Source organism: Chlorocebus sabaeus, chromosome 12 (assembly GCF_047675955.1).
Source record: "Chlorocebus sabaeus isolate Y175 chromosome 12, mChlSab1.0.hap1, whole genome shotgun sequence".
Lineage (NCBI taxonomy): Eukaryota > Metazoa > Chordata > Mammalia > Primates > Cercopithecidae > Chlorocebus > Chlorocebus sabaeus.
Window position 1 is genome coordinate 73,658,324 of NC_132915.1, and position 72,089 is coordinate 73,730,412.

A 72,089-nucleotide genomic window follows, 5' to 3' on the forward strand; every position below is an offset into this window, starting at 1 on the left:
CTTCAACGATCATTTTTATGGTTTCTATCTTTATAGTTTTCTTCTAATTTGGTCTCGAGGTATCTGTTGACAATGGCCATAAGCCATGATAGCCACACTTGAGGAGAGCTCTCATGGGATGGGGAGTGGGGAGTGAGTTAGGTTTGAGTGTGTGAGTCAAGTGAGACACCAGGAGGAGGTGAAATCAAAATGCATAACACAAAATAAATGTATTGCTCAGAAGTCTCAGCGAGATTAGGGGTGCCAAAGGGAAGGCCGATGGGAAGTATGAAGAAGGCAACATGGAGCTCAACTAGCTGGTGATGAACAGGAGAAAAGGGGTCTCTAGGACCATGCCTTTAATAAGGGCCATGAGCCTTGTTTCTTAGGCTTTCCTGTGGGAGGCTACCAATTGGCTAGTTTAAATAAAACATCCTTGAGGTACGGGACTTATTTACATGACTCTGGTGTTGACCAGTAGTTTTTATCACATTCAGCTGCTGTGGGATTTGTTGGGATTAGGGTCATTGGGGTGAGAAACAAGTGAGCTGTATTGCAAATAATCACATGGGAGGGAAAGTTAAGGTGACAACATACAACTGGGTTTCAAACAACTTATTTCCAGCCTAAAAATGAATGCTGAGGCAGCAAACAAATTTATGACAATAATATAAGTGAAATATCAATTTTATAAATAAAAAGAAAGAAGAGAGACAAAAGCTAATATAGCAGATGACAAAATCAGAGTTTGAAATTATCTTCACAGGCCAGGAAGTTGAGCCAAAATCAACAGGATGACAGCAGATGTCTACATGCTGGCTTGTAGTTTCAGCGAACTCTTTACATAAGTTCAGTATTTTAAGTTCAGGACTCCAGTGAGTCCTTCTCACTAAAATGTGAGCTGTTTATCTCTGAGTTCTTCACTGCTTACCAGAGTACCTAGCACTTAGGATGCTCAAATAATGTTTAGTGAATGCAGGTAGAGATGCCTCTTATCCTGAATGCTATAGATCTCATGAAAAGGTAATCAGTGCTTGTAGATACCACTATCCCTCTGCAGTTGCTGAGGATATTAGAACGCCATACCCACAATTGATGTTAGCATTTCAAATCAAATTCAGCAATTACAGTTTCCATACCTGACTGAAAATTTTACTTTAAGAATTTAATTAAGCAGTAGTAAATTCAATTAGCTACTGTAATTTCACAATTCAGAGTGTGACCTCCTTCTTAGAAAGAAAATGTAGCAATTAATAGCTGAATAAAATGGTATTTGGGCCCGTCAGTTGCCACTCTTGTTAGACGTATCAATTATTTGGCACTACAGTGCTGTAATTTAGTCTGATCCCACCTCATGTCTTTATGTTTACCAGCGAAGTAATTTCCATGTATCTGGTTAAGTACTTCCTGTAAAATCTTATTTTTCTTTTGCTATATTTGTATCTCTTACTTTCTCTTTGTTCATATGAAAACCTGAAACTGACCTCTGTTGAAAATTAGCATATGTTAATTACTTAACACTAGGAATGATTTAATGCTCTTGCTCTTTTCTTTCTTGACCCTCTTCTCCCAGGAATATATCTATGCTTTCTACATAAATTCTCTTTCACTATTCTAATAACCATATAGAGAGCAATAGTTGGAGAACTTTAGCATTCATTATGTATGGAATAAGGAGTTTGTGCTGGGTAACAGTTCGTGCTCCCCACTTGAGCCTTCAATTAACTTACTTTGATCCTAGATAAAAGATCTGGTAGTAGTGTTATGAAACCACAGGCTTAAAGCACATCCTAGTATGGGAGCAGCAATGACTCTAGGGAGCACCCCGGTCCACTGGATGAGTGAGACATTTTTCTGTCTTACTTAGATCCCTATTGGATGCTGTCTTCTGATACACTTGTTTTGTGATATGATTTTTAGTCTGAACAAAACATCGTGCCCCAATTTTCCTTGGTGAAAATCTGGAGTTTCTTTATCCTGGTACAATCCGTACAACTCCACTGAATAGACACTGAGGCTCCACATAAAAATGTTGATGAAAAATTTGGGTTGGCAAATGGTAGATGACTCATACCATAATAGGCAAGTAATGGTACTGTACAGAACCTGTGTGTTGCTTGTGTATTTATTCACCTTTACATTACAATTTTTCTATAAAAGTATCCAGCTCCACACTCTTCACTTTCCCCCAAGAACACCCTCATAAAAGACTATGCATGTGTAGTAAGTAGAATGATCGTGGCGCCATTAGCGTTTCAGAATTGAGGGTTACTTTTTTGCATACGTGGCATACGTGCCTATTGGTCAAGCGTGTGCATTAAGATGTTAAAACTTCACACACATGATTCTCAATAAAAATTGTAAAGCATTTAAATTCACAGTTACCATTTGAGACCCATAGTGATCATAAGAATTTATATGATCCAAATATTAAATAACAAAAATCAGTGGATCAGCATGTGGATGGCGGTCGGTGTTTATGCCAATGCCAGTAGTTGCTCAGATGTTTAAACTGTTCAAGGGAAGTAACCTAAAGATACAAATAAGTGAAATATACTGCTAACTTAAAAAATATTGAGTATATATTTTTTGAAGTTGGGGCTAGTTGTTGTTTATGAAAGAGGAAAATGCACATAGGATGTCTGAAGAAATCAGTGGGGAAAAGGGGGTTTACTGTTGCAGAAGGAGTCCTTTTTAATGGCTTCTCAGGCATGATAAGACCCACCTATTTCCAGCTGCTTTCTCTACCAGCCAATGACTTTGTGTGCTACTGAGGAAGACCAGAAAGTTGAGTGAAACCTAATTGTTGAACATTCCTTTCATGCTGCCTCAGCATTGTCTGAGAACATTCTAAACTAACAAAACCCAACCATAACAATGTACCTCATCGGGTGCACAGACCAGCTTATCATTTGAATTCTGTCAATTATACCATTGCCCTAAGAGTTTTCCTTCAAAAAATAGAGATGGAGTCTCAGTATGCTGCCCAGTCTGGTCTTGAAATTCTGGACTCAAGTGATCCTCCCGCCTCAGCCTCCTGAGTAGCTGGGATTGTAGGTATGCATTACCATGCCTGGATCCTAGGAGTTTTAAGTTCACAATCCAAAGAGAATTAAAGGGAGGACATGGCAGGTGAATTACCTGAGGTCAGGAGTTCAAGACCATCCTGGCTAACATGGTGAAACCCCATCGCTATTAAAAAAAAAAAAAAAAGAAAAAAAGAAAGAAAAGAAAAACAAACTAGGCTAACTAGCAAACTGGGGCAAAACACCCATAAGTTATCTTTGGTAATGTGTAAACATGGCTGATCCCTTATTTCAGTCTTATCAGATTCATAGGCTTCTACACTTCCTTACAAGTAGCCAAAGAAAGTGATTGGTGATAGTACCTTGATAGCTGGCTATAATCTATAGGTAGTGTAATAAGCGCATTTGTTTGATTAAATTTTGCCCCTGTTCTCACATCTTAACATTACTCGTTATCTCTTCTAATTTCTGTGATGATGGAAAACTGTTATCACATCCTCACTGGACTCCCATGAACACCAACAGGACTAGCAGAGATCATGCTGACATCCCAAGAGATGTTCCCAATTTCTATTCTGCTTCTTCTGTACATGAAGGGATGTAACAAAGTGATTTAGTCATTCCTTTGGAAAGATGACATCCCTGAAGCTCACTGTTACTACATCGAGTGATATTGTGATATTAACATTTTTAGAATAGCTACAACTTTTACTTAGAAACAAACATTAATATTTATAGGTATTATATTCTCCAGGGATTTCTGGGGCTATGCTCACTCACAAACACACAGAATGCGAACTGCAGGATTTTTGTTTTATCATGTATTGTCACTAATACCAGAGATAACAATTCAGTGTTCTCAAGTGTGAGCATTTCTTATCAATTGCATAATGAGATTTCTTCCAGTGGCATGAACGTGATAGTCACTCTCTCTCTCTCCCTAAAATCCTTCTTAAAAATGATGGAAAAACTAAAATAGTGAAATAAAAATCTGAACAAATATGTGAACATCTTAAACAATTTGGTAACAGAGTAATCCCGCAAACCCAGAATATGGGTGAACATGATCAACACTACCACAAAATCATGAGCATTAATAGCAGCATTAATAACAATGAGAACTCACCCCAAAAGGAGGTTGTAGATTGAGTGGAACTCTGAAGACAACTGGAAACAATTGGGAAAACTCTTTTATATGTTCCAAGTTCGGGGTAAACAGAAAAGAACAAAGAAAATCACTAAAGGGAGGTTGGGGAATCCAAATATTACCAAAGCAGTTTAGTTATCAAATATCCTAGTAATATCAAACAAATATTCCCTTTGAAATGATCAAATTTACTTTAAATGATATTTCAAGAGACAATGAACACATGTAGAAGATGTGACCATAGAAAAAGATGAAAACAGTAACCCAACAGTTAAAATTAGTTAAAAGAATTTAAGAATAAGATCCAAGTTTGAAAAGCAGCCAACAATGAAATCCGCACAGGTTCTAAGGCAGTGCTCACTGCTTTAATCATTCCATTTTGCTGTTGCTGTGCTTTCTGAGATAGAACTCCTTTTTCTTACTGCACACTCTTCAAACTGGCTCTTTTCCTGAGACGTACAGCATTATTCTTCTGCTGTATTTGAATTTTGCTTTCAGTAGATTTACTTCAAAGACATGAAATAATTAAAAACTTTCATATGTAAAATAAAAACATGTTCGAAAATATAATAGACCTTGATCTGATCCTAATCTTACAAGAAAGAAATATTTTCAAATAAACAGAGAACTTGAAATATATATTGGAGATTAAATGTTACCAGTTTTGTTAATTATTTAGATGTGATAAGGCACAATGGGTTTGTAAACTGCCTTTTTTGAGGTACAGATTGAAGAATTTATGAAGTATTATGAAATATTGCAGTAAAAGTAAAATAGCAAAAAGAATAGGTAAACTGTATAGAAAGACACTGATGGCTTCTAAAGCTGGATGATGGTCATTGTGCTATTTAGTTAAGTATGCTTGGAAATTTTCAAAATTAAAAAGTAAAAAAGTGTGTAAGGAATTAGGTTTGAGTATGTAGCAATGCATTTCATTAAACTGTTTATGACTTTGCTGAAATAATTATTTTTGTGAAGTATTTGTAGGTGGCCCCGTTTCTAACACTTCTGAGAATTTCCCTGTGATCAAGTACTTTCTCATGTGTTAGTTTTCTTTCTTTAAATGTAAATAAAAATGTGTATCACTTTCTAGTCATTGATAATCATAGCCAATATTGTAACTCATCTTATGAGAAAATGTTTTTAAAAGCTTCCTTAGGCAGATGCAGTCTCCAGCGCCAAGAGAGTAAAGAGGGAGTAATACCTCTGCGTTATAAAATATGAAAATTGACAGCTAACCAGAGGAAACTTGGAAGGAGAGGGTGAGAAGAGGAGTGGGCTATAGTGGAAACTGTCATACATGTGGCTACATCACTGAAAGGAGCCCCCTGTTCCCCAAGCATCCACTTGATTCTTCAGTAATTCAGGATCAGGGTTTCTGGAAGAAAGTGAAACAATGAGCAAATAGGGCATCCTCCCACTGCCCTCTGTATTACAGAGTACAGAACACTTTGTGTGCCCTTTAAAAGATGTAAGAGAATCCATTCTTCACCTGCTACCCTTCAAAATTGAGAACTTCTCCTGTGCAGACATAAGAATTTGCCACCAGTCTCATCTCTGTCCATTTTTTAAAAAATTTTCTAGACCCAATTTAGTTTCAAATGAAAAAAGAAGCTATCCACTGTCTCTCTTTTCTATCCTGATGACAGGCACATCCCTCCCTTCCTCAAACTCTGTGATCTTTCTGTTGCTTTCAGAGGTATTGACTGATCTTCACTGATCCCTGTTTACATCAAAGGCACTAAATGCAGAGGGAAGAGAGTCCCAGGAGCCCTCTTCCCTTTTCCCTTGAGGAAAAACAACCCTTATGCTCATGGCCACTGTATTAGTCTGTTTTCACGCTGCTGATAAAGACGTATCTGAGACTGGGTAGTTTATAAAGAAAAAGAGGTTTCATGGACTCACAGTTTCACGTGGCTGGGGAAGCCTCACAATCAGGGCAGAAGGCAAGAGGTGCGTCTTACATGTCCGCAGACAAGAGAGGATGAGAGCCAATTAAACAAATAGTAAAGCAGAAAAACAGGGACTGATGATGAAAGTGGGAGGCATGTTATTTTCTAAATAGAAATGGGAAAGTGTACACTGAAAACTCATAACAGACAAATGGAAAATAACTCAAGCAGACTTTTCAGTAGGGGCGAACAACCCTCCATTTCCCACGTAATTCTAAAGGCATTGTCAAACTACTGCCTGCTCCCCTTCAAGACAATGACACGGAGCTACCAAGGAAAAGATAGAATAAATATCAAATTCATCTTTAGTCCACTTTCTTCCAAGTGCTAAAATTGTAGATTTGAGTGGTCATGATATAAAAAATAAAAATTCATTATCTGGGAGTTTAATAATATGGAATGTCTAACTTCCCAATGAGTTTATTTAAATGAAGATTCCCTGGTAACATAAAAAGGATGGTAAATGTGAAATTCTTTCTTGTCTTCTCTAAACATACACTTTGAATCCTGACTGATAATTTATGGCTGTGTGATGTTATGAAAACAACTAATCTCTCTTAGCCTCAGTTTTCTTATCCATTAATCAGGAGTATAATTCATTAATAGCTTCATAAAATACCCTGGTTAAGATTTGTTGAATTAGAAATATATATTTTAATCGTATTTTAAAATTCTTTTTCTTCATCGTGTAAATTATTTTAGACAAATTTCAGAATATGTGAGACTTTTTTATCCCAAAAAAATCCCTTATTCAACAGAATTTTCCTCAAATACATGTTTAAATTTGTCTGCAAAATATAAAAATTCTATTCTTGAAAAATAACTATTACAACACATAGATATATAGAAAACTAAGATGGCAAACTAAATGAAGTCAACAAAACAGTCAAAACAGCATCCTTACCTTTAAAACCTTTTCCCCTGAGTAAAGGCGAACTGCCTGGAACCCCTATCCTGAGTTGGCAAACTCCCCACTTTCACACTTGATGGCTACTGGGTGTTCTATCAGTATGGATGAACAAAATCAGTACTTCTGCAGAATCAGATAATCTACTATAAATAAACATAAGGCAATATTTTACGTATTTCATCTTGGCAGGTTGTTTTTACAACTTTGTAAGCTAAAAGATATGAAGCTCTGCAGATAAATGCTGCTTGGGGCTCAATAGCTTCACTCGTTCATCAGACTTTTGATGTTAGCAAACTACAGTGGAAAATTCGGAGGAGCATTATGAATTCACAGCAACCATGGACGAGTGGCTGGGGATTAGAGAACATTCGTTTTAGCCTGCTGTTATCTGTCCCTTGTCAGAACAGAATGCTGTAATGCTTCACTGCCTTTCAGTGCTAAATGTGATGGTAAAACCTGGTGATGATGACTACTTTAAGAGGATATAAATAATATCTAACGTTTGTGTAACACAATATCATTTTAAAAGCACTGCACATTCATTCTCCAGTTTCACCCTCACAACAATCTGATAAGACAGGTAATAATGTTTTTCTTTTTTTTTTTCTGTTTTGTTTTTTTAAAAAAGTCAAAAACTAAGGCTCAGGGATTGCAAGAGACTTGAGAAAGTAAACAATGTCTAAAAATGCAAAGTGAAGTTCAATATGCCTCCACATCATATTGAAACTAAAGCCTGAATTCACTAGCTGTATGACCTTGAATGACTGACTGACTGTGAAGCATTTTTCTTGAGGTTCGATTGGGAAAATGTTATGGCCCACAAGGGGGTGATTAGCATCAGATGAGAATACATTTAATATATTCTCATGATGTGTAGCTTGTGATAGATGCTCATCACCTAAATTTCCTTCTTCTATTTCCAACCTTCTTGCTTTTCACAATTTACTTCTCAACGTCTGAGTCGAGTTAGCCCCTAGTATTATTTATGTGAACAAATAAAAATTATGTAATTTAATTAGAAGTTGGACTAAGTGAATAGGTGCATAGATTTTAGTACTTGCTTTATAATAGCTTATGGTTTGTCCAAAGACAAGTTATTTTGCACTCTTTTATCTATGAAAAGAGGAAAATGGCCGGGCATGGTGGCTCATGCCTGTAATCCCAACACTTTGGGAGGCTGAGGTGGGTAGATTGCCTGAGGTCAGGAGTTTGCGACCAGTCTGGCCAACATGGTGAAACCCTGTCTCTACTAAAAAATACAAAAAAAATTAGCTGAACGTGGTGGCGTGCACCTGTAGTCCCAGATACTCAGGAGACTGAGGCAGGGGAATTGCTTGAACCAGGGAGGTGGAGGTTTCAGTGAGCCAAGAAAGTGCTACTGCACTCTAGCCTGGGCAACAGAGCGAGACTCTGTCTCAAAAAAAAAAAAAAAAAGAAAAGAGGAAAATAACTTACTATTTCATAAAGTTTTTTTTTTTTTAACCTCTAAATCTATCAAAGAAATTAAAGGGAGGTAAGAGTACAATGGTGTTTTGGTCACTATTTGGCATTTTTTAAAACTATTGTGACATTTCCGAATTCAGATTTAAAATAATTACTTATTAATTACTAAAGACAGGACACATAGTTATATTAAGACTACTACAATACTAAAATGATAGCGTGGCTCAAAGAGAACTTCAGACCTCCAGTTTACCACAGGACTTCTGTCTACTCCACTACTCCTGAAGTCGCCTCTGCTAACTTCAGTAGTATGTGTTTTGTTACCTTCAAATAATAAAAGTTTAAAGTTGAGAAAAGAAAACTGAAAACTTTCTACTCTTTTAAGCAGTCCTTAGTTTCAATACAATGTGGAGATATATTGAACTAAACTTTCCATTTTTAAACATTGTTTACTTTCTCAAGTCACTTGCAATCCCTGAGCCTTAGTTTCTGCCTTTGTTTAAAACAAAACAAAACAACGTAAAAAAAAAAAAAAAAAAAAAAAAAAAAGAGAGATAGAAAAAGAAAAGAAAAAACAAACAAAAACTTCTGAAAGGAACACACTCACAAGGAAACTGTGCAATTAAAACCATTCCTGGTTTCACGTCATGACAACAAGCTCTCCCCTTCTTAAAAACAGAGATTGCCAGGAAAAAGATTAAAGATCATTTTGCTTCACACTAATTTTTTGTCTTTGGATTCAGCTACAAAATGTGTGTTCTAGTTGGAAATGTGAATAATCCTGACTATGAAACAAAGGTGATGATTCGGTGGAGCTGACACACTTCTGGCCAAACTTCTAAATAACAATTCTTTTCTAAAACTACCTTCAGAATCAAAAATATACTCAATGCCCCAGAGCAACATCATAAACAGTATTTAGAATCTTCTTTGGGGTAGAATTCCAGCAAATTATGGCATATAGAACGTATATATGTGATTATATGTTTTTATTTGAGAAGGCAGCAGAAAGCAATTATAAAATATGTAAGACTAGGACACATTTCATATTTCTTGGATACTTCCCTATTTTCTTTTAAAAAAAACTTAGGTGCTTTTGGAGGCTGAGGCGGGCAGATCACTTGAGGTCAAGAGACCAGGCTGGCCAAAATGCCAAAACGTCATCCCTACTTAAAAAATACCAAAACTGGCCAGGCAGGATTGTGCACATCTGTAGTCCCAACTACTCAGGAGGCTGAGGCAGGAAATTTGCTTGAACTCAGGGGGCAGAGGTTGCAGTGAGCTGAGATCCTGCCGCTTCATTCCAGCCTGTGTGAAGAGCAATACTCCATCTCAAAAAACAACAACAGCAACTCAGGTTATAAGCTTTTAATATGTATTTCCAAATTTTGTTGTATTTGATTACAAATGATAATCACCCCATACTGTCCCTTTTTCATCCCTTTAATACTTTCCAGTCTGATAGATAAGAGATAACTATCTCTGTTTTAATTTGCTTTTTGATTTATTTTTAGTGAGATTGTATAACTTTCAGAACGTGGGAGATGCAGTCAAAGCTGAAATAAAACACATTCAGAGCATTAGATGTTTTTATAATCAAACATGGAAAAACAAAACTAAGTTAAATGAGCCTTACATTTTATCAATTTTAAAAATTAAGGCTCAGTCTGAGGGGGAAGGATAAAGATGGGCTTAATAAATGTAAAATAAAAATTAACAACAAAAGATAATTGAGTAACAGACCCGACTTAGTAAGACCAAAATGAAATAGAGGTGAGCTATGATAAAGGTAATAGAGATAAATTAAATGTTATAGCTAAAGATAAAGGTAATTATATGATAAAAGTAATTATATATAAAGATATGATATTTAATAGAAAATCAAGGAACTAAACCATAAGTAATATGGTTACAAGTAGGGTGACCAATGTACTATCCAAACCATTATTGTTTTAGAAATGAAAAGAGCTGCTATAATAATTACATCAGAACCACAGGTGTTAAATGGTACTATCCTAGGCAAATGGGAGGGAGATAAGTTGTAAGTCAAATATAGAGACATCAGTTGCTTTTCTGTACACCAGATGTAAATACTCACATAACACAATGAGTGAGACCCTCAAATGAAGGTGAAAAACCTAATAAATGCTATAAATATGCACTGAATCTTTATGGAATAAATGTATAAAACTTTAAGGACATAAAATGAGTAAATGAAGAAAGTTACTTTCCTGGATGGGGAAATCTAATATAATTAAGACTTTCCCAAATTAACTTAAATCTCTAAGGAAATTAGAATAAAAATGTTGTTTTCCTTTTTGAGGGGGGGTAAATGAAGGGAGTATTGACTAGTTCAAATGGTTGTATGAGTGAATAATGCAAAAAGATAGTGCAGACAAATTAGAAAATGAAGAATGAAAATGGACTTGGACTAAACAAAAGTATAAAGCCACAGTAAGTCAAAGAGTATGCTACTGATGGACATTTAATGTTAAAATACTAATAATATGTGTAGTACTTGCATAAGTACACTATATTACTAATTACGTATTAAAGCATATTAATATCTTTCACCTCTCTGCGAATCCTGTGACATCAGTCTTTGTTGTCAACATCCCCTTGGAAAATTCTTATCATTACAAGACTTTGAAAATATACAGAAAGAAATCAATAAACAAAGCTATTGTAGCTCTTAAGTTTGTATACATAGAGTAAGACAAATTGAATCCAAATATGATGTACTGACTTCCTGGTCTTTATGAGTCTGGAGCTGGATTACTTAGGTTTGAATTCTAACTCTGTTCCTTTCATTCAGTGTGATTTTGTACAAATTACTTAATCTCTTTGTGTTCCAATTTCCTCAATTGTTAAATGAAACTAACAATAGTGCCTTACTGTATCAGTCAATACTAATAAAATAATGATACGTAACAAACAACCATTAAATCTCATTGGTGTTCAGTATAAGAAACATTAATTTAGCTGACATTTCTGTGGTTAACTGGGGCTTGGATGATGTGATGAGTCCCAGCTGGTGGCAGCTTGCTTGTGATGTCTCCATCCCACGTATTTATCCTCCTCCTCCTAGGACCAGCAGTCTAGTCTGGGCTAGTTATTGCCACTGTAAGAGGAGAACCTCAATCCTGCTAGGACCTTCCAAGCCTTTGGTTGCATTATACCTGCTAATATTCTCTTTGTTAAAGCAAGTCACAGGACCACACTTCAAGTCAAAAGACAAAGAGATTAACTCTACCCAATGAGGCAGTGTGGAGAGTGAATACTTTTTAATAATAACTTAAGTTTTAGGGAAAAAATACCTAATAATTTAAAATACTTAGTTCCTGGCACAGAGAAAATACTCAATACTTAACTATTATTATTATTATTTTGATTATTTTCTTTTTGTGCTAAACTTGGTTGCCATGTAACAACTTACAGAACTCCGTTGTTATAAACTTAGTTGCTATATAACATAAATAGTATAAGCCCCAACAATTATTTCTCTCAGCAACTACAAAGTATTTAAAAGATTACATCTTTAGTCTAGAAGGGTAAGGAGAGAGTAGATATTAGTCTCCTTTTTTTCTCACCTAAATTAAGCTTGAAACTATGCAGACTCAAGTGACAGAAGCCAGACTAGAAAAAGAAAAATGGAAGGTGCAGAAGTGAGAACATACTTGCAATTACTCCTCTCAATAGCCATAATACACTGAGCTTATAATTCACTGTTCTCATTGTGACAGCTTCATACTTGTATAGTTTTTGAATTTTACCTACTTTCATACATGACGACTCTGGCATCTAAAATCTCTATATAGTTGGTAGGGAGGGCATCATTGTGTATAATTTATACATTGGGTAATTAAGATTCATATAGCTACTATTGGTCTAGTCAGGGATTCAACTTCTTCCTGGTTTAGTCTTGGAAGAGTGTAAGAGACTTAAATGTTAGACCTAATACCATAAAAATCCTAGAGGAAAACCTAGGTAGTACCATTCAGGACATAGGCATGGGCAAAGACTTCATGTCTAAAACACCAAAAGCAACGGCAGCAAAAGTCAAAATTGACAAATGGGATCTCATTAAACTAAAGAGCTTCTGCACAGCAAAAGAAACTACCATCAGAGTGAACAGGCAACCTACAGAATGGGAGAAAATTTTTGCAATCTACTCATCTGACAAAGGGCTAATATCCAGAACCTACAAAGAACTCAAACAAATTTACAAGAAAAAAACAAACAACCCCATCAAAAAGTGGGCAAAGGATATGAACAGACATTTCTCAAAAGAAGACATTCGTACAGCCAACAGACACATGAAAAAATGCTCATCATCACTGGCCATCAGAGAAATGCAAATCAAAACCACAATGAGATACCATCTCACACCAGTTAGAATGGCGATCATTAAAAAGTCAGGAAACAACAGGTGCTGGACAGGATGTGGAGAAATAGGAACACTTTTACACTGTTGGTGGGATTGTAAACTAGTTCAACCATTATGGAAAACAGTATGGCGATTCCTCAAGGATCTAGAACTAGATGTACCATATGACCCAGCCATCCCATTACTAGGTATATACCCAAAGGATTATAAATTATGCTGCTATAAAGACACATGCACACGTATGTTTATTGCAGCACTATTCACAATAGCAAAGACTTGGAATCAACCCAAATGTCCATCAGTGACAGATTGGATTAAGAAAATGTGGCACATATACACCATGGAATACTATCCAGCCATAAAAAAGGATGAGTTTGTGTCCTTTGTAGGGACATGGATGCAGCTGGAAACCATCATTCTTAGCAAACTATCACAAGAACAGAAAACCAAACACCGCATGTTCTCACTCATAGGTGGGAACTGAACAATGAGATCACTTGGACTCGGGAAGGGGAACATCACACACCGGGGCCTATCATGGGGAGGGGGGAGGGGGGAGGGATTGCATTGGGAGTTATACCTTATGTAAATGACGGGTTGATGGGTGCAGCACACCAACATGGCACAAGTATACATATGTAGCAAACCTGCACATTGTGCACATGTACCCTACAACTTGAAGTTTAATAATAATAAATAAATAAATAAATAAAAGATTCATATAGCTTTTGCCTTGACAAAGTTCTTAAGCTAATTAGCAATGGAGACGTTATTATACTTGAATACTGCTTTAACATGCTGGATCTGGCTTAATTGTGTAAGAAAATCCATCCAAAAGTTTTACTGATTGACAAAGTCACCACACACTTTTCATTAGTCCTCCTCACCAATCTGTTGGAGATATATAATTGCAAGTGTTTACAAGTGTTGACTTTGGAAGCACACAGTGTGGGCCCAAGATCAAAGCAAAGGTGTTTCATTTTCTGGGTAATGTAGACCAAAAGATGCGGTAAAAATATTATGCTTCTCCTGAATAGTTTCCATAGATAATTAATATGATATAGTTATTGATTTTTCCAGTGGTGAAATTATCCATTTATAGGAAACATAACCTATGATTTGAGTTGGTCTCGTATTATTACTGTAAAATTCTTCACAGAATTAAGTAATCAATTTTTCCTTTGTTCTTTAACTAATGGTGGGCTCTTTTAGTAGCCAAATCCATTATGTTAATTACATATTGGATCTACTTGCTGCTCAATGAGAGTGCACATACACATGCAATTTGATCATTTAACTTCAAGTTATAAGTATTAATAAAATATTCAATTTATAAATAGAAGATTATTTTGATGTACCTTATGAAAGAAGACATTCATAAAATGGGTGCTAAGATGCTAAACAGTAACAATGAAAATATATTTTTATAGTGCACCTTTGCCTCACATTTTAATATCAGAATATATGTTTTAATTATTGTCATCTTTTAATTGCTGTCACTTATGGTTTTCCCATTTTAGAAACTGCAGCTATTCTCTACTACACTCTTTCTATAACACTCCACATTCTCAAAGCCCACATACTTGGGGTCAACAAACCCTGTTAGTCTGGAAGAGTCTTGCTGATGCCTTTCCTCCATTCAGTCCCCACTATTGGTGCTATATCTGAGCCAAAACCATTTCTCTCTAGGAAAATGTTGCAGAAGTATATAATACATTGGCTCTCTGTTTCCAATATTTCTCTATTCCAGCACACTTTCAGTGTTGTCCATGATTTAACCTTCATCAAAATTAAATGGAATAGGGGGAAAAAAGAAGTGGAAGGGTGTTTCAAAATGATGGCATCATACCTATAGAATTGACATTGGGGAAAAGCATTAAAATATGTGAATCTAGATGTAAGGTACATGGTTCATTAATAAACAATATGTAATAAAGGAAAAAGTAGACGATTTCAGTCTCCTTGCTACTTACAAATTAAGATTAGACTCCTTAATATGGTACAAAAGCTTCAAAACCACACTAACTTTTCAGCCCATTCTTCCCCAGAGGAATGTTTTTGTTAGCCATGTGTCCATTTATGCCTTCCTTCAGTCACTCCTGGAAGCTCCTGTCTGCCTAACTGAGCATATCTCATCTTCTGATTCCCAATCCAAACGGCATCCCTTCTGTGAACCCTTTCTCAAATCTCTGAGACAAAAACAGGTTACCCTCTCTATGCACTCACTTTGAACCTTTGCCTATTTTATAGCCTGTGCTATACTGTGGTTGTTGAAAGGTATGTCTTTCTTATAAGCTGAGTTTTTCTTATTCTTGATTCTTCAGCTCCTGACACACAATCCAGCACACAGTAGTGCTTGTTGAATGAATACATAATGTGTTTGAGAAAAGCACATCAGCTAACGAAAACATTATCAAATCACATCAAGGATCTCGAATTTGAGTTTATCTCAAACTGTTTTATTTTCAGCCTCTACATTTATAGAGTAAAATGTACACTAGGGATCAGTTTTATAAAAATCTGCAGTACTGTCTTTTATATTAATGCCTCTATGGTGTCCCATGAACTAGTTTAATACTGTGGATGAAGAATGTGATTTGAAGTGAAAGAACATGCCTTTCGGTACCACTTTGACATTTTCTTATTATGTGACCTTGTAGAAGTTATCTAACTTCTCTGAGCCTCAATTGCCTCCTCAGAGAAGAAGAGGATGATAAAGGTGGCTCTAACTCACAGACTTTTATGACAGATTGTTGTAACCCCAGGGTAGATGTGAGTAACTAATGAAGACTTATAGCTCTCAGCCCCTTGCTAAGATTTCTAATTTCCTCCCTAACCTGCATGAGCTGATCACATTAAACATGCTCGACATCCAGGTTCTTAAAGCAGAAATTGTGTAGTGGGATTTCAGATGCAGATATCAAAATAAGAATTATGGTTTCTGCTGTTGCTAACATAGACCCCTGCCATAGGCCTGGGAATTCTTACCAGCGAGACTCCATAGGCCGGAAAATTTCTTTAATGCAGAAAAGAGTGAATGAGATAGCTTGGGAAAAAGGTTTATTATATCTTACATGGAAAGTCATAACTCTTCATCTAGGGGAGAAAACAAAGACCAGGGTCAGAGCTCAAGTGCTCAAGAAGTATCTCTGTGATAACCAGAAACCTAGAAACAGACTCCTCTTCATACCCACACAATGTTAATATCTTGAGAGCCTCATCTATGAAGCCCATATCACAGTGTCTGTAACATAATAAACACTCCAATATTATTTATTATGAATAATACTTCCCCTAATATGTACCTACATCCAAAGATGCACTGGAGCCAGCTCAATACTATCTTTTAAAATCATTGTTAAATATTCAGAAATTTCACTAGTTGATTATTAACTGTTGATACTTGAAATTGACAATAGTGCAAGTACAAAGACCAGGTAAATTAGCAAATACTACAAATTTGGGCTTATATTTTGAGAGATAATTTACCAATCTATCATTGTTTATATACAATACATACATGGGACAAAAAATAATAATATAATGTTTAATGTTACCAATATAGGTCACCATGTATTAACCCAAAACATCTGGATATTAAGTACTGTATATAGGTTTCTTCCATTATAGTTGTAATGATGATAAAACAAGCTAAGTTGTGTAAAAGAACATTGGCAGCTCTAAAGTAAGTTGTGGCTAGGCTCACACCTGTAATCCTGGCATTCTGGGAGGCCAAGGTGGGAGAATTGCTTGAAGCCAGGAGTTCATGACCAATTTGGGGAACATAGCAAGACCCCCCATCTCTACAAAAAAAAAAGCTGTAAGATTATTTTCTGTTCTGATAGTAGTGACAATTCAAAAAGAAACATGATTACATAATCTAAAAGAAATCGTTTATTAAATATCTCCTTTCATTGGAGTTTCAAAAATAACTTTCTGTTGTGACATTCCTAAGATTATATTGATTTTTTTACCTACGTGTTTTATTTAGGAGACTGAGCAATCAAAAGAGAGACAAGATCCAGGCTCTTTGACTATCAACCACATGCTTTTTTCCTACCTCATTCTACCATTCCATGGTTGGGATTTTGGCAAAAGCTGCACCAACTAATTAGCACATCAGTTGAGACTTTTAATCTCCCTCATTCTCCTTATGTGAACCTCAGAATTTAGCTTCAACAATGTTCTCTTGCTTACACAAACAAAGAATAATATTAATTTCCTTGGGTAGTATGCATATATAATGACCTCTTTACTTGAAATGTCCTTTGCCTTGTCCAATCCAGGCACATTTGACTCACTTCTTCCCCTTCTAAACCTTTCTGGTAACTTAAAAACCATCACTATTGAATGTATTATTACATGCATTTCAATTATTTACATACATACTCACAATTTTTTGGACACTGAAATATTTTGGAAGGAATATTGGGTAATATAACTGTGTAAGATCATTCTATATTATTTTTAAAATTCTGCTAATATCTTACATTTTTATACTTTATGGCATGAGGATTCTAAAGGTAATTGTATTTTTGAGCAACCATGTTGGACGGAATGAGTCATACTTTCTGGGAATTGTTGCTCATATTTTACTAATCTGGAAAGTTACAAACTTAACACAAAATTAAACCACTCATTAAATCCTGTTAGGATTTACTCAGTTATAAACACACTAGTCAGTATTGGCATAATTCCCATTTGCTAGTCTCTAAAGTACAATGGGTTCGTGAAGAACCTTGCCACAGTGTCTGACAATGATGGGAAAGCCTGGATAGGTTTAGTCTTTACTATTCAGCTAATGGAGTACAGTGTAAATGAGGCCAATATCAGCAGCTTGTATTTATCATCTAGTTAATTTTGAGCAATTTGATAGGGAGGCAAGATCCCAGGCCCTCTGATTAGTATTCATTACATAGGTTATATAGAGAAAAATAATTAGACACTTCAGTTAATTATAATACACACTGTATTAGTCTGTTTTCATGCTGCTGATAAAGACATACCCGAGACTGTAAAGAGAAAGAAAAAGAAGTCAAATTTTAAAGATCCAAAATGATCTCCTTTGACTCCAGGTCTCATATCCAGGTTATGCTGATGCAAGAGGTAGGTTCCCATGGTCTTAGGAAGCTCTGCCCCTGTGGCTTTGCAGGGTACAGCCTCCCTGCTGACTGCTTTCACAGGCTGGTATTGAGTGTCTGGGGATTTTCCAATTACACAGTGCAAGCTGCAAGTAGATTTACCTTTCTAGGGTCTGGAGGACCATGACCCTCTTCTCACAGCTCCACTAGGTGGTACCCCAGTAGGGACTCTGTGGGGACTCCAACCCCATATTTCCTTTCTGTCCTGTCCTAGCAGAGGTTCTCCATGGGAGACCCAACCCTGCAGCAGTCTTCTGCCTAGGCATCCAGGTGTTTCCATAAATCTTCTGAAATCTAGGCGGAGGTTCCCAAACCCCAATTCTTGTCTTCTGCGCACCCACAGGCTCAGCACCACGTGGAAGCTTCCAGGGCTTGGGGCTTGCACCCTCTGATGCTATGGCCCAAGCTTTACATTGGCCCCTTTCAGTCATGGCTGCAGTGGCTGAGACACAGGTCACCAAGTCCCTAGACTGAACACAGCATGGGAACTCTGGGTCCTGCCCATGAAACCATTTTTACCTCCTACACCTCTGGGTCTGTGATGGGAGAGGTTGCCTTAGAGGTCTCTGACATGCCCTGGAGACATTTTCCCCATTGTCTGAGGATTAACATTCAGTTCCTTGTTACTTATGCAAATATCTGCAGCCAGCTTGAATTTCTCAGAAAATGGGATTGCCTTTTCTATGTCATTGTCAGGCTTCAAATCTTCCGAACTTTTATGCTCTGCTTTCCTTTAAAACTGAATGCCTTTAACAGCACCCAAGTCACCTCTTGAATGCTTTGCTGCTTAGAAATTTCTTCTGCCAGATATCCTAAATCAACTCTCTCAAGTTCAAAGTTCCACAAATCTCTAGGGCAGGGGCAAAATGCTGCCAGTCTCTTTGCTAAAACATAACAAGAGTCACCTTTGCCCCAGTTCTCAGCAAGTTCCTCATCTCCATCTCAGACCACCTCAGCTTGCATTTCATTGTCCATATCATTATTAGTATTTTTGTCAAAGCCATTCAACAAGTCTCTAGGAAGTTCCAGAGTTTACCACGTTATCCTGTGTTCTTATGAACCTTCCAAACTGTTCCAACCTCTACCTGTTACCCAGTTCTAAAATCACTGCCATATTTTCAGGTATCTTTTCAGCAACGCCCCACTCTACTGGTATCAGTTTACTGTGTTAGTTCATTTTCACATTGCTGATAAAGACATAACCGAGACTAGGAAGAAAAAAAAGAGGTTTAATTGTACTAAACAGTCCCACATGGCTGGCGAGGCCCCAGAATCATGGCAGAAAGGTGAAAGGCATTTCTTTCATGGTGGCAGCAAGAGAAAATGAGGAAGATGCAAACACAGAAACCCTTGATAAAACTATCAGATCTCATGGGACTTATTCACACCATGAGAATAGTGTGGGGGAATTCGCCCCCATGATTCAAATTCTCTCCCACCAGGTCCTTCCCACCATACGTGGGAATTATGGGAGTACAATTCAAGATGAGATTTGGGTGGGGATACAAAGCCAAACGATATCACACTTATTCTTCTTGTTGATTACCAGTAACATCCTCCCATATCACCTGTATTCTTGCTAATAGTTACATTTATTTCAATCAATCAACAGTCACTCATGGGGAAGAACTGGTCACTTGTGTTATTCCCATATCCCTGGGCCCTTTGACATGGATCCATATGCCTTCATGGGTTGGTGTCTCCTGGATTTGTGGGTAATGGAGAGTTGTCCATTACACATCCACAGTCTCAAATCCCAGGTCCATGATCTTTTCCTAAGAGTCTCTCAAGGATTCTGACTCACTATATCCTTTATCTTTTTATTGCTATATCCTTTATCTTTTTATTGGACAGCTGTACCATGATTAGTAATGCCTGACTGAGTCCCCTAGAAGACCTCTTTGAAGCATATACCTCTTTTTTGTTCCTCTGAACTCACCAAGGAAACAAATTCCAATAAAATACAGCAGAATGAAAAGTACTCAGTGTTTGAGAGGTCTAGGTTTTCCATAGTTCTGCTTAAAACCAGAGACAAAGCACTCTGATAATCGTGATTTTCATTGAATTCCTACACTGCAAGGTGATGCTTTCTCTAGAAATTGCAAAACATAATCCATATCTTTCTCCTATCTGCAACTAAGGGCCTCAGAGCAATCTTAAATGTGTTTTATTTATATTTTTATTGTTCTTTTAACATCTAGAATATAAATAAGCTCCTTGAGGAAAGAAATCATCTATTTTGTTCATGCTCTATGCCTAATGTCTAGAATAAAGCCTGTACTCAAGGCTTTAATAACTACATTAAAGCCTATTTAATAATAAGCTATTATTACCTATTTGAGTACCTCAAGAATAGGTACTCAAGAAAATATTTCGAGTGAATGGATGAAAGAATCTCATAAAGGATACGCAGAAAATAATCACAACTGACGTCTAGTGAATGTTCAGTTCATGCGAGATGTTGTTCTCTATGCTTCGTGTGTTTGACTGTGTGTGTGCTATTTAATCCTCAAAACAACAGTGAAAGGTAGGTACTGCTATTATTCCCATATTGCAGAAGAGACCACTGAGTCACAAAGAAACTTTCTAGACACATGGCCATACACCTGGTTAACTGCACAGTCAGAATATGAACCCATGTTAGCTTGCTGCTGAGCCTGTTTTCTTACTGTTTAGAACAATTATAAGTCCTAAGGAATGCAAAACATGCAAAAATGCAAAAAATTCATGCATCTATACAAATGTATTTTCATAATCAATGATCATTGTGAACAAAAACATTTTAAAGTTCAACATTTTAATAAATATAAGAAAAGCAATAGTGTTACATCTAACATTAAATCCATTTGCTAAAGTAAGCAAAAACAAAGATACAACACAAACATCTGGGCATTAAGATAGTAAAGTATACAGAAACACAACTGCAATTATTTTAGAGGGGAAAATGTTATCTTTATTTTTATGAGAGAAAGAGTTGAATCTGGTATTAAATGTCACATGTGAAAATATATAAAACATTGGAATTAGGAGACAGACAACATTTTCATAAGTATAAAAAGTAGTAAATTACCCATTAATGACAGTCAATGGCAAATTGATTCTAGAGTGTTGAGTTCGTTTATGTAACTTGCAATTTTGATAAAGTCAAAATTCAAATGAAGTATCTGTGGAAATAAATAATGTGAGATAAGATGACAAAATAAGGAAAAACAAAAGGAAAGCTATAATATGAGTAATTTTGTATTGTTGGAGAGAAAAACATACAAGCCAGGACTAACCAAAAATATAAATGAAGAAAATACCATGATCCCAGTAACTACTAATAAAAGATGTAAGAAATAGTCATATCCCTGGATGAGCTTATTTTTAAAAAGTAACTATATGTAGGTAAATCCTGAAATAATATTTGAACCACAAAGAAAGCCAGAAGAGAAGGGAACAAACACAGATCATCTGTGAAAGAACACAAATCAGGTTTACTTCTATGTTCTTTACTACATCACTAAATAAGAGATGTACATGGAAAAAAATCTCTAATTTTGAAGGAAAAAAGCTATAAATCAAGAATATTATATAAAACCAAGCTACATTTCACATCTAAATCAATAGAACGACTCTTCTAGATGAGGAAGCATTAAAATTATATTTAGTCCTTATACCATTCTTAAAAAATAAACAAATATGTGCATAGAATAGAAGTAATATTTGAGCTCCACAATGGAGAATTCATGAATTAGAGGACTTAAGCACTGAAAATTGCAAGTGTGTGTCTGTATATATACATATATATTTACATGTATATTATATACACACACACACACACACAGACACACACACACACACATGTTCTCAATCTGGTTCTTTAAATTCCAGAATAAATCTTGGATGAAAGATATATAAAACATAACAAATTTTATAAGAAATAAAAAATTCAAGCATATCAAAAAGCATTGGAGTATGTGTAACGGGAGGGAAGAAAAATGATGAAGGAAAAACAAAAGCAAATATACTACTTGTGCTAAAGAGATGTGATAGAAAGGAGATCATCTTATTCTTGACACCAACATTTAGAGAAACATAAATTAAACCAGACATGCTGGTATCTGATGCAAGAATAAGAAGGCAGATCAATAAAACAGGATCGAAAATTTAAAAACTACCAGAGAATATAATAAACTTAGCTTATGATAAAGGTGACATTTTATATCAGATGGAGAAAATCATGGATGTTTTAATGGATGCTTTGGGGACAAATGGCTATCCATCTAGAGAGAAAAGTAACATTAGACTCATATTGCACATCATACGTAATAGTAAGTGCCAAATAAATCAAAGCTTTAAATGTAAAAAATGCAACCATTTCTGGAAGAAAATGTTATTGAGAAGACATCTAATCTTGGCATAGTAGAGCATGTCTAAGCATGATATCAGGGCAGGAAAACAAAACAAAGGAACTAAATGCAACCATGCTAGACACAAACTTAAAACATTTGCAAGATGTTAGACAAAGATTATAAGTCTCAAAATTTATGTTCTTACAATTTAGTAAACACATACAAATTGACCAATGGATAAAAATTTCAGAAAATTTTATAAAAATAGGCATATAAAACTCAAATAAACCTAGGGAAATGTTTTTAAGCCCATAACCAATAAAAAAATGTAGAATATCTTTTGGACTTGGTTTATAAGGATTATCATATATAATACCTCAATTTACAGTTTTTAGGGAATTTTTTTCTAGACTATAACTTTCTCCAATTAGTTCTAAAGTTTCATAAAAATCTATTACCCCAAAGAGACTTTTAATCATGGTGCTATGGTGTTAGGGGAAAATAAGGAATCTTAAAGTTATTTTTTATCAGACATTGACTTGGAGGTATCAAAAGAAGCCAGAAAATCCAGGTGTCTAGAATTTGAACCGCCATGAGGTGAAATGTGTTAATGAGTTTTAACAAAGATATTAATTATCAAACCACCTTTTTCTCAAAATGAAAGTTGGGCCTTTAAAGGGAAGTAAATTTTTTGTCCTATTTTAAGTTCTGTCCAGACCTTAGAAATATATTTACAGAATAAAAAATATAAGAAATGAGAATAGAGATAAAACTCCACTCACATTCAACCCACTATCACTGCATTGCCTATATGGTAGCAACTAGCCACAAGGAACTCTTCCAGTTTAAATTTATATCAATTAAAATGAAATAATATGAAAAATGTTAGTGTATCTGTTATAATAGCATATTTCAAATGCTTGATGGAGTTCAGGACACACTACCCCAAAATAAGGTATCTTGATGTTTGAGAAAACCGCAGAAACAGGAAAGTCATTCTCATCTTTCTTTAACTGTTTTTCTCTGAAGCAGGTCAGAAAACACTCATTTAAGATGTGCCCTCCCTATACCCAGAGGAAAGGAACACTCATATCCTTAAAAACACAGGGACACAGAGAAGAATATGAACAAACAGGACTTGCTAATTCCCCCCAGTTTTTTATCATTAGATCAGACCTCGTTTGTCTAATCATACTTCTCCATGACTATGCATTGATTCATCAAACCCGATCATAAAAATACACGTGTTTACTTGTTTCTTTGGTTTTTCATGTCCTTATGAAAGCTTCCATGACATGTAAAACTTGTTTTAAATAAGTTTGCATGCCTTTCCCTTGTTAATCTGTCTTTTGTTATAGGGTCCTCGGTACATGATCCAAGTGATGGATGAGGAAAAGACATATTTCCTCCCCTATATATTCAGTAAACATACAGGACTACCATATTAGACAATACATGTAGAGTACATTTTTATCATTGCAGAATGTTATCTTGGCCAGCACTGCTCTATATAATACCTTTTTGTAGTCTCAGGTCCAGGTAAAATTAACCATTCCAACATAAGGCTGCACTGAACCTTGTACATATGTCTGTCATCTATTGAACCTATTTGTTCACTTGTCTGTCTTCCTCAATAGATTCTAAGCTTCTTGCGGGTAAGGGACATGACTAATTCATCATTACGAATCATCATAGGACCTACCTCTTGAAAGCTGTGTACTAAGTGTTGATAAAGAGAAATGTTTGAAGGAATATTGTATTATGAAATATCCTTAAGATGGAATAAGAAAGGAGTAAATTAGTGAGTCTTTTGCTGTTTCATCACCCTCTTAATCTCTTGTTTCTAAGGGAGGAGATCACTCCTCATATTGTCTTATGCCCAGTTTCTGCCTCCAAAGAAAGAAGAAGTAAAAACTAAAAGGCAGAAATGAAATCCACAGGCAGAGAGCCCAGTGCCATTCCCTGGGCCTGATAGTTAAAGATCGACCCCTGACCTAACTGGTTATGTTATCTATAGATTCCAGACATTGTATGGAAAAGCATAGTAAAAAATCCCTGTCCTGTTCTGTTCCATTCTGATTACCGGTGCATGAAGACCCCAGGCACATACCCCCTGCTTGCTCAATAGATCACAACCCTCTCACATGGACCCCCTTAAAGTTGTGAGCCCTTAAAAGGGACAGGAATTGCTCACTCAGGAAGCTCAGCTCTTGAGACAGGAGTCTTGCAGATGCTCTTGGCCGAATAAACCCCTTCCTTCTTTAACTTGGTGTCTGAGGGGTTTTGTCTGCAGCTCTTCCTGCTACATTTCTACCAGTTCCAAGAGTATCAGTTGATTTTGAAACCCTTCTAACGTGGGAAAATAATCAGTGTCTTTATGTAAAAAAAGAAAAAGAAAAGAAAAATTTTAAAAATGTGAATAAACTTCAAGAACATTCCTGCATTTCACTTCAATCCTCCATTCAAATTCAAAGCAGGAAAAGGATGTTTCCTCTACCTTTACTACTTCTAATTTTTACATTATGACAGAAGCCCCAATCTTTGTGTCCCATGCACAATAAGGGTAAAAAAGGCATTAGGTGCATGATTACATATCAATTATTCTTTATGATCTAGATAATCAAATACCATCTGGCAATTTGGAAAAAATTCAACCACAGTAACAAAAGTTGAATGCCAGAGTCAAATAAACTCTTACCCACTCACCAGTGTGCTCAGTCCCTCTGAGGTATTCCACTTAACCTGTGAAATGCCAGGTTTGAAAAAGGAAGTAAAGTTGAGTTTAAGTCACTGACCTACTAGAAAATCATTTTCACCCATGTGTTAAGTTTTGTGCTGTGAGGATTAAAAACATTCAAAGGCAGGGACCCAGTTTCACCTCAAGTAAAACAAAGTACTGATAATATGAGTTAAATGCAAATGACAACTGAATTCATTGTGATAACTGCCTGCTGCTCTTAATTAAAAGATGCTCAAAATTGTAAAAAGAACCACCTTACTGGCACCTGATAATAAAAACGGGGTCCCAGGAAATCTAAGGACATGTCTTAAGCCATCTGGCTGCATCTCATGTTTTCTTTTAAAAAAATTATGCAAACTTTCCCTCAGTTTCATATGTATATCTGCAGTTTTATTATCCAAGTAATGTTTTAAATTATTTACCAACAGGACAAAAAAAGTGGCTTACTTGTCTTGGTTAATGTAATAAAAACATTGCATGCAGTCTTTTCAATTTTTGGAAATTGTGCTGAACTGAAGAAAGCTGACACTCTGTATCAGATTAACATGCAGACAAGTTACCTGTTTTTACATCATTACATATTTTGAGAACTCAGATGCATGCAAATATGTGGGTTTAAATAGCATCATTTTAAACACTGTTTACAAGCCAAAGCAGAGTAATTACTAAAGAAGGATGTTCAAAATGCTGCTAGAGAAATGTAAAATGAGAAAATGCTTTTATGTTACTGTTAATGGAAATATCCATGTTTGTCTTACCTTCTTTAGAGGTCAAATTGCTTGTGTCATATGATAAGCTAAAAGGATCTCTGATCTACCGTTGCCTGTTTTTTTGTAACACTATTTGAACTACAAGGGAAATATAAAAACATACACACACACACGTGGACTTCAAAAAGTTTATGGACAGATCTAATTAAAAGATAGAAACAGAAAATATAAATGTTGTTTCTCAACATAAGTTCTATCAAGTTCAAGACAATTTTGTAAATGATAATACTAGCTATTTAGTCCATCCTTAAAGAACTGAGATCCTGGGAAATTAACCATGCCAATGCAGTCTTTTTTACATTATTAACAGATAAAAAATGGCTGCCTTTTACAGATTTTTTTAAGATTATGAAACAAAAAGAAGTCAGAAGGAGCCAAATCAGCACTGTGAGGTAGATGCCGAATGATTTCCCACTGAAATTCCCATAAAATCGTCCTTGTTGCAGGAACATTGTCATGGTGGAGAAAACCTCTCTGGTGAAGCTTTCCCAGGCATTTTTCTGCTGAAGTTTTAGCTAACTTTCTGAAAACACTCTCATGATAAGGAGATATTATTGTTCTGCAGCCCTCAAGAAAGTCAACAAGCAAGATGCCTTGAACATCCCCATAAATTGTTGCTATGATCTTTATTCTTGATTGATCTGTTTTTCTCTTGGACTGAATCACTTCTACCTCTTGGTAGCCATTGTTTTGACGGTGCTTTGTGTTCAGGATCTTACCGGTAAAGTCATGTGTCATCTCCTGGTACAATATTTTGAAAAAAATGCTTCAAGATCTCGATTCTATTTGCTTAAAATTTCCATTGAAAGCTCTGCTTTTGTCTGCAGCTGGTCTGGGTGCAATGGTTTTGGTACCCATTTAGTGAAAAGTTTGCTCAACTTTAATTTTTCCATCAAAATTGTGAACCAGTATTTATGTCTATGGTGTTGGCTCTTGTTTCTGCTGTTAGTCTTTGGTCCTCTTCAATTAGGGCATAAACTAGATACATTTTTTTTTTCTTGCAAATTGATGTGGATGTTCTGTTCCTAAGGGCTTTATTGGGGGAACCCCACCCCCGATATTTATCATGGGTTCTTTTCTATTTCCCTAAGCATCTTGGCTGGTTTGAGAAATAAAGGGACAGAGTACAAGAGAGAGAAATTTTAAAGCTGGGTGTCCAGGGGAGACATCACACATCAGCAGGTCCCGTGATGCTCCCCGAGCCATAAAACCAGCAAATTTTTATTAGCAATTTTCAAAAGGGGAGGGAGTGCACAAATAGGGTGTGGATCACAGAGATCACATACTTTACAAGGTAATAAAATATCACAAAGCAAGTGGTGGCAGGGCAAGATCACAGGACCACAGGATGGGGTGAAATTAAAATTGCTAATGAAGTTTTGGGCATACATTGTCATTGATAACATCTTATCAGGAGACAGGGCTTGAGAGCAGATAACCTGTCTGATCAAAATTTATTAGGCATGAATTTCCTTATCCTAATAAGCCTAAGAGCACTACAGGAGACCAGGGCTTATTTCATCCCTTTAGTTTTGACCGTAAAAGGCGGCCGCCTTAAGGGGGCCGTCTATAGACCTACCCTCAGGGCGCATTCTCTTTCTCAGGGATGTTTCTTGCTGAGAAAAACAATTCAGCGATATTTCTCCTATTGGCTTTTGAAAGAAGAGAAATATGGCTCTATTCCATCTGGCTCACTGGCAGTCAGACACCAAGTCTTATCTCCCTTGTTCCCTGAAGATTGCTGCTATCCTGTTCTTTTTTTTCAAGGTGCCCAGATTTCATATTGTTCAAACACACATGCTCTACAAACAATTTGTGTAGTTAACACAATCATCACAGGGTCTTGAAGTGACATATATCGTCCTCAGCTTACAAAGAAGATGACAAGATTAAGAGATTAAAGGCAGGCATAGGAAATCACAAGGGTATTGACTGGGGAAGTGATAAGTGTCCATGAAATCCTCACAATTTATGTTCAGAGATTGTAGTAAAGACAGACATAAGAAATTATAAAAGTATTAATTTGGGGAACTAATAAATGTTCATGAAATCTTCACAATTTATGTTCTTCTGCCACGGCTTCAGCCGGTCCCTCCTTTCGGGGTCCCTGATTTCCCGCAACAGGCTTAATCTTCAACATTGCCTCCTCCTTTCTTAAAATGCATTATACATTTGGAAATTGCTGATTTCTTTGTGGCATTGTTCTCATAGATGTTTTGTAAAGGATCAGTGATTTCACCATTCTTCCAACCAAGCTTCACCGTAAGTTTGATGTTTGTTCTTGCTTCAATTTTAGCAGAATTCATGTTGCTCTGATGGGGCCTGTTTTCAAACATGTGTGCCAGTCTTCTTAGTGCTTCCAAATGGATCCTGTTTAGACATATTATAACACGTTATGACAACCTTATTTTGATCCAGAACGTTGAAAAGTTATAGATACACATTTTCCATGAACTTTCTGATGACCTCCAGTGTGTGTGCGTGTGTGTGTGTAAAAAAATTAGCTATCTACAAAAGAACACAAATGAGGTTTGCTTATGTTTACTGCAATGAATAAAATGTCTATTGTCTTGAGGGGAAAAAACTGAGAATAAATGTGATTGATGATTATGCCCTTTATATTTCTACCAGTGTCATAAATTTCAACCCTCGTGAATGGGTTGAGTTTCACATGATTAAAAGTCACTAAGAACAAATCTCTGTAATTCTAAGATTTCATTTTCAGTTTGTAGAATAGTGTCTGGCACATAATGGTCTCAATAAATGTTTTAAACATGTTAGTAATAGAAATTCTAATATGTGCAATACAATATGCAAAGTTTATGCTTTAATTAAATTTCTGGTTTGGGCCTCAAATTATATCTACAAATGTTAAAGGAACAAACAGGCCAGACAACAAAGCAGTAAAAACAGATTTTTTTTCAGTACGATTGAAATAAGGGAAAAAAAAAACACCTCAGCATAGAACTGAGCTTAATTTGTAATAGAACAAGGAAAAGTGGGTATTTAAATCCCATGAGTAGAATGGGGGTCAGTGGATGAAAAATTATTAAGAGGGAATATCAAGAGTAAGGGGTGATTTTGACTGCGCTTACTTGACAGGATTCTTGCTGAAATTGGGCGATGCAAAAACAAACACAGAAGCCCAAAGGTCAAGACCTAGTTGGAATAAGGTTCAAAAGAGCCTGAATAATGTTTGATCAAGCAGAGAGTCTTTGTCACTAAATAAACCAACATTGGGAACAATGTATTGTTGTAATGATGTGTTGACTCTACCTTGGTTTATACCAGCTGTGATGCATTTCATTTGTCCTGGATGGACAATAACCATTCATTCATGTGTTCAGGGCTTTCATTTCCACCTTCCTCCAACCATAACATTTACATGGATTTGGCACAAGCTGCAGTATCTTTCCAATCCCATTACACAGATGTCTGTTCACAATTTATTCATCCCATTAATCATACTTTAAAAGAAAGAGCAAATTCTTTGGAGTGTGTGATGAATAATCAGAATTGAGCTAGCATTCCTACGATTAGGCTTGTCAAAGGTAGGGCCTATCTATGCACACACTTTCTATCTTATTATTCATGACAATATTTTGTACCCTACCCCTCTAAAAAACACATGCTTATTAATTATTTATTTATCATTAAGTCCTTTGGAAATTATGATAGAGAATTATCTTAACATGACAATCATGAACTACATGTTTGTGGTCCCTCCTTCAAATTCATATGTTGAAACCCTAATCCCCATTGTGATGGTATTTGGAGATGAGGCAGTAATTGGGTTACAAGGGTTGAGCCCTGATAATGGGATTCATTACCTTGTAAGGTAAGAAGAAACATGAGAGATTTTGCTTTTCCCTCTGCTCCCTGTTATCTGTACGTTAAAGAAAATATCTGTCTGCCAACCATGAAAGGAGCCCTAACCAAGAACAGAATCTGCCCATGCTTTGATATTGGACTTCCTGGTTCCCAGAACTGTGAGAAATTGTTGAAACGATCCAGTCTCTGGTAATTTGTCATAACAGCTGGAGCAGATTAAGACAATAAGTTACTCAACGAGTTGTTTAAGTTGTTCTTTTGAGTTTAATTTTTCTAAAAAAAATTGGTCTTTTTCTTTCTCTTGAAACCAGGTGTCTTTTATTCCGCACAGCCCAGGAATTTATGAAGTGTCCACATTTCACTCCATAAAGCAAATCTGAAAAGAAACTTGAGGGAAACTTTTAGTATTATTTATTTGTTTGTTTTTTCTTATGCTATTCTTCAACCAGACTTCTCTTATTGAACAGATATAAAGATTTCACTGATTTCATTAAATTTTATGACTGCATTTAAAATATTATGTAAGAATCATGGTCCTTGCATTACTGTTCAGGAAATTTTTTAAAAAACACACTTAAAGTTACCTTTATTGCATTGTTATTAAAATACACACACACACACACACACATGCAAACACATTTTAAACAAACGTATTTACTTCACATGACAAGTATAGTGACTACTTTTGCTGCTAACTGCCAATCGACTGTTTTGTTAAGTACCATCATCTTCATTACTACCTAGGCAACTATGAAAAGGTAAAAAAGAAAAATCCTGCCTACTACAAATCTAGATGATTTTAGTTCGTTCTGTTTTTCTTCATTATGTTGCATGTTTTCAATGGATGAGAAACCCTATGCTTCAAAATTTATTTATGTAACTTCTGTTATGGTCTAATTAAATATAATTTTCTAATTTCTCATGTAAGAAAAAATAGATTTTTAAAAATACTTCCCCTCTGAGAGGTTCTCCCTGAGAGAAAAAACATGAATTTGCCAAGGGTATTTGATGTATAAAGCTGACCAGACTGGTTTCAAACCCCTGACCTCAAGTGATTCTCCCACCGCAGCCTCTCCAAGTGTTGGGATTACAGGCATGAGCCACCACCACGCCTGGCCTGATGTATGAAGTTTTAATGACACTTCAAGCACCAATACCTAGTGGGGAATAAAATGCTCTGTGCTTAGAGATAGTGGTTCTCCCTCCCTCCAGGAATGTTATGTGGGAAACGATATGTCAAAATCCTGAAGATTCCTGAGGAATACTGGGTCAACCATACCTACCTACACAAAGAGCAACAGTTCTTTCAGTGGGTTCCAGGGACTCAAATAGTGGTAGATGGCACTGTGCAGTATGTATTATTGCATCACATTACCTAAGAAAGATGATCAGGGAGTCCTCTCTTTGATGGGTCTAAAAGAATGATGATATTGGTATGTTAAAGCATGGAAAGGTCTTCAACATCCAGGCTGCAAATCCATAAGAATTCACCAGTTAATTCACACCATACCACTATAGACCTGTCACAACTTTATAAGTCTAATGTAGTGTGTGTACTAAATTCAAATACCACACCATAACTCTTTGGTTGTCTATTGCTGTTATAACACTTCCCATCAATTAGTAATTGCAAACAACTGTCTTATTTGCTCATGATTAGACAATCTGGCCTCAGCTGGGTAGTTATGGTATTCTAGCCAGTTGTCATCCATATAGCTGTACTCAGCTATTGAGTCAGCTGAAAACTGGACACAGCTGAGATTTGGGGGCAGTTGGACTTTTCTCTCTCTTGGTGTACTCTCTGAGCTTGTCTCACATTAACTGATTTCTCTAACAATGTAGAAAGACTTTATATTTGGAGGGTGCCATATATAAACACCAAGAATATGAAAGAGGAACCTGCCAGGCATTTTTAAGGTTAGTTCTGGAAATGATATAACATCACTTCTGTGATATTCCTTTTAAAAAAAAAAAAAATTCAAAACTGGGTCTTGCTCTGTTGCCCAGGCTGGAGTGCAGTGGTACAATCATTGCTCACCACATCCTAGAACTCCTAGCCTCAAGCAATCCTCCTGCCTCAGCCTCCCAAAGTGCTGGGATTATGGGCATGATCAATTGCACCCAACCTGTGATATTCTTTAGGTTAAAGCAGATCATAAGCCCAGTTGAATTCAAGGAGAGTTGATGACTCAAGAGGATGTGTGTCAGAAAGTGTGATTTCTTATGAGCCAAGCAAGAGTCTATCATAGAAACAAAATCCCATCAGGTATCACCCAGTAGTAAAGCTTCATTGTAATATAGTAATAGTTTCCTGCTAAAATAAACATTTTCTTCTAGGAGACTCCTACCAATGAAAATTCCAGTTTAATATATATCTGTAAGAATAAACTTTGAAAATAAAAATAAGAATTGACACTAAAATTATACAAACCTGCCAAAAAATAAGAAGATTTTATTATTAAAAACTCCTACGCAGAAAGTGATTGCCTGTTTAATTTACCCTTTTTTTAATTTTAAGTAGTTCCAGGAGGTTGTCAGAGAAATATCTTGAAACCAATTTAATTGTCATTGAAGTGAAACTAGAAAAAAAAAAAAAAAACAAAAAAAAACATGAGTTCATAAGTCAACAAACTCATTTTTCTAAAAACAACCATGCTGGCTGCCACCAGGGACTAGGAATTATAATTGCAAATCCCCTACCTTGGCTGACTAGCACTAATGGAGGTAGCTAGTGACATTAATATGTTCTTACTACGGTACTATGCTGCATTTACATCAATATAAATGTACCAGTAATAACATGAGTTATCTGATAATAAAAATGAGCAAATTTTCCAATTACTGCACAAGATTTTTTCCTACTTTTGAGGAGTCCACAGTGTTTCATGAGAGTGACCTACATCATTGTAATTTTCTTCAAGTTATTAGCTGTTTTTAATTTTTCCAACAGTGTTTAATAAAGTTGATACCCAGGATATTATAAGTCTATAATTTTACATGCCCCATAGCTCACCAATAAGTAGTGTAGTTGACTTCAGCTTGAAACTTACACTAGTTCAGTGGCTTTCCCTTCCATATCTGGAAGAACAAAAGGAAAATTTTAATTTTTTTGGCTAATAAATTATGTCATTTCTGTTTTAATCTTCCTTTATTCTGCTCTTCCCAGACACAGTGGTTGTCTAGGTGTAGATGGCTTTTGTAGATGATTTTGGGTAAGTTATGAATTAAGATAATAATTAAAGCTATTTTAAATCATTCAAAGATAATTATAAAATAGAAATATATCTAAAACCTAACTTTTCCTGTTAAAGAGTAGAATAAAAAAACATTTACCTTGTTATAAGGACTATAAGTTTGAAATTTCAGAGCCAGGAAATCTCTTACTTAACTTTATAAAGTCCTTTAATTTAAGTATGCTGTAATTGACCTCTGTATAACAATGTGATAGACTTTTCAAGACAAAAACAACCAAACATAGCTTCTCTCATAAGAGCTATTGGAATGTACTAGTTTAGAAAGTGCTAGAAAAGGCTTTTTTCCCCCAATATATAATTAATGGATTCAAGTTGCTTTTATATTTTGGGCCATATGTAACATGAATTTCAAAGTAATTGACATTGAGTACATATATGTTCAGATTTATTTTTGTATTTGCACAAATTTATGGAAGACAAGTGTAATTTTGTTACATGCATAGATTGCATAATGGTAAAGCCAGGGCTTTTATGCCATCTATCACCTGAATAATGTACACTATACCCATTAATTTCTCATCCATCCCCCTGTAATCCCACCACCCTTCCAAGTCTTCATTGACATTGATTCCATAGGCTATGTCCATGTGTATGTATTATTTAGCTTCCACTTATAAGTAAGAACATGTTATATTTGTCTTTGTGTCTGAGTTGTTTCATTTAAGGTAATGGCCTCTGGTTCCATCCATGTTGCTGCAAAAGACATCATTACATTTTTTTAAGGGCTGAAGAGTATTCCATTTGTGTGTGTGTGTGTGTGTGTGTGTATGTGTGTGTATCACATTTTCTTTATCCATTCAACTACTGATGGACTTAGGTTGATTCTATATCTTTGCTATTATGAATAGTGCTGCACTAAACATACGGATTCAGGTGTCTTTTTGATAAGATGATTTCTTTTCCTTTGGGTAGATACCCAGCAGTGGGTTTACTGGGTTGAATGGTAGTTCTATTTTTAGTTCTTTAAGAAATTGCCATATAATTTTCTATAGAGGTTGTACAAGTTTACATTCCCACCAAAAGTGTCCAAGAGTTCTCTTTTCTCCACATTCTCACCAACATCAGTTATTTTTTATCTTTTTAATAATAGCCATTCTGACCGGTGTAAGAGATCTCATTGTGGTTTTATATTGTATTTCTCGATGATTAATGATGTTGAGCCTTTTTTTATATATATACCTCTTGGCCATTCGTATGTCTTCTTTTGAAAAATATCTTTTCATTTTCTTTGCCCACTTTTTAAAGGAATTAGCAGTTTTTTGTTGCTATTGTTGAGTTGTTGGAGTTCCTTGTAAATTCTGGATATTCTTCCCCTGTGGATATATAGTTGGTAAATATTTTCTCCCATTTCACAGGTTGGTTGTTCATGCTATTGATTATTTATTTTGTTAGACAAAAGAGTATTAGTTTAAGTCCCATTTATCAATTTTTTGTTGTTGTTGCCTATGCTTTTGAGGTCCAAGTCATGAATTTTTTGCCTATGCCAATGTCCAGATAAGTTTTTCCAAGGTCTCCTTCTAGTGTTTACACTGAAACTATAGCTTCAGTTCTTACATTTAAGTCTTTAATTCATCTTGAGTTGATTTTTGTATATGGTGAGAGTTAAGGGCCCAGTTTAATTCTTCCGCATGTGGCAATCCAGTTTTCCCTGCACCATGTATTTAAAAGGGTATCCTTTCCCCAGTTTATATTCTTGTCAGCTTTGTCAAGAATATAACTTTGTCAAGTCCTGTAAATATGCGTTATCTCAGTTATTTCTCCTGTTACATTGATCTTTGTGTCTATTTTTATACCAGTACCATTCTGTTTTTGTTACTATAGCCTTGTAGTATAATTTGAAATCAGGTTTGAAGTAACATAATGCCTCCAGCTTTGCTGTTTTGCCTAGAATTGCTTTGGTTATTCAGACTCTTTTTTGGTTCCATATGAATTTTAGTATTGTGTTTTCTAATTCTGTGAAAAATGATGTCGGTATTTTGATAGGGATTACATTGAATTTTTACGTTGCTTTGGGTAGTAAGGCCATTTTAATAATATTAATATTTCTAAATAATGAGCATGGGATGTTTTTCCATATGTTTGTGTCATCTACAATTTCTTTCATTGGGTGTTTTGTAGTTTTCCTTGTAGATATTTCACCTCATGGGTTAAATATATTTCTAGGTATTTTTTTGTAGCTATTGTAAATCAGAATACCTTCAAGATTTTGTTCTCAGCTAGGTTGGTATTTAAAAACACTACTGATTTTTGTATGCTAATATTTTATCATGAAAGTTGACAAATGAATTTGTAAAATCTGAGAGGTTTTTGGTGGAGTCTTTAGGTTTTACTGGCTGTAAGATTATATCATCAATTAACAAATAATTTGATTTCCTCTTTTCCAATTTAGATGCCCTTTTTTTTATTTCTCTTGGCTGATTGATCTAACTAGGATTTCCAGCACAGTGTTAAACATGAGTGATGAATGTGGGCATCCTCGTCTTGTTCCAGTTCTTAGGGGGAATGGTTTCAACTTTTCTCTATGATGTTGGATACGATTTTCAGGTATGTTTCTTCTATGCCTAGTTAGTTGAGGGTTTCTATTATGAAGGATGCTGAATTTTATTAAATACTTTTACTGCATCTATTTAGATGATCATATGGTTTTTGTCCTTAATTCTGTTTTCATGATCTATCACATTTACTGACTTGCATGTGTTAAGTCATCCTTGCAGAGATGGTATAAAACCCATTTGATAATGGTTTGTTATTATTTTTGATGTGCTGCTGGAATGAGTTTGCTAGTATTTCGTTGAGGATGTTTGCATCTATGTTCATCAGGGATATCAGTCTTTTTTTTTTTTTTTTTCATTGTTGTTGTGTTCTGTCCTGAATTTGGTATCAGGGTGATACTGGCATTACAGAATGAGTTAGAGAAAATTTCCTGCTTCTTGATTTTTTAGAAAAGTTTCATGGAATTGTTATTAGTTCTTTTTTGTACATTTGGTATAAATTCAGCTGTGAATCTACCTGGTCCTGGGTTATTTTTTGTAGGAGATTTTTTATTACTGATTCAATCTCACTATTCAGTATTCAGAATTTGTGTTTCTTCCTGGTTCAATTTGGGGAGGTTGTATATTTCCAAGAATTTATCCATTTCCTTTAGTTTTTTCCAGTTTGTGGGCATATAATTGTTCTTACTAGAACCTGATTATCATTTATATTTATTTAATATCAGTTGTAATATCTACTTTTACATTTCTGATTTTGTTTATTTGTTTATTCTCCATTATTTTGGTTACTCTAGCTAGCAGTTCATCAATTTTGTTGATCTTTTTGAAGAACTAACATTTTGATTCATATATCCTTTGTATTTTTTGGTCTCTATTTCATTTAATTCTGCACTGACGTTTGGTATTTCTTTTGCTCTGCCTATTTTGATTTTGGTTTGTTCTTGCTTTTCTAGTTTCTCAATATGAAGTTGTTAATGTATTATCTTTTTAGTTTTTTGCTGTAGTCATTTAACTATAAACTTCCCTCTTAGCATTGCTTTTGCTGTATCCCATAAGTTTTGATATGTTGTGTTTTCATTTTCATTTGTTTCAAACACTTTTAAAATTTGTCTTAATTTCTTTGTTTGGCCCAATGATCATTTGAAGGCATGTCGTTTAGTTTCCATACATTTGTATAGTTCATGAAGTTCCACTCGGTATTGATTCCTAGTTTAGTCTGTGGTCTGAGAAGATACTTGATATATTTTTGATTTTTTAAAATTTATTGGGACTTCTTTTGTATCCTAACATATAGTCTATCTTGAATAATGTTTAATGTGCTGATAAGAATGTATATACTGCAGTTGTTAGGTAGAATGCTCTACAAATATCTTTTAGGTCAATTTGATATAAAAATCAATTTAATTCCATTGTCACTTTGTTAACATTTTGTTTCAATGATCTGTCTAATGCCATTACTGTCTATTTCTTTTTTTAGGTCTAGTAATATTTGTATTATGAATCTGGCTGCTCTAATGTTTGATGCATATATATTTAGAACTGGGATATCCTCTTGCTGAATTAATGTCTTTATCATTATATAATGACTTTTTTCTCTTTGTTCTACTTTTTATTTAAAGTTTATTTTATCTGATATAAGTATAGCTACTCCTGTTCACTTTGGGTTTCTCTTCATGTGGAATATCTTTTACCACTTTTATTTTTGTTTTCCAGTCTATATGTTTCTTTATAGATAAAGCGACTTTCTTGTAAGCAGCGTATAATTGGATCATTTCTGCAAATTCATTCCACCAGTATGTACCTTTAAAGTGGAGCATTTAATTCATTTACACTCAAGGTTAATATTGATATGTCAGGTTTTGTTCCTGCCATATTTTTTTTATTGTTTTCTAATAGTTACATACTTCTTTGGTTTTTTCTCTGTAATTTGATAGAATTCTGTCATTTGCCATTTGATTTTTTTTCTCTTCCTCCTTTGTGTGATTGCTTTGTAAGATGTGTGTTTTATACTTTTGCATGTTTTTACCATGATGAATATCAACCTTTCATTTTTGTGTTTAGGGTTGCTTTGAGCATTTTTTGGAGTGCTGCACTAGTGATGACAAATTCCCTCAGTGCTTGCTTGACTGGAAAAGACCTTATTTCTCCTTCATTTATGAAGCTAATTTTTTATTTTTTAGCACTTTAAAAATGTCATTCTGTTCTTTTCTGGCATGTAGAGCTTCTGCTGAGAAATCTACTGTTAATCTAGTGGGCTTTCCTTTATAAATAACTAGATGCTTTTCCCTTGCTGACTTTATAATTCTTTGCTTCACTTTAACTTCAGACAGTCTGATTATACTATGGCATGCTGAAATTCTTTTTGCCATGTGTTTTCTGGGATCACTGGGCATCCTATATCTGGATTTCTAAATCTCTTGCTGGACTTGGAAACTTTTCATCAATTATTTCCATAAATAGATTTTCTAAACTTTTGAATTTTTCCCCCTTAGAAATACTGATAATTCATAAGTTTGGTTACTTTATGTAGTCCCAAGCATCTTGAAGACTTTGTTCATTCTTTTGTTTTGTGTCGTGACGGAGTCTTTCTCTGTCACCCAGGCTGTAGTGCAGTGGCGCAATCTTAGCTCACTGTAACCTCTGCCTCCTGGGTTCAAGAATTCTCCCTGCCTCAGCCTCCCAAGTAGCTAGGATTACAGGCGCCCACCCACAACACATGGCTAATTTTTGTATTTTTTAGTAGAGATGGGGTTTTGCCACGTTGGCCAGGCTGATCTTGAACTCCTGACTCCACCAGTCTTGGCCTCCCAGAGTGCTGAGATTACAGGTGTGAGCCACCACGCTTGGCCTGTTCATTCTTTTTTGTTCTTTTTTCTTAATTTTAGTCAGACTGGATTATTTCAATAGATCTGTCTTCAAGTTCTGAGATATTTTTCTGCTGCTTGGCTTAATGTTGAAGCTTTTCAGTGATTTTATAATTCCTTCAACAAATTTTTCAGGTCCAGAATTTGTTTAATGACTGTCCTTCGTGAATTTCTTGTTCATATCCTGAATTTATTTCTTTATTTCTTTGTATTGATTGTCACACTTCTCTTGCAAATCATTAAGCACCTTTAAAATAAATATTTTGAATTCTTTATTTGGAATTTTGTTTACTCAGATTTTTAAAAGGCTCACTCTTCACTTATTCAAGCTTTTGCTTAAATAGCACTTTCTTAATCAGAACTTCTCTGATGACAGGTAAGCTCCTCCACACATACATTTTTACCAATTTTGACAATCATTAGTGTTTGTATCAGTTTCCTAGGACTGTCATAACCAAGTACTACAAACTTTGTGGCTTACAAAAACAAAATTTATTGTTTTTCACTCCTGGAGGAGTCTTCAGAGTTGGATCTTTCTAAGGGTTCTCGGGAAAAATCTCTTTCATACCTCTCTCTTAGCTTCTGGTGACAACTGACACTCTTTGGCATTCCTTGGATTTTAGATGCATCGCTACAATTTCTGCTTGTATTTTCACATGACATTCCCTCTATGCTTCTGTGTCCAAATGTTCCTTTTCTTGTAAGGACATCAGTCATATTAAATTAAGGCCCATTCCAATGAAATTCATATCAACATTATTATATCTACAAAGATCTTATTTCTCAATAAGGTCATATATGTAGGTATCAGGGGTGCTATGGTTTTGATCTGTGTTTCCATCCAAATTTTATGTCAAATTTTAATTCCTAGTGTTGGAGGTGGGGCCTTGTTTCAGGTGATTGGACCTTGGGGGCCAATTTTTCATGAATGGTTTAGGACCAACCACTTGGTGGTGTTCTCTTAATAGTGAGTGAGTTCTCATGAGGTCTTGTTATTTAAAAGTGTATAGCATCTCCCCCTTCTCTCTTGCTCCTACTCTGGCCATATAGCATGTATGTTCCACCTTTACCTTCTGCCATGATTGTAAGTTTCCTGAAGCCTCCCCTGAAGCCAAGCAGATGCCAGCATCATGCTTCCTGTACAGCCTGTGGAACTATGAACCAATTTAACTTCTTTTCTTTATAAATTACCCAGTTTCAGGTATTTCTGTATAGCAATACAGAAATGCAAGGGGTTAAGAGTTTCAGCATTTCGTTCAACTTATAATAATACTATTCACCTAAAAGTTTCCGATTCTCCCCATTTCCATCCTGTGGAAGCATTGTATGTCTGGCTCTTTATATTGGGGTGTGGGTATGAAATCGATATATTTATTTCCAGGGCAGATTATTTAATTGTTTTTTAAAATTTTAATAGACACAATATAATTATACATATTTATTGGGTAATATGTAATATTTTGATATATGTATATATTGCATAATGATTAAATCAGAGTAATTAGCATATCCATCATTTCAAGCATGTATCATTTCTTCATGGTGGGAAGATTCTAAATCCTCTTTTTTTAGCTGTTTTGAGCTATCTTATTATTGACTATTGTTGACTACTATGTGATATAATATCAGAATTTATTCCTCCTAAGAAGGGGTAACTTTTTACCGCTTAACCAACTTTTTCCTGTCTTTGTTCCACCCTCCCATCTTCAATCTCTGGTAACCACTGTTGTAGCTACTACTTCCATGAGATCAACTTTTTAGACTCCACATGAGTGAGATCATGAGGTATTTGTCTTTTGGTGCCTGGTTTATCTCATTTAACATATAAAGAAGAAACCTATACAATGGGAGAAAATATTTGCAAACTACATATCTTACAAAAGGCTAATATCCAGAATGTCTAAGGAACTCAAATAACGCAAGGGTCAACAAAAATAATCTGATTTAAAAATGGACAAAACAGCTTAATAGACATTTCTCAAAAGAAGACATATATGACATATACCAACAGATATATGAAAACTATGTTCAACATGATTAATCGTTAAGGAAATTTAAATTAATAACAAAATGAGATATCACCTCACTCCAGTAGTAGCCAAATGTCTTGTTGGCTATTACCAAAAAGACAAAAGATTGTCTTACTGGTTATTGGTGAGGATGTAGAGAAAAGGGAACCTTTGCACACTGTAGGTCAGAAGGTAAACCAGCACAGCCATTATAGAAAATATTCCCTAAAAAATCGTAGAATTACCATATGATCCAGCAATTCCAATTCTGTGTATATATCCGAAGGAAATTAAATCAGTAAGTCAAAGAGATATCTGCATTCCCATGATATTGCAGCACTAGTCCCATAGCCAAGAAAAGAAATCAACTTAAGTGTTTAACAATGGGTAAACAGATTAAAAATATCTATGGTATATATATACACAATGGAATGCTATACAGCCACAAAAAAGAACAAAATCTTTTTTGGGAACATCATGGGTGAACCTGTAGGACAAGTGAAATTGTCTTTAAATACCTTCCTAGAATTTGCTTTTTTTACTTTAACATTGCACACATCAATATTTGAGGTGGTAATTGCTCTCTCAATCTCAAATCTTGAGTGACTTGTAAAGAGCAGAGCCCTCCTAGGTACATAAGGGATTTGTAGCACGAAGAAGAAATAGTTCTTCAGATTTTAAGTTTCTATGATTTTAGATTTAGTTTGTTGCTACTTGTTATTCTGGCCAATACACTTGCTTTATCTTTTTAGCTCCTGAATAGACATTTACAATGTGCACTTCTTTTACTATCTTTCATTACCAGCATCTAATTTCAATGTGACAAAAGAATTTACTGCCTTTTTTCCTATTGTTCCTAGTGCTTAAAAGAAAGGTCACAATAATAGGTAGTCAATTAAAATTTGGTGTATGTATTAATGTATAGACAAAAGAATTAGTAGATATATAGTACTGATTACATTTTTTGTTATATTAAGTATTGTATTCTTTGGGATTTATTAAGCTTTTAGTTAGTTTTCAAAGTTAAATTTTGATTTTCTAATAAGTACAAACTGGATTTCATTTTGGATAAAGCATAGATTTAGGAGACAGTCAATGTTAGAATTGAATACTGATTTTACTGATTAAGAGCTATATGACTTTGGTTAAGGTATTGATTCACTCTAAATTATTGTACTTATCAGTAAGCTGTAACTAACAGAATTGTCAATTATATATAAGAATTGAGTAAAATTATTTAAGGTAAGTAGGCAATAAATTATATTCTTCTTTCCTCTTTATACTTCATTGTGTTTCTCTTCCCTTCAAAACGCCTAGAATAATGAACAGTATACAAAAATAACTGAAAATATTTCTTGTTTATAATGATAAAAATAAATGCTGGGCCTGGTAGCTCATGCCTGTAATCCCAACACTTTGGGAGGCCGAGGCAGGTGGATCGCCTGAGGTCGGGAGTTTGAGACCAGCCTGACCAACATGGTGAAACCCCGTCTCTATTAAAAATACAAAAATTAGCCAGGCGTGGTGGTGTGCACCTGTAGTCCCAGGTACTCGGGAGGCGGAGGCAGGAGAATTGCTTGAATCCACGAGGTGGAGGTTGCAGCAAGCTGAGATTGTGCTGTTGCACTCCAGCCTGGCAATAGAGTGAACTCCATCTGAATAAATAAATAAATAATACTATTTGGAAATATCTAATTCCTTTTGGGTTATAGTTTAAATTAAACTCATAAGTTCACAAATTACAATTTCCCATTACACAGTTTCTTCATTAGAAACAATATCAGTAAAAATGAATTATTTCATAACTTTTGTGGCATGTTCAGTTGTTTCATAAGGACACAGTAGACCAAAGGCAAATGGATGATTTCCTGATCCGTTTTATTCAGAAATTTATTTGTGTGTTAATTACTCTTTTAGCTATATGATGAGAGGGAGCAAAGATAATTGACCTTAAAAATTAGAATTGCACATTTTTCACTGGGATCCTTATTTTTATATATTTAATACATGGAAATAGAGGTAGCTAGGAGTTCAAATCCTGAAACTTCAACTAGAAACCTATTTACCAATTCATATTCAAAAGGGAAATATGCAGGGAAAAGACTCTGGGAAAATGCACTAATGTTATTACCTTTCAAAAATTTAAATAAATAAAAAATATTTTATTTGTTACTACAAACTACTGCAAAACCCTTATGAGAACTCCACACTATGATGAGTTAGGCTAGATTGCAATCAAGTATCAAGAGTTACTTTTAACTTTGTTACCTAACACCTAACAAACAGACTTCTTGAAACCTTTTTCCTAAACCTTCAATGCTATCCCTAGAGCTCTATCAATCAAATAGTGAGAAGTACTACACAAAAAAATTCAAAGAAAATACTGCCAAAAGGGATACTTAGTAACTCTAAAATCTAGGGTAGAACTGGCCTAAGTATATATTTCCAACATAAACCCAACATATTACTTTTCGGTTGCTTCAATAACAAATACTACCAACTTAATGACTTAAATTAACACAAATTTATTATCTCACAATTCTATAAGTGAGAAGCCCAAGAGGCCTCTCATAATTCCTCTGATGTGGGTCTCTTCAGGCTGACATCAACGTGTTAGCTTGCCTGAGTTTTTATCAGAAGGCTCTGGGAAGAATCTGCTCCCAAGCACATTCAAATTATTGGCAGAATTTAGTTCTTTTTGTTTGTAAGGTTGAAGTCCCCATCATCCTCTTGTTGACTTTCAGTTAGGAGCATCTCTCAGCTCTTTATAGTCATCAGCATTCCCCAAGTTCCACACCTCATTTTCACAGTAAAACCTGTACACCAAGTCCTTTAATAATCTTTATCTTTCTGACTTCTCCCTTATGCCACATCTCTTCTGACTCTAGCCTGAGAAAGGTCTCTACTTTTAGGGGCTCATGTAATTAGATTGGGCTCAGCTGGAATAAACCAGAATAATTTCCTTATTTTAAAATTACATCTATGAACTTCCTATTGCAAAATAATGTAACGTATTCACAGGTTGAGGGGATTATGACATGAACATCTTTAGAATGCCTTTATTCAGTTTATAATCCAGTTTTCAAATAATCCAAAGTGAATATGCACTAATTTTGCACATTATTATTGCTCTCATCTAGAACCTTAACTCAAATATTACTGTGGCTTTAATTAATACCATCTTTCCTTATCATTAGAAATGACCTGAGGTAAAGCTTTGAGTTTACTTTTCACATTTATTAAACTATAAACTTTAGTAAACATAACTATTTGAAGTACAGTGACAGGGTTTGTATATGACACAATATTAATCCCATTAATACAAGCTATTTATGAGTAATGAATTGGTGATAGACAGTTCCATGAGATCACACACACATACAGTAACTAAATACATTTGCATTTTTTTCATCATGCTTTTATGGATTAGGGTAATACAGCCTTCTGTATAAATCCATTATCAGATGATTTCAGTGCTTTTCTCATAAGATATTTTAAAAGAATTATCAAAAGTTTAAAACTTAGGTATCCATTAAGCTCTCATTTCATTCAATATTTTTCACATTTACTCTGTGCCAGTCTCAGGGAATGGAATATATGACAGCTATTCTCCTTGGGCTCAAGGAGTATATAGTCTTACATAGAACATAGATATTTAAAATATTTACCAGATATTTTCATGTGTGATGAATATTTTATTGGAAAAGGGCAGGATGCTATAGTGGTCAATAACAATAGCAATTAATGTAATCTTAAGACTCAGCAAATCTAGGATTTGGATCCTCAAACTTTACAAAAATTGTAAGTGACTGTTAGGGAAGTTATTATCCACACTTTGCAGAAAGAAAACCAGAGGCAATAGACTTTACATTACTTGACCAAAATCCTCAGTATGCAATGTTCCATGCTGGGACCTGAACTCAAAATCCAACTTGAAGTTCCTAATTCTATGTCATACTGAGAATAAACTGTATGTAGAAATATGTTTGGTAGTTAAGAGAAATAAAATTTAAAAACAATTTTAAAGTGATTTATGCCATCATAAAATATTAGTGCTGTGTATTATGGCCCAGAGAGAAGAGAAACTAACTCACCCTATCAAACAATTACTTTTTAATTATAAAAATAATTTAATCTCAGAGGCAGGGCGCGGTGGTTCACGCCTGTAATCCCAGCACTTTGGGAGGCCAAGGGGGGCGGATAACCTGAGGTCAGAAGTTTGAGACCAGGCTGGCCAATATGGTGAAACCCCGTCTCTACCAGAAGTACAAAAACTAGCTGGTTGTGGTGGTGGGCTCCTGTAATCCCAGCTACTCAGGAGGCTGAGGCAGGAAAATAACTTGAACCCAGGAGGCAGAGGTTGCAGTGAGCCGATATCGCACCATTGCACTCCAGCCTGGGTGACAAGAGTGAGATTCTGTCTCAAAAAAAGTAATTAATTAATTAATTTAATAATTTAATCTCAGAATAGAAAAAATATATTTGGTATATGAAGAAAACACAGTGCTAACCTTGAAATTTAGCTGTGATTTACTTTTCTAATCATTACAGTTGTTATCAAACTTCTCATTCTAAAAGAAATTTTTTCACATGTACTCCTCCATTTTCCACAATGATGTTTTTATCATTTATTACTGTAAATCCAGCAATTCATTTATCTATGTAGTTTTAGTCCCCTTGTTATACCTCCAGCTACTGAACCATCCTATTGTTTACTTTCAATATTAATAATTTTTATATAGTCGGACTTTATTTCAGCTTGTGTTCCATTATTTATTTTATTAAGTGAGAAAATAAATGTACAACACTTAGCTCAATCCCTGGTCTATGCTGTATTGATGGTTTTCATGATTACCCTCGTTTTGTAATGTTGTGTCAAAGAATCCCTTTTTGTCTTCTTTAGGGAATACCAGGCATTAATTGTGTTTTTATTCTGGTTTCTATGTTTAAAAATTTCAGAAGTACATTTTTGGATGCTTTATAATACTCCACTGGTTTTGTCTCTGTCTGTAGTTAGTCATCATTTAGAAGACAGACTTATTCATATAATCTCCATCTCAATTTCTACCTTCTAATAAGCACTAATATTTGTCTGCCCTTCTCTACTTAATAACATTCTCTTTTATTTGACTATTGCTTTTGTTTGGTTTGTTTTACAATTGAACTGATAACAAAAGTGAAAAACTATATTACCAAGAGATATTCTCAATTTAGAAATATATTTTGAAGAGTTCACTTCCCAGGTGATATTGCCAATTCACATTCCCCATCATAGATCTTTATTTCCTATTGCTTTCCCGAAGTTGTTATTTCCCAAGAGACAGGAAAAATGCAAGCTAAGAGAGTAAGACTGTTATTACCTCCAAAACAATACTCATGAAATAGAGGAATAGTTTCAGTTGCCTGATGAATACATATCTTAAATCTCTGAAATAATGGAGAGGTATCAAGAGGGTAAAAAGGGTCTTTGAGTTACTTTGTTTCAATCAAGGCTGGTTTGTTTTACCAGCGCGAGTGAACAACTAGACAACTATCTCAATCTTGTTCATTTGACTAAAAATATCCTGCAAATTCCTCCCAGATTCTGGCAAAGTATTTCTTTGGAGTATTGGATCTTTGAAATATTTCTGATTTATTCTAGCTTTTCATATTTTTCCAGTATCTTCAAAGATTTTTCTCATGTGAAATTTACCAAGAAATATGCATACACACACACATATCATGGACCACTATTACAGTATCACATGATTTTGTTGTGACCAATACAATGTCATTTTGAGCACATACTCAAGCCACTACACTTGCAGCTATAAAAAGTTATCTGCTAGTAACATGAAAAAGGCTATCTGTAGTCACGAAAATGTGTTTTTCTTTGTTTTTTAAACTTCCTTGTGAGATATGAGGAAGTGTCAAGTTTGTAGCCCAGATACCAGGATGGGATAGCAAGGGCTCACATTGTACTACAGAGATTTAAAACTCAGACTTTTCTAAAAGATAGTTTTTAGCCGCGGCCAGGTCAAATACATCAGGACAGACCATCAGCTAACACTAAAATCTAGAGGGAGTAGTCATGGAGACTAAATTCAGGCAGTCAGAACAAAGGTTAAAAAAAAAAAGCTACAAACACTAGATCACATTAATATGGTCCAAAAGACAAGACATACATGAAGTCAACAATTATATGAAAAAAAGCTCAACATCACTGATCATTAGAGAAATGCAAATCAAAATCACAATGAGACCCAGTCAGAATGGCTGTTATTAAAAATTCAAAAAACCACAGATGCTCCCAAGGCTGCAGAGAAAAGGGAATGCTTACACACTGTCAGTGGGAGGATACATTAGTTTAATCATTGTGGAAGACAGTGGTGATTCCTCAAACACCTAAAGACAGAAGTACCATTCAATCCAGCAATCCCTTTACTGGGTATATACCCAAAGGAATATAAATCATTATATTATAAAAACACATGCACATGTATGTTTATTTCAGAACTATTCACAATAGCAAAGACATGGACTCAACCTAAGTAACCATCAAGGATAGTCTGGATAAAGAAAAATGTGGTACTTATACACCATGGAATACTATGTAGTCATAAAAAAGAATGATATCATGTCCTTTACAAAGAAATGGATGGAGCTGAAAACCATTATACTTATCAAAATATTGCAGGAACAGAAAACCAAATACTGCATGTTCTTACTTATAAGTGGGAGCAATATGATGAGGACATATAGAAGGGAACACACACTGGGACCTATTGGAGGGCGGAGGATAGGAGGCGGGAGAGGATCAGGAATATCTGGGTGTCAAAATAATCTGTACAACAAACCCCTGTGACATGAGTTTACTATGTAACAAACTTGCACATGTATCCCTGAACTTAAAATAAAAGTTAAATTTAAAACAAAACAAAACAAAACAAAAAAAGGTCCATAAGAGGGAATGTGTGGAGACCCTGATGGGGCATCTTTTGAATTACGAAAGTGTATGTGGAGCTGCAACTGTTGAGAGCTTCAAACTAGCCCAAAAGGGGTTAAAACTTTGAATTTTTCCTTTAGTTAAATATTACCAATGTGTCTAATCTATATACTTTAGATATTTTGGCATCCAATTATAGTTTTAAATGCATCATAGCTGGGAGAATCATTGTAATATTTTACTAGAGTGGTATATCCAGTTTTTAAAATGTTACCTGTCTTTATTTACTTCTCTAAGACTTCCTTCAGTGAGACTTTGCCCAATTTGACGTATCTCCCAAAACTCTGACTTATTTTGGTTGTGATTTATTATTTCAACATCACTAGGGTAAATAAAATGTATATAAATGCTTATTTGAGATATTGAACATTTTTCTATCTAGGAATTGCCAATTATAGAAAGGAATAGACGGTGATCCCCTCAAGGTATACCCTCTCCCATCCATTCTTTTGTATCCTTTCAAGAAAACACTATTTTTACAACATGACTGCCTCAGTATTTTTTGTTGAACCACTGAAATAAATTAAGCAATTATTTATGAAGTGTATAAAACATAGAAGATGTTTATACAAATCTCTTTTAATCCTCTCTACAGCAATTATTACTATCTATATTCCAGAAGTAAGAACACTGAGCCCCAAGATCGCCTTTTTTGCTATCATCAATTATAAGTATTTGTAAACATATACAAAGGTAGAGGGGATTAATCTCCATTTAACCATCACTCAGATTCCAGATTTGTAAATTTATTGTCTCACTCACTTTGGTATCCTTTCATTCCTTAAATTATTATTAAAACATGTTGTTTCATAATTACTACATCTTTTAGCATGAATCTCTAGAAAACATGGCCATTATCTTACAGAACCATTTTTTTGGTCACAACTAGCACATTTAAAGTAATTTCCTGGCATTATTTTATAAGCAGTTTTGACTAAAATTTCCATGATGATCTTTTTGTAGTCAGTTTGTTTGAATCAGGATATTCATTTTAAATAACAGATCTAGAGTTTGAAATGAAATATATCTGGTACAGTGTTTTTTTCCACTATAACACAGAGACTTGGAAATTAATCAATTTATTAACCAAAAAAAAAAAAGATGTGTTTTTTCAGAGAAAATGCCTGGTGATTTGACGTTTTACCGCTTAGGTGTAATACTTTGCTGGAGGAGAAGCAATGTGATTCTACTCTGTTAGTGTCCTTGTATCACCAATTCCGAGTTTCTGTAATTGCTTTTCCATTCATGCCAGAATAGCTCAGATCTTGTACTTGTCCCAAAAATATCACTGTACATAATAAGACAAAGGAAGTTACTCCAGTGTCATCGAAAACCAACTCAAGATAAGAGTGAATCTTAGGCCGGGCGCGGTGGCTCACGCCTGTAAGCCCAGAACTTTGGGAGGCCAAGGAGAGTGGATCACAAGGTCAGGAGATTGAGACCATCCTGGCTAACACAGAGAAACCCCGTCTCTACTAAAAACACAAAAAAAATTAGCCAGGCGTGGTGGCGGGCACCTGTAGTTCCAGCTACTCGGGAGGCTGAGGCAGGAGAATGGGGTAAACCCGGGAGGCGGAGCTTGCAGTGAGCCGAGATCACGCCACTGCACTCCAGCCTGGGTGACAGAGCAAGACGCCGTCTCAAAAAAAAAAAAAAAAAAAAAAAAAAAAACAGTGAGTCTTAGAAAACTTAAGAAAGAAAAAATACTTGAAGAGAAAAATTAGAGAATTAAAAAAAAAAAAGATTGTAAGGAATGGTTCATAATATTCCATGTGTATATAAGTGTTGTGTTGAATAATCATCTATCTTAATTTACTTACAAAGATATAAAAGTATAGGCTTTGAAAAGAGACAAATTGGATTTAACTTTACACTCAGCGCACAGTTAGATTTGTGACTTTAGGCAAGCTTAGTAACCTCTCTACCTCTTAGAATTTTGTTCTTTCATATTTATTTTGGTTTTTTTTTTTTCAGGTTTTAGGTTTTTAGTTTTAATAATAGTAATAATAATAATAAAATACTACCTAACAGCTTTGGTGAGAGTTGTGTGGTAAAGTATCTGTAAAAGTCATGAATAGAGCTCCTGGCACAAATTCTGTACTCAATAAATTCTAGCTATTATTATTATGTTATTAGTATTTTATGCTCCATATCACAATTTAGTGTATAAAATAAACAGTCATCCAAAACCAAATACATCACAAGAGAAAGAAACACAGACAAACTTCTGTTGTTAGTATAAATGTAAAAATCCTTAAAATGCTAGCAAACCAAATCCATCAACACATAAAAAAATTATAAACAAGAACCAAATGGGATTCATCTCAAGAATGCAAGGTTAAACATCTGAAAATCAACTAATGTAATACAACATATCAATATAATAAAAAATAAATATTAATGATCATTTCAATAGACTCATGAAAAGCATCTGACAAAATTCAATGCATTTTATTACATAACACTCAACAAATTCGGAGTAGAAGATAATTTCCTCAACCTGATAAAAGGCTGTGAGAAATCTAGAGCTAACATCATACATTTTTTTCATTTTATTTTTAATTGACATATAATAATTGTACATATTTGTGGGATACAGTGATGTTTTAATACATATATACAATGTGCATTATTAGGATATTCCTCACCTCAAACCTTTATCATTTCTTTGTGTTGAAAACATTCTAAATCCTCTCTTCTAGCTTTCTGAACATATACAATAAATTATCATTAACTATAGTCACCCTACAGTACTATAAAGAACTATAACTTATTCCTCCTATCCAACTGTAATTTCGTATCTGTTAGCCAGCTTCTCCTTGTTATTCCCTCCCTCTTACCTTTTCCAACCTCTAATAAGCATAATGATACTCTCTATTTCCATGAGCTCAGTTTTTTAGCTTCCACATGTGAGTGACAACATGCAGTATTTATTTTTCTGTGCCTAACTTATTTCACTTAACAAAATGTCCTCCAAACTCCTCCATGTTTTTACAAATGACAGAATTTTATTATTTTTTATGGCTGAGTAGTATTTCATTATGTATGTATACCACATTTTCTTCATTGATTTCTTGATGGATATTTAAGTTGCTTCCATATCTTGACTATTTTGAATAATGCTGCAATAAACATGGAGGTTCAGGTATCTCTTCAATATACCGATTTTCTTTTCTTGGATAAATACCCAGTAGTGGGATTGTTGGATCATACTAGCATCACTCTTAATGCTGGAAGATGCCATTCTTTCTCGACAGGATTAGAAATAAGACAAGGACATTGTTCTTACCACTTCAACTTATTTTTACAATGAGCAAAATACATGAATAGGTAATTTTCTAAAGAATATATGCAAATGTCCAACAAGCACATGAAAAGATACTCAACATGCTTTCATCAAGAAAACATAAAGCTACAATGAGATATCACTTCACGCCTGCTAGGATAGCTAGAATAAAAAAGCAAGATAACAAATATTAGCAAGGATGTGAATAAATCACAACCCTTGTATACTGCTGGAGGAGATGTAAAATGGTACAACCACTTTGTGAGGCAGTCTGGCAGTTCCTCAAATGACTAAACAGAGTAGCACATGATCAGGCAATTTCATTCCTAGGTATATACCCAAGAGTAATGCATACACCCACACATAAACTTGTTCACATATGTTCATAGCAGCATTATTCATAATAGCCACAAGATAGAAACAACCTCAATGTCCATAAATGGATGTCAAGAACTCATGCAATGCTTGCCAAAATAAAAGCAACCCAACACAGTGGATCTTATTCTTAAAATGGTTGGGTTCCTTTATGACAAAGTAAGCATCAGGGCCACTCCACAGACTAGAAAAACACCAATTTATACCTGATAAAGAAACCAGACAAAACAGGAGCAGAAACATTTAATGGGTCACTGATGGCAGAGGCTCAATTGACAGAAAAATAATAGTACCGTTAATAATAGTAATAATAGTTTCCCTGCTAGTACTGCCCTGTTCTCCAGTTCCCTCAGCACACTTTCCAGCTGATGGTGCACATATGCATAAATGAGTCTTTCAGACTGTAACGTGAAGGAGCATTTGTCAGCCACTAGGTGGACAATGAGATTATCTGCAAAGACTTCATGAATGTCATCAGGGCTAGACTTACAGCTAGACAGCTAGATGGCAGATAGCTAGATGGAGGAAACATTTATGTTTTCCTAGGTTATGAAACAGAAAAAAAAATCCTTGAAAAGATACTGTAACCTAAAATCTAAACTCTTGTTTTATAGGACCCATTAGAATTAAAAGAGATGATGCATGTGAAGTGCTTAACACAATGAATGAATCGTATCAAATGTTCAATATATCTTAACTTTCATTAAGGCTGAATTTGAAGAGCACCTCTGATGTGGTTTGGATTTGGGTACCTGCCAAATCTCATGACAAATTGTAATCCCCATTGTTGAAGAAGGGGCCCAGTGGGAAGTGGTTGGATCATGTAAGTGAATTTCCCCCTTGCTGGTCTTGTGATAGTTGAGTGAGTTCTCATGAGATCTGGCTGTTTTAAAAGTGTGTACCAACTCACCCTGCTCTCTCTTCCTCCTTCTCTAGCCATGTAGGACGTGCATATCTCCCCTTTGCCTTCCACCATAATTATAAGTTTCCTGAGGCCTCCCCAGCCATGCTTCCTGCACAGTCTGCAGAACTGTGATTCAATTAAACCTCATTTCTTTATAAATTGCTCTCAGGTAGTTCTTTATAGCAATACGAGAATGAACTAATACAACCTCCGTGACATACAAGTACACCATGGGAGCAATAAAGAGAAAGATTTTTAATGTGACTGAAGGGGTTAAGGAAGACCTCAGAATAAAAGCAGTATTTGAGATTGACTTTGAAGAGAAACAAAGTTTTAAAGAGCTGACATAAGAGGATTTCAGATTACAGAACATGAGGAAAGATCATAGTTGTACATTTAAAGTATATATTTGAGAAAACAGGAAATGATGCTTGTATGGTAAGATATCCTCTCATTTCCTAACTTATTTTCTATTTCCTAGCAATAAAATAAATCCAATTATCCTCTCAGGAAGCATTCTGATGGAAAGACTTATTATATGTGTATCGCTGTTATAGAAATTTAGTACTTGAGCTAACCTAAGTTTTATAACTGAAAGAATACTATAAAGGGAAAGAGAAACAGAAGCAGATGGAGACATAAGTGGGAAGAGAGAACAAAAGAAAAGAAGAAGGAATGGTGGTGGAACAAATAACATAAATATGATAGATTGATTTAGATTAGATAGATGAATATAATTGGCTTATTAGATGTTCAATCAAGGGGCAATTCTTTCCTTTCTCATTTCTTTGGCATTAGACTCTTTCTGGTGAAAGATGCTGATATGGTTTGGGTCTGGGTCCCCACCCAAATCTCATGTCAAATTATAATCCTCAATGTTGGAGGTGGGGTCTGGTGGGAGGTAATTGGATCATAAGGGCAGAATTCCCCTTTGGTGCTGTAATCCTGACAGTGAGTGAGTTATCACGATATCTGGTTGTTTGAAAGTGTGTGGCACCTCTCCTCTCTCTCTTCCTCCTGCTCCAGCCATGTAAGATGAACCTGCTTCCCCTTCACCTTCCATTATGATTGTAAGTTTCCTGAGGTTTCTGCAGCCATGCTTCTTATATAGCCTGTGGAACCAAACTGTGAGCCAATCAAAACTCTTTTCTTTATAAATTTCCCAGTCTTAGGTAGTTCGTTATAGCAATGTGAGAACCAACTAGTACATAGCTTTACTCAATAGAAGGAAAAAAAATAAGTGAAACCCTATTTTAATTTTATGAAAGACTGGTGACTCATCTCCAGGTCTATGTTACTGAGGGTCTCCTTTCAGTCTTTAACTCCCTCACTGTAACTCCCTGCTTCATTCTCTATGAATAAACACTGCTACCTGTTAGATACACATCCTTTTTTCACTTTCTCCGGGTATTTACATACTTTTGGATATTCATATTGCTCAGCAAGTTGCTTTTGTCACTTAACAATGCATCTTTTGAGTCACTTATGGTGATTTTCTAGTTTATTTATTTTAACTGGTGTATATTATTCTATTGTATGTATCAATATTTTATTTAAGCATTCTACTGTTGGTAGATATGCATGTCTTCCTAAATTTACTTTCTGGGCTTTCTAAGAATGCTGAAATAAATAACTTTATGAATATATATATTTACATATATGTGTGTGTGTATATATATATATAACATATACTTTTAAAAGTACTTCTGTTGTTGGGATATATAGAATCTATCTGTAGATAGATTTGTGAACACTGTATTTTTGAGTCAAAGTATGTGCATCTTGATATATACTGCCAAATTTCTCTCTAATTGACTCTCTATTTCCTTTCCAACTAGCTGTGTTCAAATATGTATGATTATCTGATTCTTGCCAGCACAAGATATCACAAATCATTTTTTCTCCAAGTCTCCTCTTAATTTGCATTTCCATGACTACGGTGAGGTTAAATATCATCTTATTTTATTTATTCTTATTTTTTTGAGTCAGAGTCTTGCTCTGTCTCCAGGTTGGAATGCAGTGACACAATCCTGGCTCACTGCAACCTCTGCCTCCCGGGCTGAAGCAGTTCTCCTGCCTCCGCTTCCCAAGTAGCTAAGACTACAGGTGTGCACCACTACTCCTGGCTTATTTTGTATTTTTTTAGTAGAGATGGGGTTTTGCCATGTTGGCCAGCCTCGTCTCAAACTCCCGACTTCAAGTGACCCATCTGCCTTGACCTCCCAAAGTGCGGGGATTACAGGTGTGAGCCACCACACCCAGCTAACATCATTTTAAATGTGTATTATTCATTAAATTTATGTATATAAATTTCATCTATTTTGCAATTTTTAATGGGTTCACATTTATAAAGTGTAATACATGTATGTAGTTATGCATGCACAACACACATATGTGTCTCTCACATGTTATAGGAAAATTCAATAAGAAACACTAAATTGACAAATATAACTACTTCTGAAAAGGGTAGCAGGATTTAGGTAAAGTGTAAATGGAGACATCTGTATTCTTTGATTTTTAAAATAAAGTTATTTTGTGTAAATATTGACATTAAAATATTAAAAGAATAATTTTCACTAGGATGTTTCTATAATTATATTTTAAAATTTTTATTACATATTATTCCATTTTGTACTAAAAAGGATTCTCACATTAAAAATTAAATCTCCTATTCTGGGAAATTTTATTATTTGTATTATTATCTACTTCTCCCATCCCCTACCTTCACTTTTTCTGTTCTTTCTTTCTAACTTTCCTATTAGATGGCAATTAGAATTCCTGGAACTACTTCCCTATCCCTTAATTTTTTCTTCCTTGTTCTTGATTACTGTGTTTAGAAAGAGTATATTTGGCTAAATGTTCCAGTTCACTAATTTCCTTTTCAGTATTTTATTTATTTATTTATTTATTTATTTATTTATTTATTATACTTTAAGTTCTAGGGTACATGTGCATAACGTGCAGGTTTGTTACATATGTATACTTGTGCCATGCCATCATTCTTTTCAGTATTTTTATTCAATTAATCCTCCTGTCTATTAAGGTGAGGTTTTTCTCAGTAAATATGGTTTGAATGTCAAAACAGAGCTAATTGCTTAATTTGTCCTCCACAATCTGTTCCTTTCTTATCCATCAATTTCTTCTCTAATGATATTAATTATACTTATTTCAAAGTTTCCTTCTGTTTACCCTTGGGGCTTATTCTGTTTATTGTTTTTGTTTTTCTCAAATATTCAGTGATTCTTGATCATCTGTTCATGTTTATAAATGGGAGCAGAGGTTCATCAGTATAGCTGGTAGGAATATGGTTTCCCAACTTGAATGATAATTCCTGTGCTCCTAACAATCTGTACAGTTTTCATTACAGTGTCTCTGGCTTTGATGATTTTTAAGAATGCTAGAAAGTCCATGTTAGTAAATTTTCCTTGAATATGTATAAATGCCTTGTTATCTGAGTACATGAGTCCTCAATCCTAGTAGTGTGTTACGTAATTCCCTCAAGGGCGTAATATTGGACTGCAGGTATTTCTGACAAACAGCTTCATCTATTTGATTTCAGGGATGGACACCTCAAAATTGCTGTCTATTGATTGAAGAGAATAGCTTTTCCAGACTTATTGTAGATGCACACATACACACTTCTTAGAAATGACAGATAAATATGACAGAATATTTACCAAATCCTTGGATCAATCTCTCTCTCTTTCTCTCTCTCTCTCACCCTCCCCCTATAGATATATGTGTGTATACATATTTACATGTATATATATGTATATACGTATGTTTGGTGCAAGTGAAGGACCTCTGTACAAATGTTCAGTGTTCTTTTGAACTCAATTCCTTTGAGTAGTCACCAATTCCATCAATGCTACTTGTTGTAACAATTGAATAAATATGGTAAAATATCAAATTTTATTTGCTAAACAAAATATGTTCAAATGATCACTCTTTCCTTTTATTAAGTGAAAAAGGAAATGTTCTTTCCTTTTATTAAGTGAAAAAGGAAATGTTCTTTCCTTCCTAGTTTTTCCCCTTTATGTTTTTTTCTTCCTTTATTTTATTTTCCTATCTTTCCTTTCTTCTTTCTTTTTCATTCATCTCCTACAAAAAAGGGGAAAGTTTACATTTTAAATTTAAATAAATAGTGAAACAAAATTGACCTTTACACTATATGTCAAATTCAATGGCTTTGTTTTGAGAACTTTAAGGAACTTGCTTGGTCTTTTTGAACTTTCATTTCTTAAAAGGAAAATTACAATAGAAAAATTGTTCAGCCACATGTTGTAGAATGAAATAGATTTTGTCACCCACTTTGAACACAGAATCAAATTATTGCTTTAGATATATATCTATAGTTTCATTTTTAGAAACTGTTTAAATATTTTATGTGAAATGTCTTCTACCTTTAGACTTTGTAGTAGTGTCTCTTCATTTCAAATATATAGCCTGAATTATAATTATAAGGGTGTTACATAGTTTCTTTCCTCCTCTTTCCTCCGGGTTTGTTTTCCCAGCAGAGTATGAGCAAGTTTCAGCTATTGGAAGTGCCTGAATAGACAGTCAAGGAAATGCCTCCAATTTGTCCATCAGAGAACTTTGAGAATCATACATTCAAAAACATTCAAAGCCCTAGGAGTTTTTAATTTTTAAAATTAATATTTTCACTAGCATACTGCAACATCTACGTCTGTTAGTCTGAATATTTTAATGAGCTAATGTCTACCATATGCCAATAGCAATCTTCACTCACCCTGATGATGTCTGTATTTTTTAACTGCTTAGCAGGCATTACCTTTGGCAGTCACAGTCATAAACATGCACTTTTCTGTTAACCACTTGTCACTATTGTCACTTAAGATTGGAGAGTGACTTCCCTCTCCCCTCAGCTCTGGCAATCAGTAAAGTTTATTAAAATACCTAGAACATTTTTACTGTCTTGCATTCCCTGATTTTTTTTACCGATATTATTTCTATAAATGTTATAATACTTGTCATTTCTTCTTGATATTTCTCAAATCCATTCTTTTATGTCTACCTTCAATACCTTATTTCAGGCAACCATCAACTCCTTAGTGTATCCGTGCAAGAGCCTGCTAACCCCTCACTGTTAAGTTCTGCCTTCTTCAATCTACTCTCTAAATTACTATCAGATAATCCTTTATAATGTAGCAACCTAATTGTTATTCCTTGTTCCACCTCATCAGTGTCTTCTTGTTTTCTTTATGAAACGTTCTGATTTTTTTTTTTATTATGGCTTCCATAACCTTTGCTTTGAGGTATTTCCTTCTCCACCTTCGTCTTTCATCATTCTCCATTTAGCCTCTTCAGACCCTACCTGTATAAAACTATGAGCAGTCTCCCTCTCACAGCATTTTTCTCTCTGATCTCTAAATCTTTGTAAATACTTCTACTTCTGATAAAAATTATTTTCTTCCCACTTTTAACAAAGAAATCCCATAATCATAAATTGGTATCTTTGTTCAGTGCACTTCGTCGTGATTTCCTGTTTACAGTCTTTTCTTCTATAATTGAAGGTAAAATGCTTGTAGGTCAGTTTAAGCATTATCTACCATTGTTTTTCAGTACTTTTTACAGTTTTGACTTATGGAAGATGCTCAATAAATGTGTCCGTGAGATACTATTTAGAGTTAAGCATGTTTCTGGAATTGCACCATCCTGGAATGCCATCTGAATAGCTACTAAAGATTTTCTATTTAAATGATATTTTTATGAATGAATTCAATCACAAAATTATTTTTATGCTCTTAGAAGACCCTATACTTTGTTCTGTTTCAAATAATCATATTTTATGGTAATAATGTAATGCTTAATGAATTAATAGAGTGAATATGCCAATAGGAAAATGAACGTTGAAGAACTACTGGAATAATAGTGCTGAGTTTATGCTGTCTGCCAGGGAATGTGCTCAGTATTGGAGCTACAAACACAAATAAAACATGGTGATCATCATTAATGAGTACCTACAATATCCAGGCCCTGTTCCAGGTCTTAAAGCTATGTTTTGGATAAAGAGCCAATAGGACTTTATAGATGGTTTGAATGAATAGTGAGAAAGTGAAATTAATTAAGTTAAATGTCTAGACTGTGATCTTTAGCAACAGGATACTTGGTGATTCCATTACTACAAGGAGAGTGATTGGAAAACAAAAATGTTTCATGAAATTTTATGATTTCTATTTTTAACAGGTTAACTTGAGATACTTAGACATTCTTCCCTGTATATTTGTAACTTGAGTCAGTAACCATGCTACTCTGGAGTTCTAGGGAGAACCTCAGATAGATGCTATATAATATAGCCTTTGTCTCCGGTTCCTGGGACAGAGTCTACAAATGCTTGAAACTATCAGAGTAGTAGGAGTGTTTCTGTTATTCATGAGCCTCTTGGATCATGTCTGAATCTGTGCTAAGAGATAAGTCAGATTTGGCAGTGGTCACTGGAAAGACCAACAATGTGATTACAAGGTTAGGGCTTTGAGCCAGCCTAATTTCTAGGGAGAGGATGGGCCTGAAGATTTAGTTTGATTGTGTGGGCAGTGATTCTATCAATTATGCCTGTGTAATGGAATCCCAGTAAAAATTCTGAACACTGAAGCTTAATGAAGCTTTCTGGTGTGTGAACATATATCAATATGCCAGAGGGTTATGCACCCTAATTTCACTGGGAGAGGGCATGAAAGCTTCGCATTCAGGACCCTCTAAGATCTCTCCTTCTGTGTCTCTTCATTTAAATGGTCCTGATATGTATCCTATATAATAAAACTGTAATCATAAGTATCATGATTTCCTGAGTTCTGTGAGTCATTTTAGTTAATTCTCAAACCTAAGGAAGTTTGGGAGAAGCTCCCAGATTTTAAGCTAGTTGGTCAGAAGTGCAGATGGCACAGGAAAGCTCAAACTCATTGCTAGCATCTGAAGTGGGAGCAGTCTGGCTGTGGACCATGACTTTTAACTTGTGGGGTATGCACTTTTTCCATATGGTAAGTGTAAAAATTGAATTACAGTATTGCAAAAGACAAAAAAAGTAATGAAAGTCATAGAACGGGAAGAGACTTCTAGAAGGAAACTGTATATGAATGAGTGAAGAGATCCATAAACATACCCCCAGAAGAGCATATATTTAAAGGACAAGCAAAGATGGAAGAGCTAGTCAAGGAGACTGAGAGGTTAACTATTGTAATGGTAGAAGGAAAGGAACTATTACCGAGATAGGAAGAAAATAAGGAGAAGGTAATATGCCATAAAAATAGTAAATTAAAATATTCAAGAAGGAAAGAAGGTTAATCTCTGAGAAACTAATAAGAGGTAAAATAGCAGTCAATGAGTAGAGATGCCCGCAGGGAGATCTTTGCTCACAAAACAGTCCTGCTAAGTGAAATAGTCATACTGATTACAATAATAAGTATGGTGGTAGCTAAACATGTAATGAGTATTGATTATACGCCAAACTCTCCTTTAAGTAACTTAGTTTAGGGTATTGATTCATTTGATATTCACAATACTATAAGCTAGATTCTGTTACTTTTCCTACTTTAATGACTATTGTTAAATTCTAATGAATTGAGGAAAACTTATGAAATGAAAAATGTGTCTATATTTAACTCTTTGAATAAAGTTTTCCATAAAGGAAAGTATACAAATATGATGATATGGCAATAAGGTAGTAGGTGTGACAATATAGATAAGCTAAAAGCATAGGAAATGTTAGTCAAAAAGTGAGATGGCTAAAATTGAAGACACTATTATTATTGGAGTCGGTAATATTTTTTAATGAATAATACTAGTCAAGCAACTGGTAGTGACTGATGTATACAAAAATAGACGCAAACAATTTTTTGCAGTAGATTGTGACAAAAACTCTTATAAAGGATTACTGTATACATGAGAGTGAAGTGGAGATGTTACTGAATTCCAAGCTTTACATATATTTGTCTTAAGACCTTGTTTGGCATATAAGATGTGTCTTCTGTTGAAAGTGCATTTTTAGTCAACATTTAATGTAATTGTGGGGCTAGGCATATAATAAAATTTTAGCATTTGTTATTGAATACAAATATTTATATGAGTTTATCAATTCACAGTAAACATTTATATACATACATGGATTATTTACTTTAAGCATATTATTTTCTCTAAACAATATATCCATTTTAGAATAAGATTTTTTTTTCTATTTTTCTGGACTTTATAAGTAATTTATCACATGCATCCATATACAAAAACAAACCACACTCAGAACTAAGACTAACTGGTCTTCTCCAGTGCTGGAATTTACTAATCTTCCAGCATATTTTAGAGATAAGAAAGACCTAAGGAGTTTCTACAACAAGCTCAAATGCTATTTGGTTAGTTTGTGGTAACATTGAAACTATTCCTTTCCCAACTATGAGTTCTTCTTATTGCAAATTAAAAAATATATGTAAATTCATGTTGCATTTCTATAGCTGTGAGGCTTCTACATGTGAGAAAGAGTGAGTTACTGACTAAATGAGTCATTGCTGTTGTGCAGACAGACTCATGAAATGGGATGCACCTCTGAGACACTTTCGTTTTCACCTTTGTTCCTCTGCCTGTGGCTTGCTAGCAATCAGTCATACTCCCTTTCTCTCCTGAAAAATATATTGCTGTTGCCCTTCAGCTCTTTCTTCATAGCTTGGAAACCCCAGGAGACATTTAAAAAATAAAGATCAATCTGGCTTTTAGAATGTTAGAAGATTGCATTAACCCCTGACACACGTTGGGATCATAGCAGGTGGCAATGAACCTCCCAATCCTAAGGCTTAAAAGTTGGCTCTTTTTAAGAACATATGATCCAAGTCACTCTGTTCATCCCCATCACAACCTTTCTCACATAATAATCCATTTGAACCCACTGAGTGGCCAAGTGAATCTGCAGATAGGAAATCCACAAGGTACACACAAAAAAAAATCTGCCTGTGTTGTGGCTTTGCAGCCATGCAATTGTACATCTCCCGCAAAGGTAACCTCAACAGAACCACCTGGCAGTCAGCTATACCTTATTCATGGTATGTGGGTCAGATAGCACGAAGCTCAAGGTAAGTTCAGTGAGACAAAAATATTAAACATTACAAAATAAAATTTGAGGCAAACAGAACCAGGTTCCCCAAGCACACACTGATATTACCTAGATAACACATATATGCTCTAGAAACAAACAAAAAATGTTTATACAGTATTTATAGCATTTATTTACATGGTTCTTCAAGGGAAAACCTTCTGAATGACAGCACAGCTGGCAAAAGTTAGGCTACATTGGAAAGTAAGTTTGAAAGTTTCGACTCAGGAGTCTACTTTGTCCTTAGAATACATATCAAAGCTGTAAGGTTTGCCACAGTCCATTTCAAAGATTTACTTAAACCCTTCAAACTCCTGTCAATATAATAACAAAGAATGAATGAATAAAGAGATAAACAAGTGAGGTAAAATCCTTTTGAGTGGAAAAAGCGTTCTGTAACAGAGGGAGCTAATAAGCAATGAGGTTGCAACTTCACAAAATCACCTTTCTCTTATTTTCTGAGTCATAATCATGTGGTACTTAGGTAGCCTACACAATACTGAGCATGAAGTAAAGAAACACTTAAGCTGCTACTGTCAAAAAACAGAAAATATTATAATGCTATATGTAATATTCAGATTCCAAGAAATAATTCTTAATATCAGCATGCATGGAAAAGAGAACTGTCACACTGCTTGGCCATTTCCATTTATTTGAAATGCAAGAAGACTGAGTATGACAACCAATTTATAGAGAAGTGGGTCCTTCTTTAGATATCAACATTCATTCATATATTTTTTATGGTTCATGTTGTTCCTGGCTCAATAATATGTGAAGTGTATGCAGTTTTTTGAAGTGCAGTCAATTCATCCCCTGCAGATCTTTTTGTGGTGTGTTTGATAAGCAACCGTTTGAAATACTGGATTTCTAGTTGCTCTGAGCCATTCTTGATTTTAATGCCCAGAGTAAGCACAACTACAAATATGAAGCATCATCCTCAGAATTCTGGCTTACTATAAAAATCACACATGTCCATGGCAGAAATTTAGAAAATATATATAAATATAATTATCTGTATTTTCTAAGATGTTGATATAAATCTTCCCCATAGTTTTGCTATAAATATATACATTTCTATTAATATACAAATGAACAATGTATACTTATGACTAGATGCACCATTCATTAAGGGTACATATTATAATTTATGTATTTTTCAACAGTATACAATCTAACATATCATTTAAATCTTTAAAAACTAATTTATCTTTAAATGATGAATGCCTAGACATGTGAGCAAGTAAATGGGTAATACAAATATAGAAACTGCTTAGGAGACAAAAGTTTGATACTCTGAAAAGGGAATCTCTGACCACACTGTTAGCAATGAGGAGAATAATGCTTTTAAATCGTTATTGGAGGTTAATAAAGTTATATGCTACACAATGAAGGTTTTGGACCTAATATCATAAATGGTACAACAAAACTGCATGTTATGTATGTCTCAACGATGGGAATAGTGAGAAAATGGTAAAGAGGTAGAAAATATGTAGATAAATAAACAAACTGAAAAAATGCCACATAGAATGCATATAATCTGCAATTAGAACAATAGATATATAGTGTTCATTAAAGCTTCAGGAGGTATCAGTGTTTCAAAATTTCTAAGAAGGAAGTGGTAACTTGAAATTGTTAGCAAATGCCATGATTTGCATAAAAATGTGATAGTAATGGAGGAGGCAACATTAACACATCTTGTTGCTTCATGAAAGAATGCTGAATATTTGTGAAAATACTTAAAAGTACGTGTTATTTCTCTGAACAGATTACCAACACTGATGAAATTAGTGTATTATAAAATTTCTTATGTATTACATAGCTAATGAATAAGGAGGGAATAGCTTTATGGCAGCAATGTTCAAGCTGATTATTTTAGGGTCAATGTTTCAGTGGATTTCAAGAGGTATTCCATAATCAAGAGATATTCCATACAGCAGTGGCTCACTCCTGTATCCTAGCACTTTGGGAGGCCGAGGGGGTGGATCACCTGAGGTTGGGAGATCTAGACCAGCCTGACCAATATGGAAAAACCCCGTCTCTACTAAAAATATAAAATTAGCCAGGCATGGTGGTGCATGCCTCTAATCCCAGCTACTCAGGAGGCTGAGGCAGGAGAATCACTTGAACCCGGGAGACAGAGGTTGCGGTGAGCCGAGATCCTCCATTGCACTCCAGCCTGGGCAACAAGAGTGAAACTCCATCTCAAAAAAACAAAACAAAACAAAAAAGAAATATTCCATAATTCTCTAAAATCCTAAATATTTTTCCTTTATGGGTAGGAAAAATTAAACTCTGCTTTTAATTTTTTAAATGAGTATGTTTCCTTATTGGAGACATAATTAAAATATATTCAATTGATTAAATAGAATATGATTTAACAGAAAAATTATATCAAAGGTTTTGCTAAATCTGTGCAATGCTCTTATTCACTCATTGTCACTCCATGCTAATCTAATGTTTGATATCCTATTTCTTTTAAGCAAGATTTTATTCCTTTACATTATTAATCAAAATATGGTTAGTTCATTCAAGATCTACCCCAAATGACATATGTTTAACCAAATAACAAATTTAATTAATAATTCTAATTTTTACATTGAATTTTTATATTAACAAAATGAAATAATTTATAATTAAAATGATCAATGCACTCTTCATTAAACATATTAGAAACTGTAGAATGAGACCACTTTTAGTATTTAAGCTTTCACATCAGTGGCAAATGAATAAACATGGAAACATCCACACAACTTTGGGGTTGTGCTTTAAGTCAATTCAACCCCTCTATCTACCAGATACATGCTCTAAAGAATTATCAGAGAAATGCTTCAAAGCATGTTTAGCATCATTGAATGATGATGTGGCATAAAATAAAGTTATGGAAATAAATATGAGACTAACTCCAAAACACTCGAGCAATTCCTTATTCCAGGCTTCAAACAACCCTGATGAAGCAATGGAAATCAATCATTTCCTCAGCATGAGGCTTGACCTTCAGAAAAGGGTGGAAATGATTTGCTGCAACTTTATAAAGAGGTGCAAAGAGACCTTCATTAATAGTCTACTCAGCTTATGTCATGTTTTTTACCAAAGTGATCTTGAAAGAACCTTCAAAACAACAGAGATCAGAATCTGATTAAAATAGCATCTGATTAGCCATCCTTGACTCAGCCTTTCCAAAATTTCCACTAAAATATACAAATAAAGACACAGAATGGAATGAAATCTCATCAAAATACTAAGAAATAATGCTGCCAATGCTTTCACTACCCTCTTTAAGGGGATTTTACTAATTCATGACCTACAGAGACTAATAAAGAATTACAATTTTTAGGAAACTCATGATTCAATGCCTCCCAGAAAGAAGGTAGAAAAACCCACTCTTCTTCCAGTCTATGAATCCTAATTCAAAGGCTCACAACAGCATTTTTCCTATATAAATACCCAGAATTATCCACCAAAATGCATATCAAAACATATATTCCTGAGCCCAATTCAGTAAGTTTTAAATAAAAATACTTTGGTGTAGATCTTAGAAATAAGCATTTTCAATAAGCATTGAAAGTGACCCTTCAGCACATTAACAATTTGAAAACCATTACCCTATATAACAAAAAATCTGAAAATTAAAAGTCACCAAAAAAATAGTATATATATATAGACTCTAATCACAGGGTTATTACAGAATTGAATTAACATTTTTCTTGAATTTTCCCTATCTGCCATGACCTTGTAGCCCTCAGATTTATGTGTATATATATACACATAAACATATACATATAAAATCATAAACCAATACATAATAGAATTAATAAAGAAGTTATTGTTGTTATGAAGATTCTATGAGGAATCAACTTATTTTTCACTACTTTCAGGTAAAACCTGGTCGTCAAGTCCCCAGAAAGAATTAACTATGTATTTACAGAGAATAAATAAGAATTAAAAGATCATCAGAAAACATGTGCCTTGACAGAAGATACACATTTTTCAGATATCAGTTTAAAACCAGGAGTAGGAATTTCTTCCCATGCAAGCTAGTGACGCAGGATTTTTCTTAGTCACTTTGCCAACGAAGGACCTCCACAGCTGGCTGGCAACACCCCCACACCACCTGGGCCTTGCTTGGCTGGGCCTGATGCTGGAGGCACCCTGCCCACTTGACCCCACTGTGTTATAGCTTGTACCTGTGTTCGGCAGTTCCTGAACTCTTGTCCTGCATCCAAGAAGAATGAGAATATACTGACAGTTTGAAGGGTGAGGAATGTGGAGAATAATTTTATTGAGTGACAGAACATTTCTAAGCAGCGAGGGGACACGGAGATGGTCCCCCACCCATGCAGTCGGGTGGTTTCTCTGCCAGTGTGGCTGAATCCAGGGCTTTTGTGGGCGCAGAATAGGGGAGTACATGCCGATTGGTTTGTGAGTATGCAAAAAAAGGTTAAAGCAAAGGCAACACTTAAAGGTGGTCACAACAGTGTAGAAAACCAATTAGGAAATGGTAGTTATATGTAAAATAGGTGAAGCGTGCGGATCAATGAGAAGAAAGACTGCCAATCAGAAAGACAGGTTCTCGATCCAGTCTGTGGGTTTCACTTGTAGCATGGCTTTCAGGCTATAAATTGTCTTCAGCTTAGAGGTGTGGTTTCACTGGGGACCCGTCCCTATCTGCCTAGGCATTTGCCTGCCTCTTGTTTGCTATCACTAAAAAGTGAGTTGGTGTTGGTTCTGCTCAGATTAACAAAATAAGAAGAGCAAGTCCTCCCTCAACTTTGTAAAAAAGTTATTTCGCCTATTTTAGTCGAGGGAAAAATATATACAATCTTCTACATAATCAATGGATTTCTGAAAAACAATGTACTATTGTCACAAAATATGAAGACTCATCATGAGAGCTAAGACTCCGGGATCTTCTTATTTAAGTCATGTCTGTACACTTTCCACCATGAGCTTGTTTGTTCACTGAAAGCACTCATCATAAGCCTCATCAATATAAAAACTCTTGGTAGGACCAAGAGCAAACTAAACTGAAGATCATGTTTGCATAGTTCACCTGCAACTGATCAATGTAGTTCAGAATAGAGTATGTCAAACCAGCTTATAAAAATAGGGGCATCTGAAGGCTTTTTGAATAAAAGTGTTCACTGAGACAACCATTAGGAATGAATCATCCCAATGAGGATGATTCTGATGAAATATTTCTGAGGAGAGTTCAGTCAGTCAATGATATAGAGCAGTTGGAATGTTTCTGTTAAGGTTAACTAAAAGTAACACTAGTTTGTAGACTGGAAATAGTCCAGATTATTCAATTACAGGTCATGCTATTACAGCTGAGAGCAGCATCTCTCCTTGGTTGTCACTGAAACCAAGAGAACCAAGAGGACATCTAGAAGGAATAGATGGATAAATAAATAAATATAAATTTTTAAAAATATACCCAAAACAGCCGGGCGCGGTGGCTCAAGCCTGTAATCCCAGCACTTTGGGAGGCGGAGACGGGTGGATCACGAGGTCAGGAGATCGAGACCATCCTGGCTAACACGGTGAAACCCCGTCTCTACTAAATATTACAAAAAACTAGCCGGGCGAGGTGGCGGGTGCCTGTAGTCCCAGCTACTCGGGAGGCTGAGGCAGGAGAATGGCGTGAACCCGGGAGGCGGAGCTTGCAGTGAGCCGAGATCTGGCCACTGCACTCCAGCCTGGGCGACAGAGCAAGACTCCGTCTCAAAAAAAAAAAAAAAAAAAAAAAACCAAAAACAAAAACTCTATATTTGATAACACTACTGAAAAAGTAAAGTAGTTTTGTTTTCTTTATTATCATGTGAATATTTTCAACTAGCATCTCCAATAGTATCTTTGGATCATTTCAACTAATCACTTGGGAATCAGAAGTGGAAATTTTTTAAACTGGTTCACATCCATGGGTAAAAACATTTGTATTCATGAAAGACATGTAACTGGGATGAATTATATGTTTTCTCAGACTGGTTCAAGCATTGTCTGAATATAAAACAGGCTCAAACTTGGTGCCTCTTAAATGTAAGTTGCGTTCTTTTTACTATAGGAAGACCTCATAAATCTGTGTGTGTGTGAGATTAGTAACTGTGAGTGCATAATAAGTGCCTGAATGAATAAAAAAGAAATACAATCTATGGGTAGTAGGCAGAAAAGGCAGAAATACTTGTGAGGAATTAGGACAGTGACTAGGTCTAAATCAGTGCAAACTTTTCACACCCTTTCAACCTAAGAGGGCAACCTATGATGCATCAGTGAAAAAGTGGGGTTCAATGGAGAACTATGTTATAATTTAAAGGCAAGATCTATCACTCCAACTCCTATGAATGCTCTTAAATCTGTTCTGATAAATTTTGAGCTCCAGGATCTGAGTGAAATGCATTATTCTGGATATAAATTATAGATGTATGTGCATAATATAAATGTTTACTTAAAGGTGAATTAATTGGGGGAAGTAAAGAAAACTATCCAGGAGGAGGTACAATTTAGATTTTCCTTAAAAAAAATCAGTAAGATTTCGACATGAGAAGTTAACAAATTTCCGAAAATGGAAACAATACAGTGAAATCCATGAATAAGGAAAGAATGGGGTCTATAAGGACAATTCTGAATAGGGAGAAATATGAGATAAGGCTAAATGTGACCAGGCGCAGTGGCTCACGCCTGTAATCCCAGCACTTCGGGAGGCCAAGGTGGGTGGATCATGAGATCAGGAGTTCAAGACCAGCCTGGCCAAGATGGTAAAACCCCTTCTCTACTAAAAATACAAAAATTAGCTGGGCGCAATGGCAGGTGCCTATAATTCCAACTAGTCAGGCGACTGGGGCAGGAGAACCACTTGAACCCGGGTGGCAGAGGTTGCAGTGAGCCAAGATCGTGCCACTGCACTCCAGCCTGGGTGACAGAGTAAGACTTCATCTCGAAAAAAATAAAATAAAATAAAATAAAATAAAAAGACTAAATGTATGGTTGAAGGATCTGTAAGAGATTTAATTCACTGAGGAAAAGGCATCAAAAGTCAAGGCTACTGGAGACACGAAAATGACCTTCACAGGTTACAACTTACAGGTTCTGGCTATCCTTAGAAGCCAATCAGCCAGGCATTGTATACTCAAGAAAACCTACCAGATTAGCAGCAACATCCTTAATATGAACCACTATCTTTTTATTTTTAATAATTGACTTTTGTAATCCCAGCACTTCAGGAGGCTGAGGCGGGCAGATCACGAGGTCAGAAGTTCGAGGCCAGCCTGACCAACATGGTGAAACCCTGTCCTTACTAAAAATACAAAAATTAGTTGGGCATAGTGGCATGCACCTGTAATCCCAGCTACTCAGGAGGCTGAGGCAGGAGAATCACTCGAACCCGGGAGGTGGAGGTTGCAGTGAGCTGAGATCGTGCTGCTGAACTCCAACCTGGGTGACAGAGCGAGACTCCATCTCAAAAAAAAGAATTGATTTCTATTTTCTTTGCATTGCAATACATTTTTATTGTAGTAGAATATACATAATATAAGATTTACCATTTTAATCATTTTTAGTGTATAGTTCAGTACCATTAAATACATTCACACTGTGGTACAATCATCAGCACCGTCCATCTCCAGAATTTTTTAAATCATTCCAAATTCTGTATTCATTCGATAATAATTCCCCATTCCTCCATCCCCCAGTTCTTGCTAAATTCTATCCGGTTTTCTGTCTCCATAGTTGGCCTATCTAAGTTCCTCATACAAGTGGAATCATACAATATTGTCCTTTTGTGTCTGGCTATTTCACTTAACAAAATGTCCTCAAAGTTTATCTATGCTGTAGCATGTGCCAGAATTTTACTCCTTTTAAAGACTGAATAATATTCCACCATATATATATGAGATATATTTGATATATGTGATATATATGACATATCATATTGTGTTCTTCCATTCACCTTTCAATGGGCATGTGAACTGTTTCTATATTTTGACTATTGCATTGCATTTTTATTACACATGTTAGCCTTAGACAGCATGGTCTGTATTATATGTGATTCATTAAGGTTTCTTTGGCCTAGTAACATTATTATTTTTAGTTAAGATTGAATGCATACTTAAAGAGATTGTGAATTCTCTGTTCACAATTCACACCAAATGGATACCTTTGGAGTAACTAGTAGTAACCAAATAGTTACCTGCAGATTGAGGGGAGCTTGGGGGAGGTGGATTTGGAGACCAGGTAAGAGTTTCAAGGGGAACTTTGAATTTTCTGCATGTTTGAATCCGTTTTTCCCCCATTAAGACATATTAACTATAGTTTGGAAAATAAAACGTAGTTTTTCTTTGCAACTACTACATGCATTCCAGTGCTACAGTCATATAGTCAGACTTGCTCATCCACCTTCAGGGTTCCTATTTATCTCCTATATGTATGGGTAAGCATCCCACACGTAAGGATCTGAAAACAAGTCTACAGTTCTGAAATCTTAATTTTCTCCAAAAAGATTTCTTCATTAGAAACATCTTATAATACTCTCCCTTTTATATCATCTGACATCATATTGTGAGAATAACATCAAGTATGCACTTCATATGTGAAATAATACCAGATTTTCATACAGGTAATTTGATCAAAACATTGTGTATTCCAGGGAAATGTCTGAAGCTTTATTGTGTTCACAAAACTAGTATGTCACCCACAGATCTTCAGTCTCTCAACAGTATAACAATATTATACAGGAACCTGCTGTTTATGCTAATTTAAGTTCATTGCTTGTGCTAGCCTCAGTTATCTTCCATAACTCACAATTATTAGCAACCACATTCAGTTGTCTCATAGGTGTCTGATTTGTAGTTAAATATTTTCCATGCCTTATAATTACAATGAAAGATACTGACCTTTAGAACCAGGTGAATTTGACCTGTGGTAGAGAAAGTTGTACATTCCTAGATTAAGCAAGCATGAATTTTCAAACTATGACCATAGAACATTAGAGAGCAATGCAAAGCTCTAGGGAATGAAGGTAAGAAGATTTGAAATCTCTATATTTAAATAAAGGCCTTGTGGCTTCTGTCCTCTGATTAAGTTAAATTAGATGCCTATGAAGCATATATTCATGCTTAGCATTATCAATTTACTTTCTATTTGACACTCTATGAAATGTGTCATATCAAAAAGTGGCATAATTCTAGCTGACAATGACCTGTGTCAACTGTGATTATCAGTTATACTTCAGTGATTGCATCATTAGTGGGAAACACCTAATCGCTTTAATTTCATTTTAAAATAGGTTACAGGTAAACTAACCCAGATAAAATGGCAACCCATTCTTTTCAATGAATCCTTATTTACTTAACTATTTACAAATGCATACTAGAAAAAAAAATGAAAGACAGAAAGAACTGGCTTCAGATTTAGAATTCAGAACCTATTACAAGATGTATTATGAACTTGCATCACCTTGAACAAAGCATTTTAAGTTGTAAAGTCTAAATTTCCACACCTTTAAAATGAGGATTGGATTGGACTGTCTTTTAAGTCCTCTGTAACCCTAAAATGTTCTGACTTTCAATCATTACTAGTACTGCATTTTTAAATTCAACAAGGATATACGATATATTCTATTACTTGAATGTAGTTTATTTCTGCTAGAAGCTTTGCATTTTCTCAAAGATGTGTCATTTTGATCATATTTTTATGCAAATTTTATGTCCATGTGGTGATTATTTTAATATAAATAGACAATCTGGGGATAGGATTCAAATGTTTATCAAATAGGTTTTCTTTTTTTAATTTGCCTGTTTGAATATAATATCCCTAAAGTTATTGCTCATCAGACAGCATCCAGCCAACTGATAAATTCCTAACACCTGATCCAAATAAACATCTGCCAAGGAACTTTTATTCCGAAGCAGATGTAGAAGTTTTTATTCATTTTTGTTGTTGTTTTGACAATCTCTATTGGCATAGTAATAGAAGTATTTTTGTTTCAGGGTGATATTGACATTGACACATATCTACTTAAATAAATTTGCATTCTAATCTCTCGTTGACATTTGGTTGGGATAGCAAATTCATATGTCAGTGTGAACTGACCCAAGCAATTCCAGTAAAATCCATGAGCAATACAAGATGTGCTGTTATGTGTGCTTGCTACTAAAATGAAGTAGTGTTGGGTTGACATCTATTGCCCTACAACTGATCTTTTGTATGTTCATGTGCTGAATATTAAATCATAACATAGAACAAAAGCATAGGTAAGTACAGAGGAGAAAAGGAAGCTTTTATTATTTTATTACTGTTTTATTATTTATGAAAATATGATTACTGGCACTATTTCTAAAAGCTATTTTCAGTGGAGATTCTACAGAATAACTTTAAGTCCTCTTATGCAGTTTACAAGGCCATTCATGTTCTGACCTTGCCCAGCTCTTAGATCTTGCTTTGTTACCCTCTATTTCTTCATTTCTTATATTATCACAACCACACTGACCTATTTTACTTAGAATTTTCTGAATACGTCTTGCTTTCATGCCTCTGAGCCTCCTTGCTGTCCCCTCTGCCTGGCATGTTGTTCCTTTCTTGCTTACCTGGCAAACTCTTATTTATCTCACAGTTTCAGCTCCAAGACTTCTACATTCATCCACTCTTTTCTTCAAGCAATATTTATCTGATGTAGATGCTTGGAATAGTCCTGAGAGCTTATGATTAAATAAAACAATCCAAACAAATATAAATAATCTGAGAGTTCTATTAAGGGGAAATACACAGTGTTATTGTTACTGGAAAAGGGTTCTGATCCAGACTCCAAGAGAGGGTTCTTAGATCTCATACAAGAAAGAATTCAAGGAGAATCCATACAGCAAAGTGAAGGCAAGTTTATTAGGAAAGTAAAGGAATAAAGAGTTGCTACTCCATAGGCAGAGCAGCAGTATGGGCCACTGGTTGGCCATTTTTATGGCTATTTCTTGATCATATGCAAACAGTTCATTATTCATGCCTACTGCTTTTAGATCATATAGGGTAAGTTCCTGAAATTGTCATGGCATTTGTAGACTGTCATGGCACTGGTGAGAGTGTACCAGGGAGGACAACCAGCAGTGAAGGCAGGGAAGGCACAGTGGATGCTCTGGTGTAGCAACCAGATACACCCTTCAGGACTAAGACTATCACTCACCT